We start from the raw sequence: 66,499 nt of genomic DNA on the forward strand, positions 1-66,499 counted from the left end.
TGCAATGACAGAGATCATGTTTCCTGTAGTTCTTGACCAGGTTTGCACACACTGCAGCAGGGATTTTGGCCCACGCCTCCATACAGACCTTCTCCAGATCCTTCAGGGTTCGGGGCTGTCGCTGGGCAATACAGAATTTCAGCTCCCTCCAAAGATATTCTATCGGGTTCAGGTCTGGAGACTGGCTAGGCCACTCCAGGACCTTGAGATGCTTCTTACGGAGCCACTCCTTAGTTGCCCTGGCTGTGTGTTTCGGGTCGTTGTCATGCTGGAAGACCCAGCCACGACCCATCTTCAATGCTCTTACTGAGGGAAGGAGTTTGTTGGCCAAGATCTCGCGATACATGGCCCCATCCATCCTCCCTCCCCTCAATACGGTGCAGTGGTCCTGTCCCTTTTGCAGAAAAGCATCCCCAAAAAATTATGTTTCCACCTCCATGCTTCACGGTTGGGATGGTGTTCTTGGGGTTGTACTCATCCTTCTTCTTCCTCCAAACACGGCAAGTGGAGTTTAGACCAAAAAGCTCTATTTTTGTCTCATCAGACCACATGATCTTCTCCCATTCCTCCTCTGGATCATCCAGATGGTCATTGGCAAACTTCAGACGGGCCTGGACATGCGCTGGCTTGAGCAGGGGGACATTGCGTGCGCTGCAGGATTTTAATCCATGATGGCGTAGTGTATTACTAATGGTTTTTGTTGAGACTGTGATCCCAGCTCTCTTCAGGTAATTGACCAGGTCCTGCTGTGTAGTTCTGGGCTGATCCCTCACCTTCCTCATGATCATTGATGCCCCACGAGGTGAGATCTTGCAGACCGAGGGAGATTGACCATCTTCTTGAACTTCTTCCATTTTCTAATAATTGCGACAGCAGTTGTTGCCTTCTCACCAAGCTGCTTGCCTATTGTCCTGTAGCCCACCCCAACCTTGTGCAGGTCTACAATTTTATTCCTGACGTCCTTACACAGCTCTCTGGTCTTGGCCATTGTGGAGAGGTTGGAGTCTGTTTGATTGAGTGTGTGGACAGGTGTCTTTTATACAGGTAACAAGTTCAAACAAGTGCAGTTAATACAGGTAATGAGTGGAGAACAGGAGTGCTTCTTAAAGAAAAACTAACAGGTCTGTGAGAGCTGGAATTCTTACTGATTGGTAGGTGATCAAATACTCATGTCATGCAATAAAATGCTAATTCATTATTTAAAAATCATATTTTCTGGATTTTTGTTTTATTCCGTCTCTCACAGTTGAAGAGTACCTATGATAAAAAAATGACAGACCTTTACATGTTTTGTAAGTAAGAAAACCAGCAAAATTGGCAGTGTATCAAATACTTGTTCTCCCCACTGTATGTGGAAGGGCATCCAAGCTATCACAGACTACAGGCCAAAGAACCCTACCCCTAAAGCCAGCGACGTCTCCTTCACCAACAAGTTAAACAAGTTCTACACCCGCTTAGAAAGGGACAACAAAGAGCCACCCATTAAAGCTGAACTCCCCCCAGATGACCCCACCAGACTATCCACCGCAGATTTGTCATCTGCACTGAGCAGGGTGAATGCAAGCAAGGCTGCTGGTCCTGATGGCATCCCCCGGGCGTGTGCTCAGAGCTTGTGCTGGGCAACTGGCCGAGGACTTTCCTGACATTTTCAACCTGTCACTGGCCCAGGCAGTCTTCCCACGCGCTTCAAGACTGCAACCATTGTGCCAGTGCCTAAGCAGTCGACTGCGCCTTGCTGGAATGACTTTCGACCTGTCGCATCACCCCCACCACGATCATGAAGTGTTTCGAACGACTAGTTCTGGCAAACCTTAAGTCCTGCCTCCCCCCAACACTGGATGCCTACCGATCGAACAGGTCTACAGAGGACGCCATCTCCACAGCTTTACACTCTGCCCTGACCTATCTGGAAAAAACCAACACCTATGTGAGAATGCTATACATAGACTTCAGCTCAGCATTCAACACGGTCATCCCCTCCAGGCTGGTCAACAAACTCCATGAACAGGGGATCAGCCCCTCTTTCTACAACTGGACTATGGACTTCCTAACCAATAGACCATAGTCTGAAAGGTTAGACAACTTCACCTCCTCAACCTTGATACTGAACACTGGTGTCGCACAAGGCTGCATGCTGAGCGCCCTCCTGTACTCCCTCTTCACCCATGACTGTGTTTCTGTACACAGTTCCAACACCATCTTCAAGTTCACAGAGGACACCATGGTTGTAGGCCTAACCAGTGACAATGACGAGTCAGCCTACAGGGAGGTCAAGCGCCTGGCAGCATGGTCCGCTGACAACAATCCGGACCTCAATGCAAAGAAAACCAAGGAGCTCATTGTGGATTACATGGTTGGACATGCTACCTTCCTCCTTCAATTTGCCTCAATTGCACTGAATTACTTTCCTGGATTTATTGTGGAAATTAGGATGCCTTGCTGGTTTGTGGATCTGATCAAGAAACAATTCAGTTACTGGTTAGATTGTTTCCCCTATTGCCTCTTGTGTTTTGGGGTACAGTTGACCTGGTAACATACAGTTCCGGAAAAAATTAAGAGACTACTGCACCTTTTTCCTTTCCTTTCCAAAAAAGTAGAAAAGGAAGGTTTTGAGTGTTGAATAGAAGGGTTCTGTTCCTCACTCAAAACTCTCCTTTTCAACTTTTTTGGAAAGGAAAATAAAAGGTGCAGGTCTCTTAATTATTTTCCGGAGCTGTATACTGCATGTTGCCCTCCAGATCCACTTATGCACTGGCACCAGTCTGGTGTGCTCTTACAACACCAACACTCTGTAAATCAAACCTGGCAGTCATTCCATTAGTAGTAAATTTATTGAAAAAGAAAGATAAAACCAATTAGATGGATGTTTCACAGTCTAGAAATATGTAACAGAAAGTAACTTTTTTTCTTCATTTTTATAGGATTTGTATATACCTTTGAAAATGTGCACAAGTCACTACCATAACCACATTTAAAAAGACATGGGAATAATATGTAGGTTTCCAACTACATGAACACATGGAGCAAAGTTGAAAACAGGCCAACTAGAGTAACTACAGTTACAAAACTGGAGATAGATTTACAAGTAAAAAAAAAAAAAAAAAAAAACTTGCTTCATTATCATATTTTACAACTTGTATTCACTGGGTGAAATACAAAATTAACTAAGAAAAATAAAACCTTGTCAGCACCATTGCTTGCATCTCAACCCAGTCAATCCCTCCAGAATTTTTGAAAATGTGTATTGTTTTTTTACACCGCTTGAAACATGTTAAAACATCTTGTTGATGTAAAAGAAAAAAGAATATCCACCTTTTTTATTTTGCAGGTAGAGTATGCTAATACATTTACATATGGTACATAACTGTAAAGCGCTAACTTCCAACCAAAACCATATATGCACTTTATTCCTCAATTCCTCCTTAATGTTGGGCCATTTAATTGAAAACCAATGCTCAAATACACATAGTCCTCAATTTCCTGCAGAGAACAGTAGATTTAAAAAGTATTTGCCCCCCTTCATATTTTCTCAGTTATTGCATACTTCTGACAAAGAATATTGTCAACAAAATCCTAATATTAAATGCAACCTGGGTGAACAATGATAATTTGTGCAATGTATTTCATTTATTTAAAAGTTACGCACAACCCAAATTCACCTGGGTTAAAATGCAATTGCTCCCTTATACTTATAACTGGTTGCATCACCTAGTACATGCTATGACTGTAACCAAAATGCTTCCGGAACTTGTTGATCAACCTGTTAAATTGCTATAGGAATACTGGCCCACTGCCCACAGCAACATATTATTTTTTTTTGCATGAACTGCACATTCAAGAAGCAGCTGGAATAAATTTGGATGACTTGCCATCATTGAAGTAACCATGAATTAAGCTGCATCAGAGTAAGCTAATGGAGAACTCAAGGGGAAATACACATTTTGTTGTATTGGATCATGGAGATAAGGATTGCTATTTTATACATACCATGCTATTTGAACATATATAATGCATTTTACCACAATTAGAAAAATGTATATTACTAGCAAAAAACTAAATTTACAAATCATTTAAAAAATATTTTTAACTTTTATCTTTTTAGACTTTTCAAAATTAAAAGGATGGATGGGGTAAAGTGTATGAAGACTGAAGACTAGTAAGTGAATCAATTAACTAAAATTGTAAACTATGTTTTATGGGTGATTAAAATCTATTAAAAACCAATGGGAGTTTCCACAGGACATTTATACAGTGTTAAGTTAATAACAGGGGGAAACATCAGGATTTTGAAAAATAAGCTAATTTCAAATCAGGACATATTTTGATAATGACAATATGTGCTTAGAATTAACAATAATCTGGTGAAATGCATGTTTTTAACAGAACTAGACATATATGTCCTCAGAATAATCGTTTTTTGTAGAAGCATCATGGTTTGGTAACTCACTTGCTACAGACGTCTTACAACTGTTCTCATAAAAAACACCCAACTGGGATAAAACAGCAACACCATAGTCAAATACTTGTGAGAAGTAACATTTTAAAGTTTCACAATTGTTTAGCCAATGTCCAGACTTAATAACAAATATTTCTGTGTAAAAGGTAGTTTTGCACAGAACAGTGAGCCAAAAGACCTCCAAAGTAATGTTAGAGACAGAACTACAGGAAGCTTCTGATTGCATTAATTACAGTTAAAGGCATAAGAACTCACTACCCAATTGCATTTAAGGGGCAATTACTTTAACCTACAGGGAAATTGTTGAACTACATGTTTATGTAGTAAAACACACAATCTAATATTAGGTGCAAACATATAGAATCTAAAAGGGGGCAAAACTGTTTTCAATAAACCGTAGTTAATAGAAAAAAGATCAACGTGTAGAGGAAATTCATGACAGATATATCTGTCACTACTGTGTGGTCAAAAAAGACTATTTACTGAACAATGCCTACTTAACTCCAGCCCTAGGAACAGACCAGATGAGTGGTCAGTCTCCTAACGAATTCAAATTGGTAGTTCTCAGTGCACATGATTATTCTCCAAAGGCCTTTCCATAACCTAATATTTGATGTCCTGCATATTATACACTTAACTTGATGTAGAAAATCTGATTTAAATTCGGAATATTTTAATATAGTTTCAATTCAAGTCTCTTTCCGTTATTTATTTTAGCACAATTTTCCTGTAAAAATGCAAAATAAAAGTTGTCTATTAAAAACATAGGATAATGACTTAAGTCTCCTATCCTCTTTGCAATCAAAATATATGAGGTAAATAAATCAATTAACAAATTGTGCATGAACATTGTAAATGTCTATGGTATCAGGTGAGAGGGTAAGGGCACTCTCATGCTACAAATGCCTTTCACACTGTGCAAATGTTTTTCATGATAAACAACGTTGCTTAGTACAAACTTGATTCAGAAAAATGGCAGGGAAACACCATTACCCAGATTGCAACTGTCTAGGATAGAGCACAAAGCAGGTTTGAGAACTACAATTGGAACCAACAAAACAAGGGCCAGGCTCATAGCTGTGCGTTTTCCTCTCTATAAAAGTTGTTCATGGCACTTCAGACACAAATCAATCAGACTGTCTTCCTGTCCAATGTGTCCTGCACCGAGGGGGAGTTTCAGTAAAAGTTCAGAGTCTGTGCTGGTAAGAAGGTAATTGTAGAGCTGTATGATACATGAAGCATGGGGGTTTCTGCAGGTTTACTGTGGGTCTTAGTGGACTTGAAGGTTAATCGTGGTGATTGTTCCCCTGGGGGTAAAGGTGGGGCATCTGGGGACATGCGCAACAGGGACCGGAGGTTTCTATTTGGAAGGAATGGAGATGCTTCTCCGCTGGCCTGGAAGTCCTATTGGTGAGGATGTGGGTGGCTCAGGAAGGAGCGGTGGACGAGCTGGTGTCAGGGAGGGCACTAGGCTGTTGCTCCTGGGGCGAGCTGTCAGCCTGGCGCATGGCGATGGCTGCCGCTGAGTGCTTGCACTTGGGAGAGCCACACTCACAGCTGAAGTGCTTCCCCTTGATGTCCCAGAAATGGTCGCCGTAGTCAAAACTAAGACAGAAGGGTTGGGACAGAAAGAATGTTAACCTTAACACAAACTAAATGCTTTTCATTTTAAATGGAAGAAAAGGATGCTCTCCAAAAATTGACAAACAATTCCTGTTCATAGTGTAGGGAATCAATGTGCCATTTAAATCACTGCAACATCAGAGGCATAATTCTACACTGCCCCTTTAAATGGTTAAAATGCGAAGAGAAAGTACTGCTGGTTTTCATTCTATCCATCTTATCAGGAACTGATTTAGATCTGGGACACCATGTTAATTAATGAAAATGCTAAACAGAGATCTAGCCAAACTCATGGTGAAAACCCATGCTCTGCTGCTTCCATCCCCCCAAGAATATGCTGAAACACTAACAACAAACAATGGAGGAATGAGAAGCAGATTAAAACTAAGGGAGATATATTTACAACAGTATTGTCATTTGAAATCAATGTTTGGTCATATGTCACCTACAACCTTCATAAACAATTATTATTCCTATAACTTACATTAAACATATTAATTAGAATGTTGATGTGAAAAAAACAAGTTGACATGAAATGAGGTTCATCAAAGCTGGGCCATTAAAGTGAAAAAGCCAACTAAAAAAGGTAGCACGATTAAACAATTCACAATTAACCAAATCATGACCAATTCAATATGCTAAACAAGACAAGTCATAACTTGTACTTGTGCCAAGAGACACATATAATCTGACTCACCCCAGCTCTTCCCCAGCCTTTATGGTCTCGCAGGCAAAGAAGGCGATATGGGGAAAGCGCAAGTCCTGGTGCGTCGTGAACACCCGGCAGGGGAACAGGTTTGGCTCACACATGTGGTTGATGAACCGGCTGATGTTGCCATAGAAACGGGAGTCAATGCAGTACACGTCACCCACCTGCGACCAAACAACACACAGTAAGTGCATCGTTACAGAATAAAACATGCTGTGTGCCATACTGATGCCATACTGAGTAACAACAAGACAATTGTCAGAAGAACAGGAGTGTTTTAGAAACAACACCCGGTAAAGCCTTGGGACAGGAATAAAATGTGATTAAAACCTGTCCGCACTGCACATTCTCCCACAATTAGAGCTGCCTGATTTAGGACGGCTATTAACATTTGGATTTGATCTGAAGTTCCTTTATGTTAGGTTTCACAGGGAGAATGGCAACATTGATCCCCACCTTGCTGTCTAGGTTGAACAGGTAGGAGTCGTTTTCCCTGACATCTGCCTCTGCATCAGATATGATCTCCCCAACGTACCTGTGAAAAGGAAGTGTGGTCAGGAACCCATCAGCACCACAACTAACAAAGTAGCCAAACTAAGATTTATGAAAGAGGCAAGTATGGGACTCACTCGCACACAAACGTCCCCTGGGGAATTTCCTGCAGTGTCCTGACTCCCCAGCCCATCCGTCTGGTCCGGAACAACTGGAGCCGCACCCTGAGGAAAAGCAAATGGTGTCAGGATGCATGCTTTCACAACACACTCACCTCTCAAACATGCACTCCCAATGAATGACTGCTGGTGAGGCTCCATGCGGTACCTCAGTCCATTCTGCACCACACGGTTCTTGCAGTTTCTCCAGCAGGAGCAGGCATGGTTACACTCAAAGATGAGGGGTGGTTCATCACAGCAGAACTCAGGGAGCAGACGACCATCCTGCCAAGTCACAGAACAGCCATGACAATGGTGCACAAACAGCACTTTGTCAACAACAGTGATACTGAAGTGTTCAGCCTTACTTTGTCATACCAACAGCGTAGGCTCAGCTGGCCACACATGCAGCTGCTCGATGAACAGTCGTCTTTACACACACAGTACTGCGGGAAGCAGAGAGGAACAATATGGTAATTTTATCTTACAAGTCGTGATAAGCCTATAAGCATGATACTAACCACTATATAGTGACATTACCCACCTGTAAGTACGATACTAACCACTATATAGTGACATTACCCACCTGTAAGTACGATACTAACCACTATATAGTGACATTACCCACCTGTAAGTACGATACAAACCACTATATAGTGACATTACCCACCAGAAAGTATGATACTAACCACTATATAGTGACATCACCCACCTGTAAGTGTGTAATGTTCTTGTCTATGTTCATGGGGGAGGTGACACAGTTGGCTGGTACATATTTGTAGTTGTCCGGACAGGGCTCACAGTCCACAGAGTTGACACAGGGGACAGGAACTCTCTCATAACCTCGGGCAATGTCTCTGTAGAGTGGAGGAAGACGGAGATTAAGCTTTATGTCTCAGTGGGCACACAGTGTTATGACAATTACACTATCAAATCAGGGCATGACTGGAGCAGTCACAAAATGACCAAAATACTTAGAAGTGGGAGAGGAAAATGCACAGTATAGGAATGAGTAGAAAGGGAACAGTGTCACCAGTAACCTTTTGGAATATTTGGGCAAACAAAACATTGCAATAAATCGTATTCTCTAAAAGTGTTAAAAATATTCCGAAAACATTTATACAGATAAAACAACAATAAATTAACAAAAAGAAAATACGTATTATCCCGTTTTGCTTAGCTACGTTGAACAAAATCAATATGTAAATATTCCTAAAAGGGATGTATTGTTAGAAAAGCTCATTGTCATGAAAAAGTCTGTCAAAAAGACTGCCTAATGAATTAATTAGAGGTAATTTAATGAATGCTAATTGGGCAAAATAGGCGAAGACTTTTTGACAAGGATTTTCCTGATGGATACTATAACAGAGGTTTTCCTGACTGATTGATGGCGCAGGTTTTCTTGATGGTTGACAGACGTTTCCCTGATTAAGAGAGGTTTTTCCTGACTCATACTTCTTTTATAGGCAGATAATCTCTGTAACTAACACTCCCAACTACAGGTGGATCCAAGCATTATGTTTTGGGTGCTGTACTTCCTGTGTCCTAACAACACAACATTTCTGTGTACATCAACTTGCATCTACAATCATAAAACAAAACATGGCAACAAAGAAAAAAAGAACTGACCCCTGTTAAAAAGTCTGCATGCCCTTAGTTCTTAATAGTGTCTAATGCCCCCTTTAGCATCAATGACAGTGTGCAGTCTTTTGTAACAGTTGTCTATGAGGCCCCGAATTCTTGCAGGTGGTATATCTGCTAACCCATTCGTCATGTTAAAATGCCTCCAGGTCATGCAAAGTCATTGGACATCGTGCCTGAACCGCATGTTGGAGATCTCCCCAGAGTGGCTTGATGATATTGAGGTCAGGAGACTGTGATGGCAACTCCAGAACCTTCACCTTTTTCTGCTGTAACCACTGGAGGGTCAATTTTGCCTTGTGCTTAGGGTCATTGTCTTGCTGGAAAGTCCAAGAGTGCCCCACGCACAGCTTTCGTGCAGAAGAATGCATATTGTGTGTCGGTATTTTCTGATAACATGCTGCATTCATCTTGCCATCAATCTTCACAAGATTTTGTTCAAGTATCGTTGTATTCTGCTCCTTGAAAACAACCACGCTGTCTTTTTCCAGAGCAGCCTATATATCTCCTGAGATTACCTGTGGGTTTTTCTTTGTATCCCGAACAATTCTTCCGGCATTTTTTGCTGAAATCTTTCTTGGTCTACCTGACCTTGGCTTGATATCAAGAGATCCCTGAATTTTCCACTTCTTAATAAGTGATTGAACAGTACTGACTGGCATTTGCAAGGTTTGGATATCCTTTTATATCCTTTTCCATCTTTGTAAAGTTCCATTACCTTGTTACACAGGTCTTTTGACAGTTCTTTTCTGCTCCCCATGGCTCGGTATTTAGCCTGCCCAGTGCATCCATGTGAGAGCTAACATACTCAATTACCATTTATACACAGACACTAATTGCAATTTAAAAAGCCACATGTGTGTAAAATTCACCTTTAATTGCCATTTTCACCAAAACATTCAAGGTTATGTAAACTTTTGATCAGGGCTATTTGGGTGATTTCTGTTATCATTATGATCCAAAAAGGAGCCAAACAACTATGTGATAATAAATGGCTTCATACGATCACTATCCTTAAATAAAAGACAGTTTTTTCCTCATGATCAGTCATATTTTCAATCAATGCCAAAATTACACAATTTCTGCCAGGGTATGCAAACTTATGAGAACAACTGTACACTAATGTATCCCATGTATCTAGATACAAATCTAATAATCACCTAAAAGAAGAATGCCCTTGTGCCCGTAACGTTGACAGTTTAATTTTAGTACTGAAGCATCAGAGACTGTGGTACTCTTCAAGGTTCCACATGAGATGTATTTGGCAGTGTAGTTGCTTGAATTTGATGTAGATATGCTGCACAAAACATTCAAAAGACAAAAGAAAGCCTTTTGAAAAAACATTATTTTCATGCATAATCACTAGTTGCGCATTTGAAGAGACAGACTTGCTCTTTCTGTTGTTTCAGTATTGCTCCCCTCCTGTTCCTTTGCATTGACATGCATGCAGAGACCTCCAAGACATTAGATCGCTGTGTGGTTTATTGTCGGGGAGGTTTGAAGCTTTTATTTTGGTTTGTCCAGCCACTGCTGTTCATGGCTCGTGTACACAACTACAGAGCAAAATCAAATCTTTAAAATGGAAGTTCAACCATAACAACTGTGTGGATGATGCTTCAATATAGTAACAGTAAGTGTGAAATCAGGTTTAAAATGCAACATGTACCTGTTGAGGACCTTCTCCCCCTGTGTATTGCTCTTGGCCTCCTTAATCCTCCTGTTAGTCTGAAGAGTGAGCCACACCCTGGAGCTGTGGCTGCAGCAGTCCGGCGGCATCTCCCCCTCACGGTTCTTCAGGGTGACATCTGCCCCACTAGACAAGAAGAGCCTGAGGGACCACAGAGCAGAGTCTCTCAAACATTTTACATTGGGTTACCATCATTTTACCAGGCAGGTCAGTTAAGAACAATACTATTTACAATAGTCCAGTGGGACAGGGAGTACTGATTTAAAAAAGTATAAAACAAGACAGACAGTACACAGTTGGCAACACACAACAACAACACAGGTACATCAACCAAATCTAGATCAACAGACAGCCAAAACAGAAACCTATGACAACAACACAAGACAAAAGCAATAATAAGAGCAGGCACTTGCGCATTTTACAGAGTTGGAGACAGAGAACCTGAAGGCTGGGACACAGACATTGATTCCAAGCTTAATGGGCTAAAACAGAAATCTCACAAAACCCTTTTCAATTTGGTGAAGGCGTATGTTGTGGCGTACGTTATGTAAAATATCACTTTTCACCATGATTTAACACAACCAAGTGGTCCATATCTGAAATCAGGAAAACATGTAGCAACGAGTCATCTCTATATTGTTCTCATTATGGTTTCTTGTGCAGGAGAATGACACACTATTGAATTTCATAAAGGTTTAAAATCATGTACCTGCACTCTAAATCACCAAATCAGCCAATCAATTTAATAGAATGGCATGGACATAGTTGTATAAAAAACATGATTATATTAAGAAGACAAAGCATTGATTTAGTTGAAACATCCTCACTGTGTCTCCATGGTGCTTGCAGACTCAGGCACACTGCCATAGCACCGGGATACTCACAGATTTCAGCTAAACATGTCATCTCTTACTGTATTTCTTTAATAAAGTATAAAAAACAAATACACAACATGTTCTCATTGGTTGTTTAACAATGTAAATGAGAAATGGTTTTGTATGGATGAGACACTCATCCATCCACAGCACATTACCTTTGGGTTAAAGGAGTCAAGAACAGGTTATGGACAGAGAAGGTCTGCTAAACATTTTCACGACTGTTTAACTGTAACACTGTAGATGGATAAGTCTTGATATGGTTGTAACCTTGATTACAACATAAGAAGCTACAGCCATATCACAGTCATTTTCCATCAACCTCTACTCACGTGACACATTCAAGCCTGTTCTCCCGTGCAGCAATGTGCAGAGGTGAGTCTCCATGGATGTTAACAGCGTGTAGGTCACACTTGGCCTCTAGGAGAAGCTCTGCAATCTCCACACTGCCAGAGAACGCTGCCCAGTGGAGACAGATGTTCTCCTCCTAAAAAAACACAACAAATGGTAAGCAAATACACTAAATTTATAGACACAACAAAGTAGGGCTTAATTAAAATCCTGTTAAAATCCTAATCATGACATGTAATACTCATTATCATGCTATTATTTGAAATATCTTTCTTTCGCCAGCTGTTTCCCACATTCATTGAAATGAGCTACAAAAGCTGTATTGCAAGTAGAAACTATCTTTAAAAAAAAACACTAAGTTGAGTACTGTCGCGCTAGCATCGATTTTTTGACTGCATACTGACGAAACAGCTGGCTAGTGATGGCCATTCGAGGCTTCATTACCATTCTTCTAGCAGCAGGATATTATGCTAGCAGCGCTAACTCAGATTTTAATTTTCAAAATAAAAGCCATCATTGAAATATATAGGGCAACAATATAATAGTCTTTCCATTTTATGTTTAATGTCAATTCCAATGTTATTCTTGTATGTTCTTTTTCACATACTAGACTTAACTATAATGCCTTACACATTTCAATTATGGCTTTTATTGTGATAAAAATCTGAGTGCAGCCAGGATAATATCCTGCTGCTAAAATAATGCTAATGAAGCCTTGAATGGCCATCACTAGAGCTGGCGGAATTCGGTGACTTCAAACTGGCACTATACAAACTATTTTCTGTAGCCACTACACACCGCCTCCGTTATTCAGCAATTATGTCATTGGTAGCCAGCGAATGCTAAATGGTTGTTCCAGGTGGTCAAAGTTACGCCGAAAAAGCGCAGACTGATACTAATGAGAACAAAACAGATCGGTAAATACAGGACGTATCAGTTCAGTTGAAAATGAGACGTATATATAAAAAATGAAAAGATAATTTGGAGGAATAAAACATTGATAGGTTGTCTGAGATTAACAACACCACTAGTCAGGTTTTGAATCTAGGTCGAACTAGCCCTTCAACAATTTGTTCTGCAGGATATCATGACCCAGGATGCCTCAAACTACTGACCTTATCCCTGATGTTGATATCAGCACCTTTACTGAGCAGCAGCTTCACTTGGTTCAGGTGTTTGTACTCAGTTGCCCAGATCATGGCTGTCCAACCGCCGTCATCCTGGAGAGGGTTACACATCACAGCTTCAAGCTACAGTTTTATAGCAACAAGGTATAGCTACAAGATTGTTTCACTTCAGTTAGAGCGCAAGAGAAAACCATTAGGACCCAATGTTGAGTGGACGAGGGCAGAACACCCACAAAGAGGACAATGACCCAAGTATGGAAAGGTCACAGCATACAATAAGGCCAGAGGAACATAAAACTGGATAGAACTCCTTAGTTCAAACGAAGGAACTATAGTATCAAAACTCAATAACAAAAGCCATCCTAAAAGATAACCTTCTTGAGGGAATAAAAACATGATGGTGCCGAATTACAGTCATGCTCAATCAATATTGTTTTCATTGGTTTATGACTGGAAAGAACAGACTGTACCTGACAATTGATGTCTATGTGTCCTGTAGAGAGGAGATGCTCCACAATGTTGTAATGGCCAATCTTTGCAGCTAGGTGGAGACAAGTGAACCCCTCCACATCCTGAAGAACAGAGGGTAGTCAATAGGCTTGGATGGGTTACGGTATATACTGTGTATCCCGGGATGTTTAGAAATTGATACAGAAGCGGTTTTAATATCATCAATACTGTTTTAATAATCTGAATATTTATTTAGCATTGCAATATAAATACCTACAGTCAACTTCTGCAATACAATAAGAATAAAATAAATTATGTCAAATATTTTGAAGCTTAAACAGTACCAGAACAGCTGAGCCTGATAATGTCTTATGCGTGTTGTTTGAAATCACCAAAGGCACAAATCAGGAGATGGCGGTGAGTAATTTGGTTGAGCTTGTTAATTGCTCAAGTAAGTGGCTGAATGAATGAGACATGGCATCATAGTGTTAGCTTTCTGCTGGGGTTAGCTTTCTGCTGGGTTTTGACCTATGGATAAATTCTCCGTACACTGCAGGTCTAGTGTTTTGGCCCGCTGTGCACCAGCCTTTGTGAAACACTGGCCTGTGCACCCTCACAGATAGTTACCACAGATACCCGCTGCTCTCCTTCAGTTGCTGGTTAATTTCCAACCTTGCCAAAAATGACATTTGGTAGCCAGCTACTTCCTATATTTGTATAACTGGATTACCTGTCATCGCAATTAGTTTGTTTAGGGTTAAAAGCAATACTAGCCAAGACAGTTTCCAGTGAATCGCTGTTAATCATTCTGATACTGTTAGCATTCTGGAAATGGGCACCCATTTGCCTCTTTTTGTTATTCTTGTTGTGAACATCATTACCAAGAACTAAAATCTAAATGGCTCTTCATCAGCCAATCCATTCCCCCCATGGAAGTTTGATAAAACATCTTTAGAAGATGACGTGTAAATGATATTGCGGTGAAAGGGGTTTGTCCTCAAACCTTGTGACTGGCGATGGCTCCTGCACTAAGTAGGTAGCGGACTGTATCGAGGTGGTTGTTCTCACAGGCCTCCATCAGCGGAGTACGCTGATCCTCATCACAGATGTCCAGGTTAGCCCCCGACTGGTAGGAAGAGATGGAAATCAATGCAAATGGATTGATGCAATCTAATAATCAAGACTATGGAAATGTTCAACATTGATGGCAGTAAACCCATGATGTCCATAGTCCATTCTGAAAGTCCACAGTCCATTCTGAAAGTCCACCTGATTCACAATGTACTCCATCAGTCATCCACCCCTGAGAGGAACCCTAGTCAAGCCTCACCTGGACCAGCAGGTGACAGATCTCTTGGTGGCCTGCCTCAGCTGCCACATGGAGGGGGGTTCGTCTGCTCTGGCTCTCCATCTTGAAGTTAGGGTCAATCCCGTCCACTAGCGGCCAAAGACCCATACAAACAACAATGCATTGCAAAAACCAGCAAAACAAGTTCTAAGGAACATTGTCAGACAATGAGGCACATCCCATACCTAGCATGAGCAGGACCTTCTGTAGCTCCCCCTGTTTGGCAGAGAGGAACAGCTGCTTGGGGTGAAACCGTAGCTTCTTGGGCCTAAAGCCAGACATAAAAATGAGATGTAGAGAAGATCAGTCAAATAAAAGGGTTTCTCTTTAAACCAACAGAAAGTTGTTAAACCTTCCACCACCCCGCTCATTGGTTGCATCTAACGTCCAGGTTAAGTGAGTAGCTTGAAAAGAAGGCTTGACAGGAAATGTATCATGTCTTGATCATTTGACTTCCCTCAGCCAGCTGTGATAAGACCAGGTTGTAACTTCTGACCACAAAATAGGGAGAAAAAGGGAGTAACATTTGAGCAAGACAAAAACATTATCCGATAAATCCAGTCCTCTCTTTTTTAACTGGTATGTGTTAAAAGAAGGTGGCTGGCTTTCTATCACTGTAAAACTGACGCTGCAGAAAATGGAATCCCAACATTGAAATGGAATTCAACCAGATTCCAAAATGCATTGAACATAGTAGGGGAATCCATTGCATGTCTTGAAAATGTTCTAAAACCTCATAGATATTAGTAGCTATAGTGATCAAATACGGGATAACAGCAGCAGAACACTGATCAGCTACTTATGGAGTAGTGTGACCTGAGGATTGTAAAGTAATGTGAAAGTATTATCTTGCTAGAAGAACAATAAAAACAAAAAAAAGGCACAGTCCCCAACGTGTTTAACGTCAGAGAACACCTGAAAACCAGAGGTTTTGGAAATCCGACGATTAACGAGCTGAAAGGGAGACTGGGGTGAAGTGCATTGACTCGAGCGGAGCAGCCCTTTTCAACCTCTCAACCCTGGCACGGCAGCGCGTCTTACTTCTCAGTGTCCAGTGCCAGGAGGATGCTCTCTAATGTCTCTTTAGGGGCGGCGCCCACTCCGGTTCCCATCCCAATGCCCACAGCCGGATGTAGTACTCCAGTTCTGGAGCCCCCTGGGAAGGTGGTGTCCAGCGTTTGCCCAGGATGGACGGAGTGAGAGCTGTCTGCTCGGCCACTTAAATCACCTTCCACAGAATGGGACAGACTGAAACATACAAAGAAAGGTGGTCAGTGCCTGCTGACTACTACAATGGAGTAGACAATGTAGAGGGGTACTTTCAGAAGTATATTGACACACAACCCGAACAAATCTAAGAGCACCATTCCTGGTTGTAAAGCCGGTGCTACAGGAAGTTAACATACACACTATTCATTTAAGTTGATATACATACATATATATATACATACGTATGTAAAATATTGACAGTTAATGTGCCCATTTACAGATATACATAATTAGTATATCTGCTGGTGCGCCTTCTTTGCAATGACTCTCTCCAACCTGAGACTGCAGGAGATGATTGATGCTAAGGATTTAATGAATTTTGCTGAGCTAACAGACATGCCCTCAAGTACAAGGCCTGGGGGATCCTGAAGTAATTCCCCACCTGTGCAGTCTTTTCTGGTCCAAGTTGTTTTGACTGCACAAGGCTGCCAGCTGTTCAACCTGTCCACATTATCTGGACTTATACTGTCCACATACTGAAGTGACAGACCAGAGCGGTTTTGACAGACGTGTTGTTTGGAGGTACAGTAGTTGGTTTAGAGTGGGTAGAGGTACGGTGAGAGCACACATCTTTGCAGAGCTGCATTGTTGAGGAATACAAAGTCTGAATTGTGTTGCGTCCTGTTGGTCAGGAAGTTAGTGATCCACTGATAGTGAGCTGAAAACGTTGAAATGGAAGAATTTGTGCAGTAGTAGGGGATGATGGTTTTGAAATTCCGGTAACTGTGTCCTAGGTAGATTTTGGTGTCCATGCTGATAGCATCAAATAGCATTTGGGGTAGGTAGGCATCAGTGATGGTTGGAGAAATGGCAAGTCTAAGTTATCAAATGAATCAGGTGGGTGCCAAAGGCCTTTAGTCATTCAGACAGCACACTTGTTTTTTGGGGAAAAACTGGAACAATAATGTAGGATTTGAAACAGGTAGGAACATTGCTCTAGTGACATACCAAATATGCCTTGGAAAACATGAGACCTGGTCAGCACAGTGTTCAAGTGTGGCTGGAGAGAGATTCCTTCCCGGGTGACAGCAGATATTGTTTGACTTCCTGTTCTGTGAGGAGGGGTGTGAAAGGGGTTCTCCCTAAAAATACCTGAGCAGTACCTTATGCTGCTCGTCACACAAAGAGCAGTGTGCTTAATCCATGATACATACGTGATCTTAGCATGAGCACTGAGGTATTTTATAGCTTGATGGCACCAATAGAAAAATAGCTGTTGTACATTAACAATTTAACATTAACAAAAAATTTAATTTAGAAATTATACAAAAATGAATTTGAATGAGTGACGGCCTGAGTACCGGATTCTGGCCCATTCCTCCATGCAGATCTCCTCTAGAGCAGTGATGTTTTGGGGCTGTCGCTGGGCAACACAGACTTTCAACACCCTCCAAAGATTTTCTATGGGGTTGAGATCTATTGACTGGCTAGGCCAGTCCAGGACCTTGAGATGCTTCTTACGAAGCCACTCCTTCATTGCCCAGGCAGTGTGTTTGGGATCATTGTCATGCTGAAAGACCCAGCCACGTTTCATCTTCAAAGCCATTGCTGATGGAAGGAGGTTTTCACTCAAAATCTCATGATATATGGCCCCATTCATTCTTTCCTTTACACGGATCAGTCGTCCTGGTCCCTTTGCAGAAAAACAGCCCCAAAGCATGATGTTTCCACCCCCATGCTTCACAGTGGGTATGGTGTTCTTTGGATGCAACTCGGCATTCTTTCTTCTCCAAACACGACGAGTTGATTATTTACCAAAAAGTAATATTTTGGTTTCATCTGACCATATGACATTCTCCCAATCCTCTTCTGGACCATCCAAATGCTCTCTAGCAAACCTCAGACGGGCCTGGACATGTACTGGCTTAAGCAGGGGGACACGTCTGGCACTGCAGGATTTGAGTCCCTGGCGGCGTAGTGTGTTACAGATGGTAGCCTTTGTTACTTTGGTCCCAGCTCTCTGCAGGTCATTCACTAGGTCCCCCTGTGTGGTTCTGGGATTTTTGCTCACCGTTCTTGTGATAATTTTGACCCCACGGGGTGAGATCTTGCGTGGAGCCCCGGATCGAGGGAGATTCATCATTGATCTTGTATGTCTTCCATTTTCTTATAATTGCTCCCACAGTTAATTTCTTCACACCAAGCTGCTTACCTATTGCAGATTCAGTCTTCCCAGCCTGGTGCAGGTCTACAATTTTGTTTCTGGTTTCCTTTGACAGCTCTTTGGTCTTGGCCATAGTGGAGTTTGGAGTGTGACTGTTTGAGGTTGTGGACAGGTGTCTTTTATACTGATAACAAGTTCAAACAGGTGTCATTAATACAGGTAACGAGTGGAGGACAGAGGAGCCTTTTAAAGAAGTTACAGGTCTGTGAGAGCCAGAAATCTTGCTTGTTTGTAGGTGACCAAATACTTATTTTACAGAGGAATTTACCAATGAATTCATAAAAAAATCCTACAATGTGATTTTCTGGATTTTTTTTTCTCATTTAGTTTCTCATAGTTGAAGTGTACCTATGATGAACATTACAGGCCTCTCTCATCAAGTGGGAGAACTTGCACAATTGGTGGCTGACTAAATACCTTTTTGTCAGTAGATATTCAAGTAACTCAACACCACCGGTCTTTGTCAAAGAGATTCTAGCTGTTGTCCCTAATGACTTTCCAGACAGGAGAAACATAACCATTCATGAATTGCCTTTCCAGCCTTGCTCCGTACATGTATTTTGCAGACGTAATTTTGTTTTTGATGGGATGCAGATTTCTTTACAAAATGACCATGAACAACACCCAACAGTATGTGAACATACCCTCCAGTGGTGGTGTCAGCCCGGCCTTCTGTGACCATAGGCGTGGCAGGGCTGTGTGCAGTGTTTGTGGCCGGCACTGTGGAAGTGGTGTCGGCTTTGGCGATGGTGACCTCTTTGGCCTTGCTGGCTTCTTCTCCACAGTGTGGACAGAAGGTCTGGCCTTTCAGCACAGAGGCACAGGCTCGGTGGAAACGATGGGAGATGTTGACGTCTGGCTGGCACTCCATAAAGGTGCCCTACAATCCAAACACAGAGCAAGATGAGTAAAGCAATTGGAAAACACCAGTATTTTAGACATCCGGTCATTACAGAATTAATCAAGTAGAGCCAAAGCTTTTGCCTAAGCACTTTAATTAGGACCCCTTTCCTGGTTCTCCTAAATAAGAAACTTCCCCCTGAATTAGAATGCAGTGTTTGCCCGTTCCCACCACTCGGTGGTCCCAGTACTCACGGCCCTGCAAAAGAAGCCACAGCCGGGGCAGCACTGGTGCTTAACCATGCCGGCCCGGTGGTCCTCACACAGCACCAGCAGTTGCACCGAGTTCGAGGGTCGCATCATCTCATGCTTCAGAACCGCACTCTGACACTGAGTCAGCTGTATGGAGAAGGGAAGGGTGTAGAATCAGAATGTTGCAAAAGACATCAGGAGAGAATGTGGACATACGGAATTGAGCACATGTAGAAATACCTGTCGGTCGACGCTCTCTGTGGCCATGCACTTCCGGTCAGCCAGGGTGAGAATCTCCCGGCTCTTGGGAGTCTCAATGCGACAGCTGCAGAGGGGAAGCTCCTGAACCATGTCCGCCTCCACAACCCCCACAGTCCCAGATATTCCTGCAGACAGGACCATGCATTCAACTTAGCTTATCCAATTGTATATCAGTGTAACTTACAAAATACAGTATAGAGATTGATTAATAAAGACATAAACACGCTGCAAGTGATCCTTCTTTATATTTCTCAGACACCAGGAGCTGCTTAGTGTGGCTCTGATGAGACATCTGTTCACTTAGGGAGAGACCGTGCTTCAAGGTCAAGACCCCTTGCCTACAGAGTTCAAATAGGGGGAAAGGGTACATTTGTTACTTCCCAATAAGCGAAGGCCCACACTAACCAGTGTGCTGTGACGAAAGCAGCTCCTCCTGCGCTTTGAGGTTGAGTGAGTCTAGGGGAACCTCTGTGTACTCCTTAGCAAGGCTTGCCTGGGGCCCGATGCCTGAAAGAAGGACATATGGGTAGCAAAGGGAGAAAAACATCATAGGGCTATCCACTATATTCTTCCAGAAGGCAAAAATACCTGTCCCAGGGAGTCCCTCAGTCTTGGGCTTGAGCTTCCTTTTCCGTTTCCTGGATGGCCGGAGCCAGGCATCGTCTCCCTTTGCTTTCTTTTTCAACCTCTTCTTCATGCTGGATTCTGAGCTCTTTTTTAAAAGCAGAGAAATTGTAAAGTTATACTATCTACATGAAAATGCACAGGTCACTCGGAGGGAACAGACCCACTCAGGAAGTTGTGCTTTGCAAATGTCTTGAATGAGAAGAATACAAGTGGATGTTGGTCAAACTAGCAGACTCAAAGACAGGAAAACTGCCTATGGTTTTGTGAGTACCATGTCTGACTCATTCCCTTCTTCTTCCCCTTCATCTTCAGCTGATTCCTCAGAGTCAACCTCCTCTCCAGGATCCCCCTGAACAGACAAGTATCAAACAACAATGTCAGACATTTGGCTATGTAAAGGGGTTGCAAATTAAGGTGATAGAAACCACCCTTTAGGTTAGGTATAGACAAATTAGACAATAACGTTAATGAGTTTGTACCTGAAGGGCTGGGCCAGATGTTTGACACTTCTCCTGACCTGCAGGAACGCCTTCCTCTTCGCCATGCTCCTCATCTTCCTCCCACTCCTCTCCATCCTCCCACTCTTCCTCCTCTGACTTGTTCTCCACCCTTTCCCCGTTCACGTGTGCTACCTCCTTAGGCTACGAGGAGGAGCAGAGTAATATTACAACAGGATGCTGTTATAGCTACAAGTCCTATATATATATATATATATATTTTTTTTTTTTTACATTTATTCCAAATATACCATCCAACCGTACCGCTTCTTATCACACTGCTCGTTTAACCAGGAAGTTAGCCAAACCAATGCATCTGAGGAGAACGCTCCTTTGACTATCAACCTCAGTCTGGCCTGATGACGCTGGGCCAATGTGAACTGTCCTTAAGGGATGCCGGGTCCAGGTGGCTTTGACACATCAGCAATATGATGCAGAGACTTAGACCGACACGCCCTCAGGAGAAAAAGTCCATTCATTCTACAACAGTTAAGATATTTAGTGGAGGAGACATGAGACCTTTGCGCTTTGAGTTGATGGCTGAAGTTGACTAAACATTTCCAGCACCGTCCGCTGCCTCAGCACTTTGTTTTTTTTCTTGGGTACCAAGCTGTATGTTCCCATCTTCCTTTTCTTCTTCCTTGAAGCTGACACTGCTGGAAGAGTGCTCAGTTGAGCTCAAGAAGTCATAAACCTCTTACACTACATCATTGTAAAACAAAGCTTTTATTCATAATGCCCTGGCTTTTTCAGCCTGGAAACAATCAAAAAGCCTTCAGTAAGCAAAGCATTTTCATTATATCACTGCATGTCCCTTGTTGGGTGGTTGGACTGTGATTATCATTCGTGTGGAGGACTCTGACCTGTCTGGGATTTAGCTGTGGCGGCAGGCGGCACATCGTTTTGGCTCTGAAGTAACTGGTTCTGTGAAGGGGACATCTGGGTCTTCACCTTCTCCTCTGGTCCATTTTGACTCTCCTCTTCTGAACAGTTTGGTTCCTTTAATTCCCTGTTTAGAAGCTACGGGGTAAAATAAAGAAAGCGAGTCAATCAGATTTTGGCTAAAGCTTTTATAGAACTTCTCAATTAATGCCCAGTGTGGACTATCAAACAAAGGCCAAAAATTGACTACCTCTTTACTAGTCTAGTACTAGTTACCTTTAGCGTCTGGATGGACGCTGGCCTGGACATGGTTTTGCGGGCTCTGTGTATGGCGTTAGACCGCGGGGAGGGGCTGGGGGAGTGGCTTGGCGATGTGCCGTTTTTTATCTCTGGGTCTGAGCCCCCTTGTCCTGACAGCGACTCGGCACACTGGATGTCAGTCCTTAGTGATTCCAGACTGTGCGCGTGACCAGCTGTCGATGATGGGAACATTTTGGCGGTGTGTCCCACAACGGTGGTGCCCGAGGGGGACCAGTTAGTCCTGTGTGGGGCAGCTGCCAAGCCGGGCCCCGTCGAAGCCCCTCCCTCCTGCTGCTGCTTGCTGAGGATATATCCATTACTTCCGGTGGTGGAACCGTGAGGCGGGTCCATCTCCAACATCCCATTCTGTGTGACCACCTGTGAGTCGTTGTCCTGGGAAACAAGGGCGGCGGGGCTCCGGTGTCCGTTCCCCACCTCAGTGCTCTCAGTGATCCTGCTCAGCTCCTCCTCTACTCGGGGGGAGGATACCAACCTGGCAGCTAACTCATTGTCTCTTGACGTATCTGTAACAGGTGGTCAGTCAATTTCAGTGTGATTTTATGGTAGCCAAAATCATCAGAGGACATAGTTACTTTAAAAGTCTTAGCATGTGTGTCTGTTATACTAGGAATGCCCAGATGATTTTAAGGATAAACTCACCGCTCTCTTCTCGGTCCCCAGGTGGCTCCAATCCCTCGTCCATGGACTCCCCTTTAACCACTCGGCCTTTGGCCAGACCTGTAGGCTGACCGCACATATACAAACTGATAACTACATGCCCAGCAACAATGCAGTTATATTCAGATAATGTAATAAAACCTTAAAACTTAAAAAACATGCTGTAGGAAAAACAATAAGATAGACTATGCTATTTAAAGAGGTCCCAGACCAATAAAGTACATACAATAATCTGACAAAAACACTTAGCCCACACATTCCAAATAATCCAAAACTTCAGGTAGCCCACTAGGCTTTATGAAACATATGATCCCTAGGGCTGAAACAGCCTACCACCCAGGGCAGGTGAAACCGTCACTACCAAAATCTCTAACAAAGCTACCAAATCCCCCCAAAAACACTGACAGGACAAACTGACACAAAACAGGAAGAAAGGCTTTTCTCTGCTCCTTCTATCTGGCTCTACTCATCAGGTACTAAACATCCCTCCCTGTGCTCTGCTCTGGTGCCATGTTTGGCCGAAGGCCTAGTAAGGGCTGCTGCTAAGTAAAGAGCTCTGCAGTAGGAATGGAATCAATTGGTATCTCCTCTGTCAGAGACCTGCATTCAGAAAGGCCTTACCTCGAATGTCTCAAACCTCCACAAGAGGCGTCTCATGCTCAACTGTTATATAACACTCCAGGTAGGTCCACCCAAAGACAATGTTACAGCAAAGCCATTCTAACAGCGTAGCGCAGGTCCAAATATCTCAGGTCAGCACCAGAAGCAAATCAAATCAACTATGATTTTACAGTAAAAGTCCTACAGGATAAAAAACAAATTCATAATCTGTCCCCCTATTGCATTGCTTCTGCGATCTAGTCTTCAGGGACGTATGCTTCTTAGCCCATCTCTTTCAATACAACCTAATGTAACCTTCCTTCAGAAGCACCAGACAACACAAACAAATAATAAAGACATAAGAAATCATGAACACAGAAACACTGAATAACATAAAATCACAAGACAGAAAAAAGGACACACGCAGATATGTCAGCAGATCCACCTTTTCAAACCAGAAGGTTTTCCAACCTGTATCAGCTACAGAATGTGTGAAGAGCCTGGCTCAGGAAAGTTAGCAGGTCAAAGGGTTTAGCAACGGAAATAAATTCACCATCTTCCCCTCCCCCTGACAACCCCTGCCCCGGACTTGTCGCAAAAGCTTTGCCTTCTGATTGGAAATCCACATCAAACACCTGCCTCTACAAGCACCACAAAATGTCTGCTCTTTTAGTGTCCTTCTCTCAGTCTCCACCAGGGGAGCTACTACACAGAGTTTTGGTGGATATATCCTAGCATTAGCCTTTTTCACCAGATGTCCATGGCAATCTCCCTCAGCGTTGCCTCAACTGCAGAACTGACCCCACCTCTTGGCACCCTGCCATGATCAGAAGCTGAAGGAAGCTGAAGCTACTGGATCTGTTAATGAGATGTCTCACGTCAATTTGTCCTTCAGGATAAGACTGGCCATTGCCTCTCAGAGCACAGACTCCTGAGCCTAGCTACTAGATTATAGGGTCTCTTAACAAGTTGTGGATTTGTGTGCATATCTGGCGGCTAAATGGAGCAGCCACAGGCATCTGACAGAGACATGGAGTTAAGGCTGATAACTGCAAAATCACCTTTAAAAAGGTGACTCAAACAATAAGCTTAGTCAATTTGTCAGAGATTTCAATAAGGAAACAAACTTGTCCACTAACCCTCCAGTGGATAGTCTTTGCCAGGTAAATGCATGTCCATTGCCACTCTGAAGAACCACAGTGATAACTCAGTGAAGTTACAGGCACATGCATTGGTACACTGGACACTCCCTGACCTGTTTACTATGAGAAATTCCTTACATTGAAAACACTGAAATCAAAGCCTATTTTCATGAAAGACCCCAACCACATAAAGTAGGCTGAACCTACCAACATCTAACAGATAGAAACCTTGCTTTTTCCAGTTACAGGGTGGATTGGGCTTGCTAATCTAAGAGAGACCCAAACAAGAAGCTAATAACTGACAGAGTCTGAGGCACCCAAAGAACACCAGGCAGGAAAAGAAGGTTTTCCAGAGTACAGATTTGAAGGTGTGTGGTTGACATACTTAAGGGTGGAGGGAAATCCTTTTGTGTTCCTTCATGGAATCAAGAAACCTTCACTAAACCGTGGTTCTATATGTCCTCTGTCCTCCCCCTAGTGGTTGAAAAAAGAACTTGCGCTTTGGAGAGAGAAAGTGAGGGGGAGGGGAGAGAAAGGGCTGTCTGCAGATCTCCGCCATTTCGTAACCAGATTGTTTACTGACAACGTGGCCAAAGCTGCATTTTTCCACTAGGTGGGGGACATGGGGCCAGGTTTTGCGTGGGTGGGGTAATGGAAGCTCAAAGGCAGATTCACCTACGGGATCTAATAAAGAATTAGCCCACATGACAAGAAAATAAAATCAGAATCACTCAAATAAATGCTGCATATTAGAAGCCTATCAAAAAATGATCAATGCCAAAAAATTATGAGATACTGTACAAATAAAACAATGAAACCAGGCCTATGATTGTTCTAACTGTGTCAAATAAAAAAGAATGTGCATCTGCCAAGCATGTCCACTAAAAATAAATGCAATGACTGTGGGGTCAGAACTGCCTCCAACTTTTAGAACATAGCTAGGCTAATATAATTAGCCGTGATGGTTCTGTCTTGAGTTGTGTCTGACTGCAGCTCCCTGAATTTGGCTAGTGTAGTTATTGAAAGGTTGTACAAGATTACAAAAATAAATGAACTACCTTAATGTAGTCTAGGGAACCAGACACGATCTAAACTGCTCAAGCCTAAACATAACAGTCATTAACTAGCTATTAAGCAAAGTCCATTAACATCTTCAACATGTTGCAGTCCGCAACAGAAAACAACTTTTTGGGATCATACACTGACATGAAGAAAATAAACGGTTACAACTATTCTTACAAAGCCATTATGAGTTTAAAATACCAACACCAACACACATAATAGCATACTGAAGACTGTGTGGGATAGCAATGAGGCTACTTCTGTCCTAAGCCAGAATATTGTACAGGATAATCATTCCTCTTTCTGCTTCTGTCCAATGTGTCTTTGATCATATGGGACATTTTCCCCAAATGTGCCTCCTTACCACTTTCCCAAAGGAGAGGACAGAACAGGAGAAAGAGAGAGGAAAAGAGGAGTGAAAAGAGGATGGATCCGAGTCCGGGAGTGCTTGCACGGCAGGAAGGGTGGAGCACCGTTCAACATTTCCAGGAAGTCAGACCTCTGCTCTGCATGCATTCATCTCTAGCCTACTGTAGCCAGCACCTTGTGTCCATGTTCTAAGCAGAACTAATGAGCCATTTTGCACAAGACGCAATCAATCCATTGAGATGTCCCAAACAGCAGGATCCCTAAAACACCTTGGCAAGGTAAACAAATGTCTAACCCCAGGCCCAGCTGAATACAGCGCATTGCTGCTACCCACTTCACCACAGGGTAATGGAGGCTTTCTGTCATAAGAAATGCTGCAATCAAAGCTCACATCAGCCTGAAAAGGCCTTGATTAGTGACCAAACTCTCAGTTCAAGTTCTCTATCATGGACTCTGAAGACTGTCTGCACCACCCAAGGGTCGGATAGCTGTTTCTGAGCAAAGAGCAGAAGAAACAACTGATGACAAACTAGCAACCTAAATGTCAATGGCAGAGATGAAAAAGCCACAAGAGATATGGAAACAGAACAAGTTCAATGTGACAGAGGACCATTCAAAACCAACCAAGGGGAATGAGTAGGCTAACGTCTCTTTCCCTGTGGTAAATATGTGCTTGCAGCAAGCATCATACCTGCATTCTCCTGATGGGCTCCATTGAGGAGAGTGGTTGAGAGGGAGAGAGTGTGCGTGTGAGAGAGAGAGAGCGGGAGTCTCGAACAGATTGTTCCTCTTTTCCTTCTCCCCGCATGCACACATTCACCTTGTTGGTCATGTGACCCTGCAGCTCCCTCTGTCGGCCCTCTCTTCAGAGAGCTTCCACAGAGCATGCTCAGTCAGTTCGAATTTCAGTGGCTCTCCTATTTTTTTTTCTCCCTTTCTCGCGACCTGTTTGCTTACGAATGCGCACAGCCATTTTAGGAACAGCAACAAAAAAAAAAAAAAGAGGAAAGGGAACTCTGCAAGGGTCCGAGGAAAAGAGCTGCGTGTGTCAGTACCCTAAAGACCCAGTATCTGCTCTCCTTCACAAGGAGAAAAAAAGCCCCTAATGCAACCAACATGGGAGGGACTTTCAGCCATCTTATTTCTGTCAAGAGGCCTTTGTCTCCACAGAGCCTTAGGGCAGAAGAGAACACACAATGTTATCAGGCCAAGCAAACTCGCCAACATCTATGGCAACACACCTGTGAAATAGTTTAATGGCAGGCCACTACCCTGGGAGACGATAGAAATAGCCTCTCAAGCCCAAAATGTTCTATGGCATGACACAGAGAAGATGGATATCCTGTTTATTCTATTGCACCAAATGAAAGGTCCATGGGAAATAGAGACAGTTTGAGGATGAGAACAATGTGGACTGCTTATGATCTATTCAGCCACAACGTAGCAATATTGGTACATAGTAGTGTGATTCAAAACCTTCCCCTAGCTGGGTGACCGGTCCACCATATCTTTTGAAAGATTATATATTTGTGGATCAGGATCCGTCCATCTCCCCTAATTTTGTGGTATGACTCTTAAAAGATTGGAGGTGTCTTCTGCCCTGGCTCTATGAACACTAGAAAACCACTCTAAAGAATCAATCCAGAAGAATAGGTGACCCTAGCACACAGAACACAAGCCAACATCCTCCTCTGATTTGACATAAACAGATGTTTAATCTTTTTTTCTTTCAGAATGTCAACTGTATTTTGGGATGGAGAGGCTAGCATTTTTAGCACATTCTATTAAGAACCAACCTCTCTCCAGAACACATGAAGATAATTAGGCTACAGAATGGGAACACAATGATGCTCACTGCTTCTACAGCCCTTAGTGTCCCTGCTGCCTGTTGTTATGGAGGTTTCTAGCTATCAGCATCGCACCACAAAGCAGAGTGAGAGTCAGTCTACCAAGCATGCTCAGTAAACAGCATCTCAGCCATTTTGAACCTCTATCAACTGGCAAAGAGGCATGGATTAGGATATGTCAAAGACTGGCAGTGACATTCCTTAAAATCTAAAAATGACTAATCCTACTGACCCAAAAACCCGGAACATATGCATCTGTTTGGACAGGAATCAACAGAGTTTCCTACATCGATAGAGCTGATTCAGGAAGAGAGCAAAAGGGAGAGAAAGAGTGCATGAACGAGAGAAAGAGAAAGAGCACACAAGAGCATAAGGTAAAAACATGCAGTAGGAGCGAGTAAGAGGGAGGAAGAACACTGTTATAGGAACTCAAGTTAGAACAGGATTTTGGTCAGTTGATGCTGCAGCAGGCCCATGGGAATGCAGGAGGCTTGATGGTCCTCCCCCAGTGAACCATTTATTTGTCCGTATCTCTTTGACCTAAGGCCTCTGCAATCAGTAGAACATAGACACACACAGCAAACGAGGCTACCAGATGTCACTAGTAAACTGTAATAAACATAAGAAATATTGCCATTATGGACGTTACCTAAAATGTAACGCTTATTTATATGAAACATAAAGACTGTGTTTCTAAGTCTTAGGTCAAAGCATTGATTGCCTTTAAATTACAGGTGGTATGAGTTTATATGAAGCCAAGTTCCACACTCTTTATCAACAATAACAATACAAGTTGAATGAAGACAGGAGTGAACTCCCTCAAATTTTCGTGTGTATGTGTGTATACACACACACACACACACACATATGTTTGTTTTTGTGAAATGTGGGGACCAGAAAAACTAAATTCCATGCTCCCTTGCCCTAACCTTAACCTTAACCCTAACCCTAACCTTAACCTAACCCTAACCCTAACCTTACCTAACCTAACCCTAACCTTAACCTCAATAAAGTAACATTTATGGCTAAACTTTACCTAGATATAATGGCTAACCTTAACCCTAAACTTAACCAACAACACCTGGACCTTAAAGAAACCCCAATTCTAAGTCTAAAGTTAATTGTAAGTTTGACCCTAAAACTTAACCCTGAGCCAGAAAATGACTTTTGAAATGTGGGGACATGAAAAATGTCCCCACAAGTCACCTTGTTCAGGTTTTAGTATAGTTGTGGGGACAAAATGTCCTGACAAGTCACACACACACAAAACATTATGACCACCTGCCTTAAACGCTGCTGGTCCTCTGCGTCCTGCCAAAACAGTCCTGACCCACAGAGGCGTGGACTCTGAGACCCCTGAAGGTGTCCTGTGGTATCTGGCATCAAGACATTAGCAGAAGACCCTTCAAGTCCTGAACATTGTGAGGTAGAGCCGGATCTAACTTTTTGGTCCAGCACATGCCACAGATGCTCAATCAGATTGAGATCTGGGGAATTTGGTGGTCAGGGCTACGCCATGAACTCTTTATCATGTTCCTCAAACCATTCCCGAACAATGTGCGCAGTGTGGCAGGGCGCATTATCCTGCAGAAAGATTGCCATCAGGGAATACCATTGGCATCAATGCGTGCACCTGGTCTACAACAATGTTTAGGTAGGTGGCATGTGTCAAATTGACATCCACATGAATGCCTGGACCCAGGGTTTCCCAGCAGAACATTGCCCAGAGCATCTCACTCCCTCCACCAGCTTATCTTCCCACAGTCTATCCTGGTGCCATCCCTTCCACAGGTAAACGGCACACATGTAAACGGCCGTCCGTTTACAAAAAGAAAATTGGCCTCATTGGACCAGACAACCTTCCTCCACTGCTCCAACGTCCAGTTCCAGCACTCTCGTTGCCCATTGTAGGCACTTTCAACAATGGGGTTCATCATGGGCGATGCACTGTGTGTGACACATTCCTTCCGTAACCATCATTAAAACTTCCTGTGATGTGCCACAGTAGACCTACTGGTTTGAACCAGACGAGGTAGCCTTGGGTGCCCAACACCCTGCCGGTGGTTTGTCCCTCCTCGGACCACTGTCGGTAGGCACTCACAACTACTGACTGGGAGCACCACACAAGCCTCGCCGTTTCAGAGATACTCTGACCCAGTCATCTGGCCATAACAATTTGGCTCTTGTCAAAGTCACTTAGACTTGACTCCTGTCAATTTCTTCTGCATTCAACACATTAACCACGAGAACTGATTGTTTGCTTATCATCTAATCTACCCAGACCTTGAGATGTACCCTTGTTAGGAGATGATCAAAGTTATTTGGTTAATCTGTGAGTGGTCATAATGTTTTGGGCCATCAGTGTATATTTGTATATACATTTGACACAAATGATCAGTTATATTTATACAAAAAACATTGACAAATGTGCAATAAACCCATACACCATCGATGGGTTTCCCGGCATTAATCCAAATATTTGTCTATAATATCACAAACCAGCGCTGGTGAGAATGCTTTCAAATCTGATTAAGCCTGAAAATATACATGCCGGTGTACATTAAATTGCTATTCTATCAAGCGTTTCATTCTCAAAATGTAAACAAGCTTAAACGGGATCTTTGTCAACATATTTGCTTCAATTAACTCAACCCAAACACATATTTGCTTATATGTGACCATTATTGATAAATGTCCCATATAAAATTAACCAAGTGTTTCTGGTCTACAGGTAAAATACATGTTAAATGTAAAGTGAGCTCATGCATTTCCATACCATTTCTCACAGGGCCCTTGAACCCACAACCCTGGTTTTAACAAGTGCCAAGGTCTTACTAATAAAGCCACAGTAGACCCCTATAGAAACTTACATTTGAACCATTATTATGTATTTCTTAGTAGTCTAATTAAACTGTACACCATTCGTTTTCAGTTTCAAAAAAGGTTTAATGAAGAACAATCCATGTCCATCATGTATAGATGTCCATTCCTAAGCTGGAGAACATTTTAAAGCACAGAAATCGGGCACTGAAAGATGACCTGATCCATCTTGGCAATCTCCATTTGTAGAGACACAGCAATTATTCTCCTGCCCTTGGTTCTTTACATTTCACCATAGGCAACCATTGAGGTAGTACTTGGATAAACCACTGAGTCACCATTGATGGGGATGGGGAGGGTGAGACTAAAGCTCTACACTCCAACATCTAGTTCTCCACACGGGCACTGTCCCAGCTCAGGTCACATGACCAACTTTCTGAAAAAAGCTCTGATATGCTGTGTACTGGGCATGCTCAAATGGAGCCCTGCTGTTCTTCATGGAGAAGAAAGAGAAAGGGAAAAAACTGTGAAGCCATTTTGTGAAACAATATTAAGAGACGACAATGGGAAAACAGTTAAGGGCTCTATCACATTTCAGAAATGTGTCTGTCTAGTCAGGAAATCATGTATGTTTACTCAATCAGTGACACACATGACAATTAATTATTTCTTAATCACAACACTACAAAAATATTTTCCAGAAAATTAGGAAATCAAACAGAATTGTGTTTGTTGTATATCAGGTTAATGTCAACGTAACAGCTGGGCATTGTTTACATTTGGAGAAAAATAAGAGCCTATGAAACAGTGTAAATGTTGTTTAAGGACATTAAAGAAACAGAACTTGTGGGTCTCAGTAGGGGCCCGGACATGTAGCGGCATTTCATTGCAAAACCCCCAGAGTTTATAAAACACTGTAAAAGTGATCAAAAAGTAAGGATTGATGATTCTTTTACTATATTAAAATTTGACTCCCACAGTCGTGGTTTGCCAGTGCACAAGCGCGGCACAGTGAGAAACAATCCACGCAACATGCTAAATTGTGTATTACCTCATTTACCTATTAGCCAAAGGCCATGTGAGATTGCACAAAGAGCAAGAGCCGCAAGCAGCCAGAAATGTCTAATTGAGTATACAAACAGTGGCAATGCACCCTGTGGGACCCTTACATAATTTGTCCCATCTTTTAAAGATTTCTAGGTCAGTGACATTTGTTTCACAAAATTGTATAGACGGATTGCGGTAATGCGCTTTGCATGCTTAACGGCACACTCTAGTATGTCAGAACGTGTATTGAAGGGCAAGCAAGCTCTGAAAAATAAATGTCGTCATTTTTTGTTTAATTTTGTAATGCATTCATGCCATAACAATTGCACTACAGCTGATTTCGCGTGTGATTGTGGTTGTCCTTCTTTGAAAAATCCATTGGATAACTTTGAGTGATGCTATTATCAGTAGATATATTGAAAAAAGTAAAAAATAGGTTTCAAGATGTTTCCATAATCTAAAAGACTACAGCTCTGGAGTAATGGTGCTTTGTACTCTTGTCTAGTCCTGCCCCAAAGGCAGCTTTCGTTTAATATCCAGTTGCGTTAGTTTTTAACCTTGTCAGACAGTTAGCTAGCTAGCAACACAATGGTTTCTCATCAATACAGGTTGGATTATGAGTTTTATATAATATGCTTTAACATGGTTATACTGTGCTATTAGTGATGGGACGGTTCGTTTATCTCATGGTTCGGTGCGTTTTGCCTTTCAAAGCACGTGTTTATTTTAACCAATGCTTGATTCTTAACACTGTAGTATGGAATACAAATGCATTATATTACACAATATTTTATAGCAAAATTTCGTAGAATGGAGAACCCGGAAAAAAAATTGTGTTGGCCATGGTGTAGGAAAATGCTGATTTACATAACTTGCCGATAGTCCCAGTCTTGTCGACATCTCTTTCATCGTTGTCCATCTTTACAAAGAAACAGGCAGTAAGTGGGAGGCGGCACCTCAATTACAATGATGGACACGGGCATTCCATCAAACCAACTAGCGTGTGTTTTTATACGTTTTTAATAGAAATACTTGCTTCAAGTTGAGAGAACGCATGACGTTTTGCTTCATGTTGAGAGTATGCCTAGGAGACAGTTGCTCCATTTCCTGCACAAACTGAGTACGGCGCCAGCGACAGCTTTATTTTATTATTTCATGGTTAATTTTTTTGGCCCCATGGCGCATTTTGTGGAATTATTTAACCATGAAGTTTCATGCTACGGTATAGCATTTTAGATTCAACTTTGTCACAGAACAGTTCGAGTACAGTACAACGAAATGCAGTCAGCATCTAACCAGAACTGCAAACAGAAGAGGGCAGGAAATTTACCAGTATTAAGTATAGCATATGTTACAAATGGAATATATCAATGTGCAATACATACATTGTACATTTACAAGTACAATGTATGTACAAGTGGTAAATGAATAGTTGTGTGATGAGGCAAATGCAAGTGCAAATTGCAATTCTGACTGTGCAATTGAGCAAATTGGAGATGTAAGGTCGCATTTGCAACTTAAATGCAGGGATAGCGGCAATGAGGTTCCTGATGTAAACATTGAAAAATGCAAGTACAAAGGCATTTCTGAATGTGCAGTGCAGACAAATTGAAGGTGCAAGGTTGATGAAACAACTGAAAACTTCCTTATCAGACTTGGAGTGTCAAAGTCCAGAAGTACAAGAGAGAAGTGCAACAAGGTCTCTGAGAGGCGGTACTAAGTGGTGGGTGGGTACAATTAGTGATAGGTCACAGTTCAGCAGGGTTACAGTAGATGCAATGAAACTGTTCCTGAGCCTGCTGGTGCGGGAACGAAGAGACCTGTCAGATGGCAGGGGGGCAAACAGTATGTGGCATGGATGTGAAGGGATTTCTGATGATGCTGCGCGCTCTATGCATACATCTTGCGCTGGAGCTCTACGATAGCTGGGAGCTGGGCACCAGTGCAGTTTTCACCATCCGTTGTAGGGCATTCCAGTCGGCCACGTAGCATCTGCAAAATCACACTGTGGCGCAGTTTGTCAGAATGCTCTCAATTGTGCGGCGGTAGATGTTCACATGGATCTTAGAAGACAGACGGGCCTTCTTCAGCCTCTGCGGCACCTTTTTGACCATGGTTCAGGTGTTGAGGGTCCAGGAGAGGTCCTCGTAGATGTGGACAACCAGGACTTTGAAGCTGGACACATGCTCCACCTCAGTGCCATCAATGAGAACTGGGGCATGACTGCAGCCTTTAGACTTCCTGTAATTGACAATGAGGTCTTCTTTGCATTGAGGGACAGGTTGTTGTCAGCGCACTAAGTTGCCAGGCACTTGACCTCCTTCCTGGAGGCTGACTCCTCATTGTCACTGATCTGTCCTACCACAGTGGTGTCGTCTGCGAACTTGACAATGGTGTTGGAACTGTGTACAGGAATGTAGTCAAGGGTGAAGAGAAAGTACAGGAGGGGGCTCAACACGCAGCCTTGTGGTACACAAGTTAATTTTCAGTATCAGGGTGGAGAAGTTTTCTAACCTGACCAACTAGGGTCTGTAGGTTAGGAAGTCCATAGTGCAGTTCCAGAGAGAGGGGCTGATCCCTAGGTCATGGAGTTTGTTGACCAGCCTAGAGGGGATGACTGTGTTGAATGCTTAGCGAAAGTCTATAAATAGCATCCTCACATATGTGTTGGTTTTGTCCAGGTCAGGGCATAGTGTAAAGCTGTGGGGATTGCGTCCTCAGTAGACGTGTTTGACTGGTAGGCAAACTGGCAGGGATCCAGGGTTGGGAGAGGCAGGACTTAACGTGGGCCAGAACCACTCTTTTGAAGCACTTCATGATCGTGGGTGAGAGTGCGAGAGGTCAGAAGTCAATCAGAATAGACGCAGTCGACTGCTTCGGCACAGGCACAATGGTTGTGGTCTTGAAGCATGTGGGGACAACCGCATGGGCCAGTGACAGGTTGACAATATCAGTAAAGACTCAGCCAGCTGTCCAGCACATGCTCTGAGCACACACAAAAGGACGCTATCGGGATCAACAGCCTTGCGTGCATTCACGCAAGGGGCGGGGGGGATGGGGTCTGGAGGAGTTCAGCTTTAATGGCCGGTTCAGTATGAATGATGTATGAATTTTGATGATTTTTTGTGCATATCCACTGGGAGGATTTTGCAGTGTCTCTCTGGGAATTTGTGACCATTCAGCCAAAAGAGCATTTGTGAGGTCAGGCATTGATGTGGAACGAGAAGAACTGGCACGCAATCGCTGTTCCAATTCATCCCAAAGGTGTTCACTGTGGTTGAGATCAGGGCTCTGTGAAGGCCACTCAAGTTCCTCCACACCAACCTCATCAAACAATGTCTATATGGACAGCGCTTTGTGCACAGAGGCACAGTCATGCAGGAATGGGAAGAACATTACTCAATCTGTTGCCACAAAGTTGGAAGCACCCAATTGTCTAAAATGACTTTATACCCTGAAGAATTAAGATCAACCTTCACTGGAACTAAGCGTAATTCATCACTCCAGAACAGGGCTTACATTTCACGGCGACCACAACAGCCATGGCTGCCAATGCCTCGAGTGGCCGTAATGCCATTTTCCCCAATACATTGTTGTGGCCAAAGTAGCCATTGTGTCCTTGTTGGGCTGAAAAAAAAAAAAAAATCTTCAGTTTGCTGGCTGTGAAATTGACACTGCTCTTTCTAGATCCGAAGTACCAGTCACTGGCAGGAACTTTGACATCTTAATTGTTATTGGCCAACGCCCACCAGAGACCATCAGTTATCGAGGCTGTGCCATAAAATATATCTGCTTAAGGGAACAGGGCATAGTTCAAAAACAAACATGAAAGTAAGGTAAACAAATTGTATATTATAGTTTGCTGCTTATCTTCAGTTATGGTATGGTGCTTTTATTGGCGTTTTATTTTAGCTAAAGTTAACTCAAATGTAATCGGTAAAGTTATTTTCTGAGTTAGCTGGTTAATGACACCTAGCTAGCTAACTTTCTTTTGTTAAAATCTGTCTCATCAGTAGACTGTATTTCTTAAATTAGTAAGCATTTCTGTCTTTCTGCGCAGCTGGCTAAGATGAATCATTCCTTCTCTTCAGAATCTGAACCCAGACCTAGCTACACTAAATATAATATGGCCACCCTATACTAATTTATAATAAATTGCTTATCTTAAATTACTTTAGTGAAGACAAATTTTTTTAGCATGTTAGTTACTTGCCTAATTTCAATTGTATTTATGTTGCTTTCATTAAATACAACTAGCTATCTGTGCTAAAACAGACCTACAAATTCATAATGATATGACCAGCCCAGCTAAAGACATCTTGATTTATTGGATAAAAGGTGTTCAATTTAAGGTGATTTGGGGCTTTCTTGTCAAGGGGTTAACATTGAGCTAGCTAACATCGGTTAATAAAATGTATGTCTAATGACTATCACAGGCACACAAGGGTAGAACTAGGAGGTAAGGTTGGTGATTATTAATTATTTCTCATTAGTTAATAATGCATGAGGGGGACACAAGCTTTCTTAAATCACTACAGTAATTGTTTTTCTTTTAGGCAATCTTGCTTTATGGCCTTAGTGCCCTGGCTGATGGCCTTGGTGCCCTGGCAAATTATGTACCCCCTTTTACGTGGCCTTGCCCGTAAAACGGATACATTTGATGCCTGCTCCAGAGAACACGTTTCCACTGCTCCAGAGTTGAGTTGCTGTGTGCTTCACATCACTCCAGCCAATGCTTGGTATTGCATATGTTGATGTGAGGCTTGTTGTATACTTCCTGTTCCAAAAAGGAACTCTGTATAGAGTAGACCTGGGCAAGATAAGGCCCCCGAGCCGGATCCTGCCCGCTGAGTCATCCTATCCAGCCTTTGAAAATAATACAAAATAGAAATACCTTACGAGGTCTGCAGATTGTTACTTTATTTACTGTTGCATCCATCCATCTTCTTCCGCTTATCCGGGGCCGGGTCACGGGGGCAGCAGTCTAAGCAGAGCTGCCCAGACTTCCCTCTCCCTAGAAACTACCTCTAGCTCTTCCAGGGGGACACTGAGGCTTTCCCAGGCCAGCCGGGAGACATAGTCCCTCCAGCGTGTCCTAGGTCTTCCCCGGGGTCTCCTCCCGGTGGGATGGGCCCGGAACACCTTCCCGGGAAGGAGTCCAGGAGGCATCCGGAACAAACCCAAGCCAGCTCAGCTGACCCCTCTCGATGTGGAGGAGCAGCGGCTCTACTCTGAGCTCCTCCCGGGTGACCGAGCTTCTCACCCTAAGGGATCGTCCAGCCACCCTGCGGAGAAAGCTCATTTCTGCCACTAGTATCCAGGATCTTGTCCTTTCGGTCATGACCCAAAGAGCTCAGCTCTTTCTTCACCACGACAGACCGATACATCGACCGCATTACTGCAGAAGCTGCACCGATCCGTCTGACAATCTCCCGTTCCATCCTTCCCTCACTCGTGAACTCGTGAACCCCTAGATACTTAAACTCCTCCACTTGAGGCAGGAACTCTCCACCAACCTGAAGTAGGCAAGCCACCCTTTTCCGACTGAGGACCACGGCCTCGGATTTGGAGGTACTGATTTTCATCCCCACCGCTTCACACTGGGCTACAAACCGTCCCAGTGCATGCTGAAGGTCCTGGTTTGAAGGGGACTGCTGCATATTTATTATAAAATATATAAAATAAAATTGGCAATCCAAGTACTTTGTACAGCAGTATCATACTGTCTGTTTAAAATACTTTTAAGTTGAAACAAGCTATTTGCGTTGCTATGATACATAGGGACCAGCATGCGCAGAAGTTATCATTTGTTCATGCTATAAGCAATTAATGGCTAGCGAACTCTGGAAATGTGCCTGTCTAAGAAAAGTTGATAACGAAAGCAGGGTATTTAAAAAAGAATGGACAGGGAAATATTTATTTGCAGATAAAACAACTTGCTTAATTGTAAAGGTAACGTCGCTGTTTTTAAAGAGTACAATTTGGAGAGGCACTTCCAGAGCACGCATGCGGCCAAATACAAAAAACTGTCACCCGATGCTAAAATTCAACAAGCCCAAGCACAGATCCAGCTTCACTGACAATCATCTTGCAGCAGTACCGCACACTGCTTCAGCAGAAATTACTCCTGACTTCAACTCACTTGTCAATGCCCACACAAGGCTCTCCTGTTCATATTGAGTGAGTGGCCCTAAAAATGTATTTATTGGGTCGGGGCTGCTGGAATAGTTGTCGTTAAAGTAGTAAAAAAAAAAAAGTAAACTGGCCCCGGTTGCTCTCAGGCATTTTTAGTGTGGCCCCCCAGGGAAAAATATTGCCCACCCCTGGTAAAGAGTGATGTAACTGTTGATGATAGACGATCTTTCCGCAATACGTGCTCCAGCACCTGACGGCCACACTGAGTATGCGTGGTCTACTACTTTGTTGCTGGGCTGTTCCTAGAAGCTTCCACTTCACAACAATAGCACAGTTGAACAAGTCAGATCTAGTAAGGAAGAAATATCGACTAACTTGTGGCAAAGGTGGCATCTTATGACATTGCCAAGTCACGGAGCTCTTCGTTACAACTTACTGTATTGCCAATGTTGTCTGTAGAGATTTCATGGCTATGTGCCGGATTGTATGCACCTGTGAGCAATGGGTGTGGCTGAAACATCTGAACTCAATTAGTAAGGGTGTCCATATATTTTGGCGATATAGTGTATGACCAAAATTAGGCAAACATTTGGTAGAATCCCCACAGCGGAAAGCGAGGGCTGGAACATGTAAGAACCAAGACAGCCAAAGGACTTTCAAAAACATCCTCCCTAGGCACTTGGGCAGAATGGTCTAGAGGTACCAGTGAGTAGTGATGGGTATTCCATTGGGACTCTTGTTTTGCCTAAAATAGACAACTTATTCTGAACAATCGATTACTAAGACTGCAACTAGCCAATAGTAACTACTACGCGCTAGCCCAAGCTAGTTAAAGCTATTGTGTACAGACGATAGCTCAACAATTAATAAGGCAAACAATGTATTTGATTTAAATAATAAAATTAGACATTGTAGCGTGCACTTCATTAAAGTAATCAGCCTATATTTCCGTTAAAATGTGTGGAAATGAATCTTACTACTAGCCAGTGGCCAAATGTTTACAACATGGTGCCAAAATAGCTCTAAATCTCAACATTAATAACTTGAATTATAGTTTTCTAGACCAAATATGCCTGGTTAGATGTAGCAGGTAGCATTCAGACCTGGTTAACAGATTTGTTCACCATGGCATCTCCAGACGCTTTCACGTCTGTCACATGTGATCAGTGTGAACCTGCTCTCATCTGTGAAGAGAACAGGGTGCCAGTGGTGACAATTGTGGTGTTCTCAGGCTAATGCAAATTGAGCTACACAATGCTGGGCTGTGAGCACATGTCACAGTAGAGGACGTAGGGCCTTCATGCCATCCTTATGAAGTTTCGTCAGAAATATGCACACCAGTCGCTGTAGGGCTCTGGCAACCACCTCCTCGCACAAAGGAGTGGATACCGATCCTGCTACTGGGTTGATGCCCCTATTTGGCCTAGTCCAGCTCCCCTTGTGTAACGGCACGTCTCTTGGTATCTCCCCCATGCTCTTGAGACTGTGCTGGGAGACACAGCGAACCTTCTTGCAATGGCACATATAAGATGAGCCATCGTGGACGACCTCTGCAACCTGAATGGGCTGCAGTTACCGCCACATACTACTAGCAGTGACAAGAACACTAGCAAAACACAAAACTAGAAATGAATCAGTCAGGAAGGATAAGAAGAAAGCAATTGTTTGTGGCCACCACCTGCACAACCATTCCCTTTTGGGGGGGGGGGGGGGGGGGGGGTTGTCTAGCTGTTGCCTCTCCAGTGCACCTGATATCACTTTTATCTGCACCAAAACAGGTGAGATTTATTCACAATCGCATATGCTTCCTAAATGGACATTGTGTTATACTGGGATGATTACGCGTTCCCTTAATCCGCTAGCTTTTCACTGGGCAGCAGTGCTAGCTAGCACGAGGAAAGGTAAGGGAGCTTTATCCCTTCCTTCTAACCATGAACATAGTACACTGTGGGTACAATCAAAAATGATTAAAAAAGGTGCATATTTGTCGATTTTTGTGAATGAACTTGAACATAATCAACAGCTTTGGCTTGGGGAAATATAAAAAAAATAAAGATAATTCACATGACTATGCAGCATCTGTTGGATTTCTAATTTATAGGCTATGGATATTTTATATTACATTCATATTTAAACATATGGACATTTGATCTTCATTTTAACATCAGAAATAGAGGTGGTATAAAAAAAAACAATAAAACTGAAGTAATGTCTTGTACATAAGATTTGTAAAATGACATTCATAGAAATGCTATTTCACCCCAAAATGGAGTCGATGTATCGGTCTGTCGTGGTGAAGAAAGAGCTGAGCCGCAAGGCGAAGCTCTCGATTTACCGGTCAATCTACGTTCCTACTCTCACCTATGGTCATGAGCTTTCGGTCATGACCGAAAGGACAAGATCCCGGATACAGGCGGCCGAAATGAGCTTTCTCCGCAGGGTGGCCGGGCGATCCCTTAGAGATAGGGTGAGAAGCTCGGTCACCCGGGGGGGGGCTCAGAGTAGAGCCGCTGCTCCTCCACATCAAGAGGGGTCAGCTGAGGTGGCTTGGGCATCTTTTTCGGATGCCTCCGGAACGCCTTCCTGGGAAGGTGTTCCGGTCCCGTCCCACCGGGAGGAGACCCCGGGGAAGACCTAGGACACGCTGGAGGGACTATGTCTCCCGGCTGGCCTGGGAACGCCTCGGTGTCCCCCCGGAAGAGCTGGAGGAAGTGTCTGGGGAGAGGGAAGTCTGGGCATCCCTGCTTAGACTGCTGCCCCCGCGACCCGGCCCCGGATAAGCGGAAGAAGATGACATGACATGATGACCCCAAAATGTATTATTAATTTATAACATTTATTACTGAAAATGCCAGGCGCATCACTGGGCATGTGCATTTTCTAGGGAGCTGGCCAAGGCCTTCACTAACATTGTCAAACTGTCACTATCCCAAGCGGTCGTCCCCATGTGCATCAAGACCGCAACCATTGTGCCAGTGCCAAAGCAGTCATCTGTGTCTAGACTGAATGACTTTCGACCTGTCGCACTCAAACCCACAATCATGAAGTGCTTTTCATGAAAGACTAGTTGTGCCTCACCCCTACCACCTTAAGTCCTGGATCCCTACCAGTTTGCCAACCGGTCTTACAGGTCTACAAAGGATGCCACCTCCACAGTTTCACATTCTGCCCTGACCCACCTGGACAAAACTATCACCCATGTGAGGATGCTATTCATAGACTTCAGCAAAGCATTCAACACGGACATCCCCCTAAGCTGGTAAACAAACTCCATGACCTAGGGATCAGCCCCTCTCTCTGTAACTGGACTCTGGTCTTCCTAACCAACAGACCCCAGTCTGTCAGGTTAGACAACTTCACATCCTCCACCCTGATCTCGAACACTGGTGTTCCACAAGGCTGCGTGCTGAACCCCGTCCTGTACTCCCTCTTCAATGCAAAGAAAACCAAGGAGCTCATTGTGGATACAGGAAATCGAAAGGCTGCAGTCACGCCCCAGTTCTCATCGATGGCACCGAGATGGAGCGTGTCCAGCTTCAAATTCCTGGGTGTCCACATCTCCGAGGACCTCTCCTGTCCCCTCAACACCTCAGCCCTGGTCAAAAACGTGCGGCAGCACCTGTACTTCTCGAGGCTGAAGAAGGCCCATCCATCTTCCAACATCCTTGTGAACTTTTACCGCTGCACATTTGAGGGCATTCCGACTAACTGCGCATCAGTGTGGTTTGCTGGTTTCACGGTAGACGACCAAAAGGCCCTGCAACGGGTGGTGAAAACCGCCCAGCACATCACAGGTCCATCTTGCACCAGCAGGCTCAGAAACAGTTGCTTCCCATCTACTGTAACACTGCTGAACTGTGGCCCATCACTAACCATACCCACCCTTCGTACTACTGGACTCTGTCACTGCCTTACAAAGTCTGATAAGAAAGTAGTGTACAGGTCTGTGTCATTGCAGTTCTGTATTTTAATTGCAAATGCTGACTCGCACCTTAAAATTGCTTTCATTGCATATTCAGAACTACCACTGTACTTGCATTTTCAATTGTAGCACATGCTACCCTACTCCTTCGATTTGCCTTGATTGCAAATTCAGAATGCCATTGACAATTACCACTTGTACCCGCACAACTATTTATCCCACTTGTACATACATTATACTTAACACTTGTACATTTTCTACCCTCCTCTATTTGCTTCCATTGCACATTTAAAATTGCCCTATGTAATGCAGTTGCATTATTTGCAGATCTATAAACTCCACTTGTACATACATATACTTAATACTTCTACCCTGTCTATTTGCACTTCTGGTTAGAAGCAAACTGCATTTTATTGCACTGTACTAATTCAATGACAAAGTTGAATCGAATTACATCAGGTGCAAATTATTAGAAAATTGTTAGAGAGGATTTTGGAAGAGTCTGTCTTATTTAAACTACAGACATTTACTTTGGTTGTCTTGGCTGTAGATGCATAGGAGTCTGGAAAGGGATTTAAAAAGATCTCCAAACAGTTAGAAATCAGCCATAACACTGTCCGGAAAATAATTTACAAGTAGAGAACATTTAAAGCAATGGCCAACATGGCCAGGTCAGGCCCTAGCAAGTTCAGCCCAAGAGCAGACCGCAAGATGCTTACAGAACTCTCAAGTAACCCTGAAATGTCATCATGGGACCTAAAGGTAGCTCTTGCCACAGTTGATGTCAAAGTACATGCATTTTTCATCACAGGTTTGATTTCCATAGGAGGTGTGCAAGGAGGAAACCTTTGCTGTCAAAAAAACATCAGGTCAAGGCTAAAGTTTCCCAGAAAACACCTAGACAAAGAACAGGACTCCTGGAGCAATATGCAAAGATGGATCTGAATTATTTGGGCACAGTAACAGAAGACATGTTTGGCACAAACCAAACACAGCATTTGACCAAAAGAACATCATACCAACTGTGAAGCATGGAAGTGGAAATGTCATGGTTTGTCATGGTTTTGCTGCTTTGCTGCAGCACACCATCATAGAATCTACTATGAATTATTTATTGTATCAGGGGGTTCTTGAGGAAAACTTGAGACCACCTGTCCCTAAAATCGAAGCTGAAGTGAATGTGGACCGTGCAACATGACAATGACCCAAAACATTCCAGTAAATCCACCAAGGAATGTCTAAAAAAAAGAAATGGATTGGGTGAAGACTTTGTTTTCAGCAGGAATTTATATTTGTTCCTTTTGTTGATAAACAAATGAAAACACAATTACATTTTCAATTACATCACCTTTATCTATAGCTATTGTTTGAAGTAAGATCAATGATTGATGTCCATATTTCTTCAAAAATAAATGTTTCATGAAGTTTTTCACATGACTGTATGTTGGGTGTGTTGGATTCAGTCAGGGCCAACTCCAATCTTGCACAATCACAGACATCTAAATGGCCAGAAATGCATTTTTTTGGGGGGGTTCGTTTCAGTGTTATCTTACCACTTTTTTAAAATTAATAAATAGCTAATGTTTGCTATCCACTCTTTATCCTTAACGTTATTCTTCACTCTTCCAAGCTAACCATCCACAAATAGCTATACCTCATATACAACATTAACTTGTGTTATCAAAGTATATGATATAATATTTATCGTAACTTGTTAATGTTAACACAAGTTAATGTTCTCACACTTGCAAACCTCAGCTTGTTCAAAAATTATGAGTATTTTATAGACTGGGTAGCAGAACATTTTTGCAAATTAATTACAGAGGCTGAATTTAGCACCTGGCTTACATGGTTGGCTGTGGCATGCCTCACGCACATAGTGCATGTCTTATTCACATTCTTCTTCAGATCATTATTAACGACAGTAGTGGCATACTATCACTATTAATAAAGGTAGGTTTTATGCATTGTTCACTATTTGAATGTGACCAATTTTGAATTTGTTTTGGATGTGCTGCTCACCTTTGCCTGCGTTTGGTTAGCTAGGTGCAATGCACTGTGGGTAAAATTAGGATCTTAGTGTATGGTTAGGCATATCTTTTGTGTTAGAGAAGGTTGGTCTCTGAAGTGGTGTTAGATACAGTTTATCATTTTTGAGATGTTTGGTAGATAAAGTTCTCTTGTTGTGCTGGTTCATCGTCTCTGGCTTTGTCATCACTTATTTTGGCAAACAAATACACACCTTGTGAATAGCAGGAAGGGCAGATTTAGCAAACATTTTATGTTTTTGATTATGTAGGCTCAAAATGACCGATTTCAGTAATATCTCTCAGAACCAAGCAAGAAACTAGTTAATAACTAATTTATAGAAACATCAGCACCACAACTGCTCTTACGGTCTTGGTAAAAAAAAAAAACGTTAGTAAAAAGGACACCACTAGATTCAATAACTGCTGTTGCTCCCTTTGTCTGAAAACTTCATGTATCCATTATTTGCCCACTCTTCTTTACAGTACAGGTTCAAATGCGTCATGTGTGAGGGCTTTCATGTATAACATCCCCCTTCAATTCCCCCAACTGCATTTCAATAGGATTTAGATCTGGGCTTTTCCATAACCCTCAGGTTTTTATTAATTTTGAGCTATTCTGTTGTAGCTTTGCTTGCAGGTTTTAGATTGTCGACCTGTTGGAAGATTCATGTTCACTTAAGCTTAAGAGGTAGCCTAAAATTCTCCTCAAGAGTTCTCTGGTACATTATGAAATTCATGGTACACTCAATGATGGCAAGTTGGCCAGGCCCTGAGGCAGCAAAACTAACGCAAACCATAATGTCAGTGCAACCTCATACGGCTGGAATGAGGTTCTTCAGTCCAAAGGCAGTATTCTGTTTTTGCCAAACACGGCATCCGGGACTCCAGCCAAACAACTTCAACTTCATCTGTCCAAAGCACACTGTTCCAGTAGTTTGGGGTTTAACCCAGGTGTTGTCTAGCAAACAGTCATTCTTCTTTCTTCCTGACCTCCCATGTAGCCCAGGTTTGTGCAGTCTCTTTCTGACAATTGAGTCACGCACTTCGATATTGATTGTGGCAAGAAAGGCCTGTTGACCCGGTTGAACCCAGGGTAGAGAGTTCTGTGAACGGTTTTGGTCAGCTCTTGGCCTGAATATAGTCAGACGACCTGTCTTATGTAGATTGCCAGTGGTCTGGAAATTCCTCCATTTGTAGACGATCAGTCAGATAGTGTTTCCTTCAAATTGAAATCCCAACCTATAGTTTCTGCTTGGCTATTTTCTTAAGCCCCCAAACACATTGGCTACACAATGCTTCTAGCATACATAGCATATTATTTCCTCTTCATTATGTCGGAGCCACCTGAAAACATTTTGCCACTGAGCATCAAAACTATGTTTATTTGAAGATTTAGGAAACACAAAAATATTAAATCATTCAAGCTTTATAATTAATCACAGTGAATATTATTGCTGTCTATTTTTGTTGTTATACGATGTTCTTGTTAATTTGACTTGCATTAAAAATGCATCAGAGCTGTAGGCCTATCTATTACAGCCTAGTTGGGTTATTTCCTCCATCCATGACTTGACGCCACATCATTTAGAGCCAGATCTGTTATGAATAGATCTCAAATTTAGCCCCGGATCTCGAATGGAACAAAAATAATAATAAAAATATAGCTATCTATAACTACGATTGCGCATTATGACATGGACGTGTAGCCCGCTAGCGTGTACATCGAACTTCTGCATGTACATTCAAAACCCTGTACTTTCAGTCCTGGGCGGGAGGGTGGCCTAAGCCCCGAATGTATTGTGATCCTAACGATGCCTCTGGCCTAATCTAATCATCTTTTCACCAGTCATCTTTGTCTGTCTCGCGAACTCTTTGGAAAAAATCTGTGATTCTACTAGACGTCATGTGAAATGTTAAAAAAGGTTATGCATTTTTATTTCAGTTTTATTTAAACATTTGCACATGCTTTGGTGTAAAAAAAACTAGATTACACTTGTTTTTCCGACATTACAGGTTCTGAGGTCGCAGAAATGAGTAAAGTAATTGACAGTAAACTGATCAATTTGCGTAAATGCTACATCATCTATACAACCCTATCTGTAAATCGACCCGCCCAAGCCCATTAAAAATAGCCCAATTGTGGAGGAAACGTACCCATCTGGCAACACTACCAATATGAAAAAGGTTTCCTTCTACGGTCACATTCGATGCAGTTTATCACCGGTAGGCTATTTAGTGTATGAGCACAAAATTATGTTTTACCATGCTGACACAGAGGCGGTGTAAGATTTTGGGAAGGCGGCCGCCTTTGAGTTTTATATGCAGGAAAATCCTTGATTATCCCTCGTCCAGACTTTTTTACGAAACACCACATTTTCTGAGACATTCCCCCCCACCCCGGAGGTCTGCCAGTGTGAAGACAATTGTGTGGAACTGTATCAAGTTTCTTTGCAGTGCACATGCACATCACTCGAATTTCCCTCAAATGACACCCACAATTCCATGTGGTACGTTTTGAACATGCTAGTGCAAATGTAATGTGTCTTGTAATGTCTCTATCCTATGCTATTTTGTTCCTGAGCAAGACTGCTAACCTAATTTTGGCGGGCTTAACAGGTGCGCTTAGCCTTCATGAGCACCGGAGGCATTGGCTTAGAACAGTGGTTCCCAACTCCAGTCCTCGAGTACCCCCAACAGCCTACATTTTTGTTGTAGCCCTGGACAAGCACACCCAATTAAACTCAATGAGAGCCTGATAATTATTTGACAAGTTGAATCAGCTGTGCTTGGCTGGGACTACAATGAAAATGTGTATGGTTTGGGGTACTTGAGGACCATAGTCGGGAACCACTGGCTTAGAACACTGAGCCACAGGGTTGATTTTCAATGGAATATCTACATAGATGTACAGAGGCCCATTATCAGCAACCATCACTTCTGTGTCCGACTGGCCCATTGTTTGCTAATCCCAGATTATCATTTACAAGACGAACTGACAATTAGAAAACCCTTTTGCAATTATGTTAGTGCTGCGGAAAACTGTTGTGCTGATTAAAGAAGCAATACAACTGTCCTGGTTTGGACTAGTTCAGCATCTTCAGCATCAGCGTTTCAAGGTTTAACTGCAGGCTCAAAATAGCCAGAAACAAATAATTTCTGGCTGAAACTCATCAGTCTATTCTTGTTCTGAGAAATTAAGAACAAGAATTTATTCCATGCGAGAAACAGCCAAGAAACTAAAGACATTGTACAATGTTGTGTACTTTACCCATTTGAAGAAAAGTGCAAACTGGATCGAACCAGAATAGAAAGCGGAGTGGGAGGCCCCAAACACCTCACAGTTCCTCAACTGGCAGCTTCATTAAATAGTACCCGCAAAACACCAGCCTCAACGTCAACAATGAATGTGGCGTCTCTTCTAGACAGAATTCTTCCTCTGTCCAGAGTCAACTTAATCTTTTCTTTGCATTGGCCAGTCTGAGATGCAGCTTTTTCTTTCAAAAGTAAATTTTTAAGTGACCCCAAATTACTGAATGGTAGTGTGTGATCAGCCATAACATTATGACCACCTGCCTAGTATTGTGTACGTCCCCCTTTTGCCGCAAAAACAGCCCTAACCCATAGAGGCATGGACCCCTCTAGACGTCTGAATGTGTGCTGTGGTATCTGGCACAAAGACATTTGCAGCAGATCCTTTAAGTTCTGTAAGTTGCGAGGAGGGGCTTCCTTCTACACATAGTGCATCCTGGTGCCATGTGTTCTACAGGTAAGCGACGCACAAGCACCCAGTCATCCACGAGATGTAAAAGGAAATGTGATTTCTCAGACCAGGCCAACTTCTCCCATTGCTCCGTGGTCCGTGCTCATGAGCCCATTGTAGGTGCTTTTGGAAGTGGACAGGGGTCAGCATGGGCACCCAGACTGGTCTGTGGCAACGCAGACCCATACACAATAAAGTGCGATTCACTGTGTTCTGACATCTTTCTATCAGTACAAGCATTAACTTTTTCAGCAATTTGAGCTACAGTAGCTCATCTGTTGGATCAGAGCACAAGGGCCAGCCTTTGCTCCCCACGTGCATCAATGAGCCTTTGCCACACATGAACCTGTCGCTGGTTCACTGCTTTTCTTTCCATGGACCGCTTTTGATAGGTACTGACCACTGCAGATCGGAAAACCCCACAAGGACTGCAGTTTTGGAGATGCTCAGACTCAGTCGTCTAGCTATCACCATTTGGCCCTTGTCAGAGTCGCTCAGATCCTTACGCTTGCCCATTTTTCCTGCTTCTAACATCACCTTTGAGGACAGAATGTTCCCTTGCTGCCTAATATATCCCACCCACTGACAGGTGCCATGATAACAAGATTATCTGTGTTATTCACTAAGAAAAACATTTAACTCTGAGTTAGCACTTTTTAGAAAGAGGCAATACTAATTTTCATATTATTAATCGGAACTTCATTCTCTATAGGGCATTGGTGTGGAACCGCTTTCTGACCGGGGTTTGATTGCAAAATGCTGTCATTTTTTTTTTTTTTACTGAAAATCTTACATAGCGCAGCTTTAAAATGTGTGTACACAATATAAGTGGTTGCATGTATTGTGCTTTTGAGAAGGGTCTTACAGCATTTAACGCTGCAATGAGTAGGATTTTTTCAGTTAGAAAACTAACGTTTTGTCCCCTATAAACATGCTGTCTAAGCTAATGAGGCCCTCTAAGAGTTGTCTAGCAACACAGATAGCTCAGTGCCTGTGGAATGTAAATGAATCATTTTTGGAGCGTGCCGCTACTTTCCAGCCATTTCTGTTCCAACAATCCCATACCAGCCAATCACATTCGGTAAGGTAGGCCATCCAGCCTACCTTAGGCCATCCAGCCTACCTTAGGCCATCCAGCCTACCTTAGGCCATCCAGCCTACCTTAGGCCATCCAGCCTACCTTAGGCCATCCAGCCTACCTTAGGCCATCCAGCCTACCTTAGGCCATCCAGCCTACCTTGCCTTCTGCGAGGCAGGCCTTCCTCATAGGCTTATTTTGAGAAAGTGCCTTTTATCTGGAAGCTATATATAGCATAAGTACGCCATCGGGAGTGAAGTTTGCTTACTGTAAGAAACTATAACGGTAGCCAGAGACCAAAACGACAAACTGCCAATTCCTCCCTTGTATTCTATAGCATACACTATGAAAACTGCAAAAGAAGCCTAGCTCTCTGTAGCTAGCAACCAAGAACCCTAAGCTAACGTTAGCAAGGCTATGAATAACGTCAAATTGGAATAGCCAATTACCAGCAGGATATTAATGCCAGAAGAAGTGGGTATACTTTATACTTTTTTGCAAGATAGATGATAAATAGAGTAGGTCAACAAAGAAGACGGTTTTGATGTTTGGTAGGTCTACTTGTCTTGTTCAGCAAAAATGTAAATGTGTACATTCACTTTAATCAAAGCTGGAATTTGATAAGGATACTTATCTTTTGAATGATTAACAATAACATAAACACCCCCAAGCATTAGAATTGCTTTGTAACCCTTTCCAGATTGATATGCATCAACAACTGTTTTCCAGAGGTGTTAAGGGATTTATTTTGATTGCGGCATGATGTGGCTTTGGAACCTGTGATCTGACAACTTCAACCTGATGGAAAAGGGCCAATGTAAGTCAAACTGATTGTTTACCAAAGCATTCAAACACCTGGCCCAAATAATCTCTCTCATTGGGTAGAACACACTGAATGTCTGATTAACCAGCACAGAAATGAAAAGAAACATGCACCTAACTTTGGAGTGCGTTTTTCCACCTCGGGCTCCTTCTATATGTATTACAACAACCCACAAAATAATTTAGCAAATTAATTGTGACTAACCTGCAACAACGCAAAAGAAATCAGACATGGGGCAAATACTATTTCGTGGCACTGTAAATGCATCCCCGTCAACAAACCCAAAACCCTAACAAAATAGAAATGAAGTTTACGACATTTATAGGGAGGAGTGCTGGCTGAGTAAAAGTGCTGTACTGAATAAAATGTCATTTGAGCTCCCTCTGTCGGATTACATCGTATTGTCACCATATTGGAAAACGTATATCAGGCTTTTAGTGAAAATGCTGTATTACTTAAAGCACTATAAATTGCCGCAATGCATAGCCAAGCATTTAACCATGTTGACTGAGTTAAAACAGATTTTGAATATTGGGGAGCGGTACAACACTGTCACCTGCTAACTATATACTTTAGTCACGTCTGGCTAGACTTAACACATCCGTATGGTTGTTACTGTTCTTGATCTGGCTACAGTAATTAGCTAACAACGCCGTATATGACCCTAGGCATTATAGCGTAATTTAAACAATCATTTTAAAAGTCACCGATCAGGTACAAATGTGGATATATTGCGTTGTATTGACAATTAAATGTGCACGATAACGTTATTGGGGATTAGTAGGAAGACCCCGCTCAATTCAAGCTCTTCCCATATATACTGGTTTAGTGGTTTCCAGTGTATTATATCTTTGCTCAAAGCAAGCTTTAACTTTTGATATGTCAACTGCAGCCAACACTACACAAATGGATTTGAGAGGGAACTTGGCTTTATTCGATGCTCTTCCATGTCTCTAGCTAGCTAATGTTAGCTAGCTACATAGCTCCAAATAAACGAGAAAAACACAATTACGTATATCAACGGTATTTCCATCCATTTGGACCTCAAACAATCTAGAGTTATATATTTAAATGATCCTGTGTTAGTTACCCATGTCAGCTTTTAGTTCGCTAACAATACAACTAACGAGAAATGTTATCAGTGTTGCTAAGCTAATCAGCTAGTAAGCAGGTTCCTGCATGTGTGGTGAACAGTGACAAAACACATGGTTCTTGCAGCAGCAAATGCAAAAATTATGTTGAAAATCATTGCAAGAGAAAAAACAACTGCAATAAACAGAGTTTTCTTGTTTTGCACAGGTAGCTTAAACCCTACACTGATAGTGACATGGCCCTGGAACTTGTATGACTGACACCAGAACAACATAACCGATACCATCAACTCGTGCAATTCAGGTTCCTGGGTAGCGCATCCTCCTAGCGCTACAAGCACATTCAATCGCCCTACCAACACAAAAGCACAGGGTTTCAGGGTTGACAGTGCCGGGCGGGCAGTTTGAAATGAACCCTAAGGAGGTCTCACCAAATGTATCCGAGTTCACTTTTCTACGTTAAAACTAAGACATTTGTTACTACACGCAAGCACATACATTAACGCGGGGGGGGAACACAGCTGAAGGAAAACAATATTGATGTAAATGTGGCTCTCGCTTACCTCGGCTTGCACCGATGCCATGGTTCTTTTTCCTAAACAGTCCCCGCCCAGTCTCCGCCCACTTGATTTACTACGTCATCACATGTATCCTTTAGAGATCCTAGAGAAAAGATGTCAGTATGAGCCTCATTGTTCAATGAATGGAAGAACGTATAACGTTCCCGCCCAGCAGACAGTCGACCAATCGCGTTCAGATTGTCATGCTGCGTCACGCGGTTGCTAAGTTAATCATCGCGACATCACTTTCAGAAAGCCAGAACACGAAACTGCAAAATTTTCTAATAAATAATAAAAATAACAAGTTATATATCTTAGATCCTATCTTAGAATATTTGTGTTTTTGTGTTTCTTATTCATTTAACAAACTGTTAAGTTTAGCCCTCTAGTAAGGACGTCCAAAGGAATAAATAAATGAATATAAAACAATTTAAATAATGTATTTTACTAGATTTTAACTAGATTTTAACTAGATTTAAAAAATAGAAAATAAAGTTGAGGGAATTGTTCTGACTTTATAGCAGAGGTGTAAAAAGAACACATTAAAAGTATTCAGCAGTGGTCACTGATCATTTTTCACTCTTCCTTGTTATTTCATTGACCAGTGTTTAGTTATGAACTCCTTTTATTTGTTCATATAGGTTTTAATTAGATACTTTCCTAAACGGCTGAACTCAGCCAAACCTAGGTGGGTACTTTTATTTGATACTTTTTACCTGCTATATAGTTTGATAGCACAGAAGTATAGGAAGATAAAAACAGGTTGGTCCCTCTAGTTTGAATGATACAATAAATACTGTTTTAGGGTTACATAATGCAAATTTATCAAATTCATATAGTTACATGTTACATAAGCATTTTGCATTTGGATAGCCTAAACATGTGAAACAGTTTGTTTTGCCATTGTGAAATATTAATTATTATAATATTTTGTTATTGAAATGTATTACTGTATTATTGACATACTATAGAGAAATAACACAATCATTTTGAAAAGTGACGTTATGGAAAATATATCATAATGTGCCACTTGAAATAGTATATCTATTTTATGTATTTAATAATTTAATGTTGACTCCTTTGGTCCTCCATACTCCATAAATATTATTGTGTCAGAAACCATCATAGCATGACATTATTCTTCTGGGGCTGGCTTGCACAAGAACAATATTAGCCATTGTTAAAAAAACAAAACGCTTTTATATAAAAACAAAAATCTCTATGATTTATAATACAGAGACTTGCTCATAGCGCTGTCAATCAAGCAACTTAATTTTATAATTTTGGACATTGCGGCTATTTGACACAATTATGTAATCAGAAAGTCCATGGTTTTGTATTTGCTGAAATGTATCAAAACGGTTTCAGAAAGGTAATTAAAACGCTAGGGAACATCATCAAGTATCATTGGGTATAGAAAAGAAGACATGCACTGCTTCCAATTGCGATTTTGCAACAGCCCATTTTAATGTCATACAAAACACCCTTGAAAAAACAGACCAAACATGTGTTCCTGTGAGTCATAGCTCAAGTAATCAAACCTTTCCAGAGCTGGAGACAAATTGGTAGAGACCAATTGGAAAGCACTGTATGTGCCGTCCGCTAAAAACGGAAATCGTGGTGAATATATACGGTATACAGATATAACTATGTAGTGTCAATGCAATCACTGTAACTATTTTTCATGAGGGGTATGCATGGACAGGCACAATAATTACGCAAGTGTTTTTAATGACACTGACCTTTTTGAGTTTATAACTCTTTCGAGACATTTCATTCATTTGTGAAGAAACTGACCAAATTACTCGATATTTCACATACTGCCTTTGGGAAATTGTGGTTACACCAAGTGATATGCCTGGTTAAAACAAGGCTAATTCCATGCCTACAGTGAAACATGGTTTGAGCATAATGCTATCGTCATGTTTCTCAGCGACAGGCACTGTGCGACTGATCAGGAGTGAGGGAAGGATCAACGGAACAAAATACAGTCCTTGAATTATTTTTGAATCTCAAACTGAACATCAGGTACAACCAAGAAAACTCAAAAGTGATCGCTGTCTACAAAAAAACGTGTTTTTATTTTACATTGTAAGGCAAAAAAATATAATAAATAAAAATCAAGTCTATACACAAAACGTGGTGGAAGTGTATGAATCCTTCCCAAAGGCACTATATCTAAAACAAATGTCAGACATGTATTCGGTTACAAGGCTAATTGCCTTAAAGATCAACCAAGATGTTTACAAAACATTTAATTAATAACTAAACGTTAGCCAATGTCTTTAAAAGTGTTACTATTCACTCTTTTGGTCTTTGCAGTTTGCTAATGTTTTTTGGTTAACACCAGACTAGGATATTTCATTCGTCAAGACTGCAGGTGATTAAAGCGTGCACTGGTCTTTCAGGATTGGCCTAGCAGAGAAACAGACTCACCTTTGCAATCTTAATTAAATGACAAAAGGCATATTTTGTTACATTTCTGATATGGGCCTCAAAATTGAAGTCCTCTAAAATCACAACTACATTATTAGCTACAATGTAACTACAATGCATTTATGTCAGTGAGGCATTTAATAAAGGTGTAAATAAATCCCAAATCATCAGGGATACAGAGATAACCAGTCATGAAAGAAAAGCAATTGATTAAAACAATTGATACAGTAAACAACATACAATGGTTGAGGAAAGTCACAATCCCCTTTCAAAATGTTCACCTTTTGTAGCCTTACAGCCTGAAATGAAAACACATAAAATCCAACTTCCCAGCTTCATTGACACACAATATCCAAGTGATATTTTTCTGAGTTAAATTTAGAAATAGGGAGAAGTTGAAGGTTTTAGTTGATAGTGTATGTCTAATAGCCTCCTTAATTTTCCCAGAATGCATTAAAATTAATATTTTTTCCCACACATTCAAAGGTCCGTTGTTCAATACCCCCTCAACAGAAGTATTTAAAAAATACCCTATCAAATCAGGAAACTTTTGTAGTGACGAAATGTATCATTTGGAAATGTCTGCTGCAGCACCATGATCTGTCCACCAGAGAGCACTGTTGATGTGTAACCTAAATGCACCTTTGGAGATCATGCTTTGCACAATTCTGAAATGTAATCCTGTCTGCCTGCAATTTAGCCCTTCAGACACAATGCAACCAGTTAATTTACTCATACAGTATTAGACATGCAATGTGGGTGCTAATCAGCTTGATACCTCTGCTTACAAATCATCTACATAAGACATTCAGCTACGTGCCAAACAACTGTGTCGAGAACAGCTATGTGCAGTGAACTCACATAACTACTTTCATGAGCCTGTCCAACAAGCACCTAGACATAAACCACAGTTGGACAAATATCGTTTTTTGCCTTAAGCTGGAACCTACTGTGTGTTATAATAATATATTGCAGGCCTGAGTTTTAGCTTTTACAGTGTATGTGAAAGTTTTTTTTGTAACCTCGATTTTGTACCAATGAATTGAACAAATGAATTGTACGCTTAGTGAAAGCATTGCTGTTAGTAGATCACAAAGCAGCATTCCAGCTGAGCTAATGAGGAAATGAGCCAAGAAATGCATCTCAAGTGCAAGTGCGCTATTCATGCTTTTGTAGGCTGGCAGCATTTAAGATGTCTAGTCTGGACTCCTAAAATAATAGCCGTGACACACTAATGGAATTTAAATATTAAGTCACCAACATTCATTTGGAAGCAAATCTACACAGTCAAAAATAATTCACAGGCTTAGTAAATATTACGAGACAAGACAACCGTATTTGATGACTGATCTCCTCCCAAACTCAGGTGCCCAATGGCACCGTCCTTTACCCGACCCTTGGGCTAATCCAATAGCAGGATTCAAACTGTGATCTTGCAATGATGCAACAAATTGCAAGGTAGGGGTTTTACCACTGCGCCATCCGGGACCCCCATCTTATTGGTTCTAGTTAAATAACTGAATGCCTTACTTCATATTTCTGTGTTGAAAATAGACATTTACCAAAATAATATATTTCAAATAATGCCGAATCGGAAATTATTATTTGTGAATGTAACCAACAAGTTAAACAATCTTATGTTTGAATCATATGCTACATCTGAGCTTTAACTAACCAGTTATGCTCCTGTTGCAGACAGAAGCAAAGAAATCAAGTTTGTTTTGTAAGAAGTGCTTTGTCTTTATAACACCTGCTTCATCTTTCCAGTCTGTCAGGAGGCAGGGATGAGACATGTTGCTTCAACCTATTGTTTGCTGCTTAACCTACCACTCAGACCCTCTCAATGCTCAGATAAACAGAGGAGGTATCTTTGAACTGAAGAATGAACATTAAAAGCATGCAGAAAGACAGTCATTCCAGTTAGCAGTTGTTGATTAATGTACCTATTTTTCATGATTACATTGTGTAATATTAATTTGTGCATATTAATGTAAATTAAAGTTTGCTCTATTTATTCATTGCTTTATGTGGTTCAGAATTGAGACACTCGTATTAATAAAAGTCCAAAACCGCAGCAGAAACGCTAAAATATGTACAGTATTATATCACCCCGCAAAGAAACATACATGGTGTTTAACAGAAAATGTAAAGCATGCACATGTCCCACAATCAAAGTAAATACATGTTACTCAGAACATTCCAGGTTGGATTTATTTTTATTACCACACACAGGTGCACACACAACATGGAATTAATGCTTAATTATCAGTGTGAATCATTTTTATGTTTCCCCTCCCTTTCTGTCTTTCCTTCTTCCTGCTGCATGTCAGCCTGCCCAGGCCGGCTCTACAGGCCTACCCTGTCCCTATACCAATGCACTTATGTCTGCAACTCAATCAACAAACCCTGGTTTCCAGGACAGTTGTGTCCATAAGCTGAGTTCTCAGAGGTCCAGATATATATTTTCTATATTTAAAACATCCCGTTTTTGCTGTTATCTTTTAACAAACTGGTGTGTAGTGAGCCAACAATCTGGGTAGACTTGACTCTACACAGATTCATTAGTTTCCAACGCAAGGATTTATAATAAGGATGTACTTTTCATTGTGATTGCTAATAAAATTAGGAAAATATATATTTTTAAATGTTTATGTGCTTGAATTGTCTATTAAGCACGTATGGCAGGGACAGGCATCAGACAGTCAAAATTGGCATGCAACATAATCAAACCCAGAACCCTGATTTTGAAAGCACCTTGCTTTACCAATTGAGCTACAAATGCCCTGTGTAGCTGTTAAATACGGTTGTAATGAACAGCAGTTTCTGTTTTCGTTTTACAAATTTATATTTAGTGTTTAAATGTTTTAAGCTGAACCATATGATATCCCAATTCCAAAGAGACTCAACCCTCAGGAACATGTTAACAGGTCCAGATACGAACCATATGATATCCCAATTCCAAAGAGACTCAACCCTCAGGAACATGTTAACAGGTCCAGATACGAAGGGGACCAGGCACTAAATCAGACTGTGGGGAGAGTTCCTCGATTTAGTAATTACACTGTATCCAAAAACTACTGCTCTTCTACAGCATTAGACCAACAAAGATGTAACCCTGTTACACAGAATAATTGTACAGTTTAACATTTTTCAGGGATAAACAACATTCGGTACATTACAGGCATATTTTTACCACTATTTTCCAAGTATCATGCCCCTGTGGCATTCTGTGCCTTGCTTAGTAATTACATACTTGCCCAAAAACCTGCACTCTTCCATGGTGTCTGCCCAGAGGATTGTATCCCGACACACAGGGTGTTTGTTTAGCAATGAGCAAGGCACAAATCAATAGAATTAACTTACTTATGTCTGCTGTCAGTGCAAATTTATGTGTTACATTATATGCAGTCATCAGTCATCCTAGTGTTTAGTAAGGCTTGTCCATGATTAACTGGGCCAGAATACGAAACAACACCCCTCTAGATTTGTAGTCTTTTAGATGAAAGAAAACGTTCGATATACAATATACAGTGTGTTTGGAAAGCATTCAGACTCCTTCACTTCACACAGTACCCCATAAAAACAAAGCGCAATTATTGACATAATTATTCAGACATTTTGCTACGACACTTGTAAATTCAATTGATTCTACAAACCTGTCTGTCTATAAAAGGCACCACAGTTGATTGTGCATGTCAGAGCAGAAAACCAACCCATTAGGTCAAAGGAATTGTCTGTCTTAAAACCAGGGATCAAGTGCGTAATCTTGGTGTTCTGATAGACTCAGAACTCACATTCAACAGTCATATCAAAACGGTCACCAAAACAACATTCTATCATCTAAAAAAATATAGCCAGAATCAAAGGCTTGGTGTCCCAAAAAGACCAAGTGAAGGTCATCCATGCTGTAATCTCCAGTAGGGTTGACTACTGTAATGGGCTTTTAACTGGATACTGTAAAACAGCTGCAGCTCATTCAGAATGCTGCTGCTAGAATGTTAACCAGGATCAAGAGAACAGAACACATCACTCCGGTTCTTAAATCTTTGCATTGGCTTCCCATCAATTACAGAATAGATTTCAAAATGGTGCTTTTAGTTAATAAATCTCTGAATGGTTTAGGACCCGAATACATTTCTGATATGTTTGAAGAATATAAACCGAGGAGGGCTCTTAGATCCATGAAAACAGGTCAGCTAGTAGAGCCCAGAGTCCACACTAAACATGGAGAAGCTGCGTTTAGCACTTTTGCGGTACACAACTGGAATAAACTGGCAGAAGATCCTAGACGTGCCCCAAACGTATACATTTTTAAATCCAGGTAAAAACACTTCTCTTTTCACTTGCCTATGACTGAGGACTTAAACTTAACCACACTGTTTAGCCCTATAGTTTCCTATGTTTTTATCCCATTTTTTTTATCTTTATATGTTTTCTTATTGTATTCTGTATTACTATGATGTTTTCATTTGTTTTGATGTTTTCATTTGAGTATTTGTTTTTATGTTATTGTACTTTAATATATTTTTCTTTGTAGAGCACATTGAATTGCTTCAATGTATGAATTGTGCTATATAAATAAACTTTCTTGCTTACTTGTAGTGGACTGAAATAGGGTTCTGTGAAGGCACAGATCTGCGGAAGTGTACCAAAATATTTCTGCAGCTTATAAGGTCCCCAAGAACACTGTGGCCTGAATAAGTCTTAAGTGGAAGAAGTAGTACAGATGAGGGGCAAAAACTGTTACTTATTCTGGGGTAAGGTTGGCAGTGGGAAGACCAGTGCAAATGAGCCCTAAAGGAGACATTCTTCTGCAGAGTAGATGTATTGAGACCTATATTCAGATGACTGGGATCCCAAGTTTGATGGGTCCAAAACAATATTAACAAAGCAGGCCAGAGGCAGGTAATCAGTTAACCTTTTTGCAAATTAGTGTAGGTCGTTTGTAGCATGATATAACAAAAAAAAAAAAGTAGTTCACTGAATAGGTTCCTGTTGCATGTAGACTACAGAATGCAGGACAATAAAACAAAGGAAATAAATTAAGAAAAACTTATTTTAAAAATTATGCCATCTTTATTTTATATTTTTTAAACTTGAATACACTTTCATGTTACTTTGCCACGATCAAATACATTGTTTATACACATTTTATTATGGTTTGGTAGTTTAGTTCAATAAGCATTCAGTTTGGTGTTTGAGTGTCCAGGACAGTTTGTGAGTACATTACAACGTGTGCTCTGTGTATTACTATTCCTGTATGAACATGAACTCATGTTTGTGTTGTATTTAGGTGGCAGTATGAGCCTCATATTGAGGCAGATGTTAGATAAAAACAATGATTTTGCCATGTTATTACATCATTAGTTGAAGTTCCACAGGTTTATTTCATAAAAATGTGAATGTTAATTCTGTTAACTCGTGTTATCTGTCCCCCGTAGGGTGTTGTGTGAGGGTGCTGATTAGATTTATGTACATCCCCTGAGTAAGCGCTTGTACACCTTGCACAGATACAGTTGGTATTTATGACATCATTGCCATGATGAATATCATGTGGGAACACAGGGTACAATGATGGAATGCAGCCTTCTCATATTTCTCATGTCTGCTATATGTCTGGTTTAGCCTGCTCTTTAAATGCGTTTACATTTGGAGATCAATTCTGATGTTTTGCTCAAGTATTCGTAAACAAGCTGATCTCATTGGTCTAAAGAGAAATTACTGGAAAAATATAAAACATTGTCTGTGAACTGTTTAACTTCACCATTGCTGCTGACAATTGTAACTTGTTAAGTCAGTTTTTACTACACACTGAGATGATGATTAAGACTTACAACAATGCATGCATTGTCCTCCTTTATCTGCATTTACACAGGCAACCTATTTCTGAGCTTTCTTCCACTTATTGGAATGAGAATTGACTATTGAATCCCCTGCAAGGTGTGTGCAATTTGTTTCTATTTTTGTAATTTCTGCAGCACAATCACCACTTACTGCCCATTTTAACACAGATAACATTGGGCTTGTGAAGCAGTAAGTCACCAAGAGATTCAATGCTCTACAGTACATGTCCTCCAGTACTGAGCTGGTTCCTGTGACATTAAACTCCTATTGATGGGCCAGGCAGGATCTCTGCCACAAGTGGTGCACCAAAAGACTGAGCTCCAAAGCAGAAGCTGCTGGAGACACTGCCAGATCTTTATGAATCACTTCTGGTCTAGTTATAACAGCCACTACTTACCCAGTGTGTAAGCCCACCAGGAATTGCTTGCTATCCTCGCTGACCTCGAAGAAGATTGTTGTGGCTGCCCAGCTTCTGAGAGCCCTAGCTATGGCCCATCTGACAGGTTACTAAAGTTCATCCAAATGCAGATGGTCATGTGAGGTCTGCCGAGGTCAAGATCTTTACCAGTCCTGTCGCCTGGCCGGATGTGCTTGCAGCTATACTGGACAAAGAAGATGAGGACAATATGAATGTAAGGCTTAGAGAAAAATATATATAAATATTAGTTAATTATACCCTGATGCACCTGCAATTCAGACATCAACTATTCGCCTATTTGGAACTACGTAAGTTGCCTCATGTTGCCTTGAAAACTCAAATATCAAAGCACTATTTGTCAGACCATTCATGACTCTGACATGTATGTACTGAATAAGATCTCTGCAGCTGCGTTTGTAAATGTGATTTAGTAACATTCGTTTCAATGTAGTATTCATATTATTTTGTTTACAGCCTGTATGTCAATGTGCTGTGGTATACCCTGTGAACCCTAAAGCCTTCAAATATAGAGCTTGTTTAGACTACGCTAAAGTTTCATAGAAAAAAATATAAGAAGACACAAGATGTTTGATTACTTTGCTGTGCAAACGTGCAGATCTGGCTTTTTCGACACGTCACATTCTGAGGTATTGTGCGCCGGTGGCGTAACTTTCGATAAGGACTTTGGTCCTTATCATAACATAATTTTCTATTTTTATTTTCTATGTGTTGTGTTTCTATGCTGTTATCACAGCTTACTAGCATCTGGGGGAGAACAAAACATCAAACAATGTAATGTACTAATACTGTCCTACCCAACAGTGACAGTACTTGTGTGGCAGAAATGTTGTTACTCCATAGTGTTAGAAAATGTGTTATACCTGCATCTGGCCTGCTTTGATATCCACGAGACATGCGATAAGCTTAGTACTTACTTTCCATTTCTCGTTCTTTAGTTTGGAATCGTGCTTAAAAAATGACAGTTGACCTCAGTACTTTCTATAAGTTGACGAAAGAACGCATTTAGAAACACAGCTACTATGTAACCTAAATCCAATTATAATATACTAAATCCAACCACTCACTCAACATATTACCTAACACATACTTGGCATACATCATTCCACAGAACGGCTAAAAGACAATGGCGAAGTCAGGTCTTTAACCTCGATTCCAGGCTTATGCTAAACACAGACATATAGAATATTTAAAATATTCTCTGCCTTTAGCCGTGTTAGTAAATCTAAGCATATAATGAAATCCACAATGTGTATCACAAACAGAATGCCTTCTAGACACACATTTAGAGCTTTAAACAGAGATAAGGGAGTATCTATCAAATCTTGATTGAAAGGTTTACTCCATTGTGTTCATGCTTGTACCATGTATTGCATGGTCCTTTCCTTGTTAGTGCTTGTATAAATGTAATGAGGTATTCTGCAGGTATAGCAATGTTGAATATGTTCTGCATAAATTGCATTTTGTGTGTTTGTATATTACATGGACAAGTTAATTCAGTTTGTCGAGGTGTCTGATTTGACTACAGCTAACTCGTCTTGTGGGATTATATTGATAGCAGAATTATTTACACTTGTACGACCTGAAATGGGTCATGCAATTCGATAGTCCACATACTTAGGGGTGAGAAGGCAGTGACTGAGTGTGTTTTCCTTTGCAATTTCTGAGGGAGATTGCATGTGTGTTAGAGATGTGTGTGTGTGTGTGTGTGTGTGTGTGTGGTTGTGGAGGTTTTTAAGTTCACAGAATTTTCTAAAGGAGTTTGAGATTTCTTATTGCAGTTTTCACTCAACACATTCTTAGATACAAAAACAGCCCTGGCCTTATCTGCATCAGTCAAAATGTCAGATTGACACTGAACTGGGTTTTTAAGAAACAGTTGAATGGTACATACAGACACCTGACTTTTCCCATGCGATCACAGCCTTCAAATCTGTTTAATTTAAATACAGATGGTAAAGGATTTTTTTTAAATGTGAGTATAGAAATTCACAACACCCTTTCAAAATGTTCACCTTATGTTGCCTAATCGCTTGAAATGAAAACACATAGAATTTGACATTTATTTACTTTATTTACTTCTTTATTTATTTTAACCCACAATATTCTAATACAAAGTGAAAATACAATTCTAAAAACTATTTAAAATAATTACAATTATAACAGTAACATGCCATATTTTGAATAAGGGAACACCCCCCCTCCATAGAATTGCAATAACAGTATGCACCTGAGCTCAATTTCAAATGTCAAAGGGTCTGAATATTTATGAAAATGTAATATTTGTGTTTGGTAAATAACAGAGGTGGGGGACTCGAGTCACAATTTTCTTGATTTGACTTGACTTGAAGTGGAAGACTCGACAATGACTTGAACTTATAATAAACAAACAGCAATAAAATGATTTTATATGTTGTGACATCAGAACCACTAATCAGCGAATGTGCCTTTAACGCTGCACAATTCAAACCGCGCCAAACATGGCAGACAGTAACTTTAGTCGAGCTCCACAAATAGTATCGTTTGGATACAATGACTTTGAACTGGACCGTGTGAATAAAAAAAGATTTGCCAGATGCTAAATATGCAAAAACGTCAAATTTCATTCGTCATTTTAAGAACCACAAGGAAAGGTAAGAAAGAAATCTCTTTATATTCAGTTTCACTAAGATCTATAACGATTAAGTTACTAATGTAATGAATTAATAGTTTGTTTGTCATAATTTGGCCTTGGTTCCATATTATGTTTGTTTTTTTCTTGTTAGAAATGTGACCATTATCATTACTGAATACGTCTGGTAAATAGATGTAAGGGAATTTGACTATAACAGTGGCATAGCCTGAATTTTAATGTTGATGGGCATCTTAAAATGAGCGGGAATGTATATTATTACACGTAGGCTATAATGTCTGTATTAAATGTGCGCATTTTCAAGTGTTTGTGGACTGTGCGTTGAAACTAAAAAGCATTGTGCTTACACCATAACAGTTAACTTTACTGCATGAGAGGCTAACATGGAGGCGCCGATGTGATTACTAGCACCTAAACATTTCGAAGAGTTTTATTTTTTTACTCATACAGACAAGAATAATTACAGCGTAATTACATATTTGGCAGTTTTTCAGTCACAATAATTAGTTTATAAGGTTGTTATTATTAGCCCTTATTACATGGATTGGCTGAATTCCAGTGCAGAATGCGTGTTATTTCTTGATAACAGACCGTTGCCATGAAAAACAGCGCGTTGCTATGGACGCAGCAGGATTCTAACCAGAGGCGGAACGGTATTTGATTTTGAAATCGAGCTTCGCACCGAGCGCACGTCAGAAACAGAGGACAGTGTGTGTGTGTTCATCTCTTTAGTACTGTGACTTGACTTGAAACTTATAAGGACTCGACTTGACTTGCTTAGGGTGAACCCTTGACTTGACTTGCTTGATTTATCTGAACTGTGACTTGAGACTTGACTTGAGACTTGCTTGGACTTGACCATGTGTGACTTGTCCCCATCTCTGGTAAAGAAAAATGCAAACATTTCTAAAAACCTGTTTTGCTTTGTCATTGTGGGGTATTGTGTACAGATTGATGAGGAAAAAATGTAATATTCTGGCTATAACTTAACAAAATGTGGAAAAAGTGAAAAACCTTACTTCATTACTTGACATGAAAAATACAGCATAGTTTTTGAGGTATAATGGTGACATTATTTCCAACACCTCATGAATGCCGCAATGACTCATAAAGCTTTGATAGACATTCCAAACATTCAGGAATGAGAGAGCCAGAATGAGCGATTTACAGATTGATGGAACAAAGGTGACAGTGAGAAATAGGAGCTGAATAGGGCAGAAGAATGAAGGAAAGAGGTGTCAACAATTCAAGGAAATGGTTTAAGGAAATCTAGCAGAATTTCCCCTCAATTTAACTGTGCATATCTGACTCAGATAAAGTACTGTACATTCTTTTAAATGTTGGGGTAATTTTCAAACTGTACGTAGGTTAGTTAATGTTTAGAAACCTGATTATTCATACTTCCCAAATCTCTTTCCACCGCACATAATTTTATCTTTATCTTTAGTTTTTTCCTCATCATATTTTCTCTTTACTCTATGTATACCTCTCTACATCCACCAAATGAAGTTATCTTAACCTTCTTCCTTCTTCCTCCTCCTCAGTCCCTCCATATTACGTGGGTGAGGGTGTGGTAATTTTGTATAGATCTGTGTCAGCTGCAAGCACTCGTCTTCTATTGCAACCACAGGTAAATACCACCAACCGTGTGGTCATTATGCACACGCACGTGCGTGCGCGCACACACATGCATACCAAAGATGTTACGTGGCAAGCACAGACATAGTAAACTAACCACAAATGGTTTTGGGGTTTATTTATATTTATGATCTGTGTGACACTCAGTGGCAGATCCTGATTGGTTGTGTTGTAGGGGTGGTGCCAAATTGTGACGGAATTGTTATGTGAACAGACATGTATATTGGTCCCTTCAAGCAATTGCTCAAATAAATGAAACAAGAACTAAATAGCTAGCTAAAGTGATTTTAAAATAATAGTTTCAAGCCGATAGCTATTACCTTTAAGTGATAGGCATATTTAATTGATTGTACTATGCAAATTCCAAAAGCCAAAATCCTAAATCAATCCTGGTTCCCCAAAAAAAAGCCATTCTGGTTCCCCATAAGTTTGCATACCCTGGCTGAAATTGTGAAATGTTGGCATTGATTTTGAAAATATTACATTATTTTAGGATAGTGACCATATGAAGGCACATATTATCACATAGTGGTTTAGCTCCTTTTTAAATCATAATGAGAACAGAAATCACCCAAATGGCCCTGATCAAAAGTTTACATACCCTTGAATGTTTGGCCTTGTTACAGACACACACGGTGACACACACAGGTGAAAATGGCAATTAAAGGTGATTTTCAAATTCAAAGCCTTGCAAATGCCAGTCAGTAGTGTTCATTCACATACTAATAAGTGGAAAATTCAGGAATCTCTTGATACCAAGCCAAGGTCAGGTAGACCAAGAAAGATTTCAGCCAAAACTGCCAGAAGAATTGTTTTTGGATACAAATGAAAAACCCACAGGTAACCTCAGGAGAAATACAGGCTGCTCTAGAAAAAGACTATGTGGTTGTTTTAAGGAGCACAATACGACGATACTAATGGTCAAGTTGCCAGAAAGAAGCCTTCACTGTGCCAATGCCACAAGAAATCCTGGTTACAATATGCCTGACAACACCTTGACACGCCTCACAGCTTCTGTCACACTGTAATTTGGAGTGACGAAACCAAAATAGAGCTATATGGTCACAACCATAAGCGCAATGTTTGGAGAGGGGTCAACAAGGCCTATAGTGAACAGAAAACCATCCCCACTGTGAAGCATGGTGGTGTCTCACTGATGTTTTGGGGGTATGTGAGCTCTAAAGGCAGAGGGAATCTTGTGAAAATTGATGGCAAGATGAATGACAATTTGCATGACAATTTGCATTCTTCTGCCCGAAAGCTGTGCATGGGGCACTCTTGGACTTTCCAGCACGACAATGACCCTTACCACAAGGCCAAGTTGACCCTCCAGTGGTTACAGCAGAAAAAGGTGAAGGTTCTGGAGTGGCCAATACATACCTACTGACCTTAATATCATCCAGCCACTCTGGGAAGAACTCAAACATGCGGTTCAGGCACGACGACCAATGACTTTGCATGACCTGGAGGCATGTTGCCATGATGAATGGGTTAGCAGATATACCACCTGCAAGAATTCCGGGCCTCATAGACAACTGTTACAAAAGACTGCACACTGTCATTGATGCTAAAGGGGGCATTAGACACTATTAAGAACTAAGGGCATGCAGACTTTTTAACAGGGGTCAGTTCTTTTTTTTTCTTTGTTGCCATGTTTTGTTTTATGATTGTGCCATTCTGTTATGATCTACAGTTGAATGTGAATCCCATAATAAAAGTAGTGTTTTGCCTGCTCACTCATGTTTTCTTTCCAAATGGTTCATATATTATAAATTCTCCCAGGGTATGTAAACTTTTGAGCACATCTGTATCATGGAACTGTCAAATAAATATCACAGTCAGCAAATATATGCATACAGTTTAAAAAACGTGCCAAAATCCAAAAACAAATAATCATTAACAAAAACACATTTTAATTATCAAATAAATGTAAGACCATTTTGTTTTTGTTCAAACATGTTTTTGTGAATGTCAGAGTTGTGACTAGCATTACATTTATGATTGGCCTTACATATTTGGGAGTTGCACCACATATTTGAGAGTGCTGAAGTATATTTGTGAGTGGCGTTACATTGTGCGAGTCCCAGTTTAGGAATATGTTTCACATGGAATCCAGATTAGGACCTCCGTAGTTCTGTTTATGCTTAGTCTCCAGAACTCATATACAACCCTGTTTACAAAAATGTTAGGATGCTGTGTAAAATGCAAATAAAAAGAGAATGCAATGATGTGCAAATCAGTTATCCCTGTATTTCATTGAAAACACTACAAAGACAACATATCAAATGTTGAAACTGAGAAATGTTATTGTTTTTGGAAAAATACATGCCCATTTTGAATTTTATGCCAGAAACATGTTTCAAAACATGTAAGCATTTGGGAACTGAGGAGACCAATTGCTGTAGTTTATTTTTTTTCCCATTCTTACTTGATATAGGATTTCTGCTGTTCAACAGTTCAGTACTGCAAAATATTTATGTCTTATCAAGTATTTTTAACTTGTTTTCAGGTTTAAAAAAATCAAACCATCCTTAAAATAA

The 66,499-nt window shown here is 41.3% G+C and overlaps 1 protein-coding gene across 4 annotated transcripts; it reads right to left on the reverse strand.

Moving 5' to 3' along the window:
* Positions 1-3,302: 3,302 nt before the first annotated feature.
* ehmt1b (euchromatic histone-lysine N-methyltransferase 1b) lies at positions 3,303-51,087 on the reverse strand. 4 transcript variants are annotated; one of them, XM_010877641.3, is made up of 27 exons: positions 50,977-51,087; positions 22,670-22,754; positions 21,986-22,533; positions 21,691-21,847; positions 21,347-21,483; positions 20,810-20,971; positions 20,602-20,679; positions 20,292-20,415; positions 20,109-20,210; positions 19,683-19,828; positions 19,446-19,589; positions 18,995-19,230; positions 15,959-16,165; positions 15,103-15,185; positions 14,900-15,006; positions 14,573-14,695; positions 13,590-13,691; positions 13,108-13,212; positions 11,974-12,128; positions 10,746-10,907; positions 8,151-8,295; positions 7,807-7,884; positions 7,608-7,723; positions 7,418-7,504; positions 7,245-7,323; positions 6,777-6,952; positions 3,303-6,061 (listed from the first exon to the last, which is right to left on the reverse strand). In XM_010877641.3, the coding sequence occupies exons 1-27, from the start codon at positions 50,995-50,997 to the stop codon at positions 5,884-5,886; spliced, it is 3,843 nt and encodes a 1,280-aa protein (XP_010875943.2). In that variant the 5' UTR covers positions 50,998-51,087; the 3' UTR covers positions 3,303-5,883. The 4 variants fall into 4 exon arrangements, with proteins under 4 accessions (XP_010875943.2, XP_034152923.1, XP_010875940.2 ...); XM_034297032.1 differs by lacking the exon at positions 50,977-51,087 and adding an exon at positions 49,527-49,604 and having other exon boundaries at positions 21,347-21,480; XM_010877638.3 differs by lacking the exon at positions 50,977-51,087 and adding an exon at positions 49,527-49,604.
* Positions 51,088-66,499: the final 15,412 nt, after the last annotated feature.

The sequence above is a fragment of the Esox lucius genome, chromosome 14, assembly GCF_011004845.1.
Source record: "Esox lucius isolate fEsoLuc1 chromosome 14, fEsoLuc1.pri, whole genome shotgun sequence".
Taxonomy (NCBI): Eukaryota; Metazoa; Chordata; class Actinopteri; order Esociformes; family Esocidae; genus Esox; species Esox lucius.

Excerpts from the sequence above, each read along its gene's own strand:
- ehmt1b (XM_010877640.4), bottom strand. The coding sequence starts at position 26,668 with ATGCGGGGAGAAGGAAAAGAGGAACAATCTGTTCGAGACTCCCGCTCT. Across the intron at positions 22,755-26,551 it reads AGCCCATCAGGAGAATGCAG|CCTACAGGTCTGGCCAAAGG; the intron begins GTATGATGCTTG and ends ATGTGCGGTCAG. Across the intron at positions 7,505-7,607 it reads GTGGTGCAGAATGGACTGAG|GGTGCGGCTCCAGTTGTTCC; the intron begins GTACCGCATGGA and ends GCTTTTCCTCAG.